This window comes from Periplaneta americana, chromosome 1 (genome assembly GCF_040183065.1).
Source record: "Periplaneta americana isolate PAMFEO1 chromosome 1, P.americana_PAMFEO1_priV1, whole genome shotgun sequence".
NCBI classification, from domain to species: domain Eukaryota; kingdom Metazoa; phylum Arthropoda; class Insecta; order Blattodea; family Blattidae; genus Periplaneta; species Periplaneta americana.
Genome location: NC_091117.1, coordinates 201,661,287 through 201,733,375, shown reverse-complemented (window position 1 = coordinate 201,733,375; position 72,089 = coordinate 201,661,287).

Below are 72,089 nucleotides of genomic sequence, written 5' to 3'. Positions count from 1 at the left end.
CGTAGGTAGTTATACCGGTATCTTATTTTTTACACGTGAATCTCCGAATAGAAAGCCGATTCAGTGAGGCACAATAAAAGAACTGCTGTATCTATGTAAGTAATAATTCTAGAAAACACGAAGAAAGTCTTTGCGCTCTTAGATGTTGCAAAAAATGGAGTAAACTTGCAAAGCCTAATGAAACACGTGCCATGCGGCAATTATATCGATTTGTAGGAGTCGCTAGGCAACAAGCACAACATCATAAAACATCTCAGGCACGCTACGCTCAAGGAGTGAGCGAGTGGGTAGATTTCTTACCTCGTGCCAAGCTCCGAGCATCACGGCGACAGCGCATTCCTTAATTGTAAGAATTTGAATATTGTTTGGTATTGGTGTCTTCAAATTCACTGATTTGTTACTTTAATAAATGTTCATTAATTCTTTATAATAATTGCATGCTGTAACCTACTTTCGTTGCAAGAAATTATATGCCATTTCCGTACGAGGTAAAACCACTAACATTTCTACGCATTTCCTGTGACAAATTTGAAAGTAAGCACAATACAACTTTATATTATACTCCAAAGAACCAAATATATACGATTTTATTGTCGTATAATTTAAAATTACTATTATACTTTTACTAGGCCTACGTAATACCACTTTTGACCAATAAAACGGTACGAAAGGACGTGCTTCAATCAAACATGGCTGTTTATCGCTACAATTTTATCACTTCCCTAACATTTGTTTCTTTCTTTGGCAACATTTCAAAATTCAGATTCTTTACGGTACTATAAAACATGCTTTGCGATTGTTATTTGTTTACCGCATAGTCAACTGAAAATGGCGGCTCCGTTCAAACGTTTTAGTGAAGCTAACATTAGTGAAATAGAATTTCAGTAAGTCAATTAATATTTTATTGTATTAGAGTACTTTATTTCTTCTAATCTTTATATACTTTCTTCTAATCGTGTAATAGTTAAACTCCAACATGAGTTTTGATTTTCTCTAGGTAAATCAAAACCTCTAGTGAGATTACTGTAGATAAATAAACAAGAAAAGAATTACACCATAAGTAGGCTAACTTGTAACTACAGACTCCACTTGTAATTGGATATTTACAATGGGATGAAAACGGAAGGTTCAGTTTCTTCTCATAGTTAGTTGGCTAATCGTTTGCTATTGACAACTAGGGTTGCCAGGTGGTACGTTTTTCTTGTATTCTTACGTTTTCTGGATGCTAATATGGTCTTACGTTTTTTATTCCCCATATAAACATTTTTCTCTTTATTTCGAATTTGGCGCTGGGTAATAGTAAAATATTGTAAAACAGTTTGTATGTGCGTTTGTTGAACGACTATTTTCAATGATGAAGAACAAATGGACAGACGTGAGGAAGAGATGCTCACTAGAACCAATAAATTCAGAGCTTCAAATTGTTATAAATTTTGACATACCCTGCAAAAAGCTTTTTAATGTATTAAAAATGACAGTAAATTGCTAAATGAAGCTAAATCAGTCTCAAAATATGAAAGTGTCGTTAAAAATTAGGTACTTACTTACTTACTTATTGGCTTTTAAGGAACCCGGAGGTTCATTGCCGCCCTCACAAAAGCTCGCCATTGGTCCATATCCTGAGCAAGGTTAATCCAGTCTCTATCATCATATCCCACCTCCCTCAAATCCATTTTAATATTATCCTCCCATCTACGTCTCGGCCTCCCTAAAGGTCTTTTTCCCTCCGGCCTTCCAATTAACACCCTATATGCATTTCTGGATTCGCCCATACGTGCTACATGCCCTGCCCGTCTCAAACGTCTGGATTTTATGTTCCTAATTATGTCAGGCGAAGAATACAATGCGTGCAATTCTGTATTGTGTAACTTTCTCCATTCTCCTGTAACTTCATCCCACTTAGACCCAAATATTTTCCTAAGCACCTTATTCTCAAACACCCTTAACCTATAATAATAATAATGTTTTATTTTCGCTGGCAGAGTTAAGGCCATAAGGCCTTCTCTTCCACTCAACCAGCCTTAATCAATACAATACATAAATTTAAATTACAAATATTTTCATTACACTTAAAAGGTTCTCCAGCAATAATCTTCACTACACATTTATTTAAATTTAGATAAATCTATAAGGTAAAGTAGTAACTTAATTTATGAGCTAATTTAATTCAATGAATTATAATTAATTTAATATTTGAGATAGCTAGTAAAATGATGAAAATTAATTTAATATAAGCTTACTAGGACTATGTTACAGGTAGAATATATATATTTCTATTTCTATAATGAGAATATTAATGTAATTGCCATTAGAGGTTTTGTAAATCTATTTAGAGAAATTAAAGATAATAATAATAAGAATGGACAGATGTTAGTTTCATTATAAGTAACAAATATTAATCAGCAATTCATCTGTTAAGTAAGAAGTTCCTCTTTCAAAGTGAGAGTCCAAGTTTCACAACCATACAGAACAACCGGTAATATAACTGTTTTATAAATTCTAACTTTCAGATTTTTTGACAGCAGACTGGATGATAAAAGCTTCTCAACCGAATAATAACAGGCATTTCCCATATTTATTCTGTGTTTAATTTCCTCCCGAGTATCATTTATATTTGTTACTGTTGCTCCCAGGTATTTGAATTTTCCCACCTCTTCAAAAGATAGATTTCCAATTTTTATATTTCCATTTCGTACAATATTCTCGTCACGAGACATAATCATATACTTCGTCTTTTCGGGATTTACTTCCAAACCTATCTCTTTACTTGCTTCCAGTAAAATTCCCGTAAAAATGATGTACTAAGACATGAAAATGTGAGAGTGTGTACAACGGTTGTAGGTATGTGTAATCCTTTAATATGCATTTTTAATAAAAAAATTAAGAAAGCATGACCCACTAAAAATGTCCATAAAATCTTTTTTTTTTTTTTATTTTGAAAAGTTGCCAACCCTGTTGACACCATTATGAACTTTCGTTTGCATTTTCGATAAGGTAAGTCTTCACTTTTTCCCCTATCGGTAGAGAGTGTGTTACGTCTATCTTATTTTGTATTCTTTTTCTCTAGATCTACGGCAGAGGGCTTCGTCTACGGAAGCTGGAAATTTGTCTACCTGCTAGTCATACCTGAGAAGGAAAAGAAACAGGAAGATTAGGTTATATCGGACATTGTAATCCAAGTTATGTTTTTAAATGCTCATTTTTAGCTTCTTCCACATTTTCCTATTAAGGTTATTTCATTGCTGTCCCGTTCCGAGGCTAGCCGAATCCTTCCATCTCGTTTTTGGTCTACTCCGGTCACGTTTTTCCACAGGGTGTTAAACAATATAATTATGCATCCTTTAGTAGTCTGTCTAAGGGCGTTCTTTCTACATGATGCAGCCACTGTTTTTGATAATATTTAATTTCGCCGACAACATTTTTTGTTTTTAACTTGTCCTTATTGTCATCCAATCTACTCTCAAAAAATCTGAAAGTTAGAATTTATAAAACAGTTGTTCTGTATGGTTGTGATACTTGGACTCTCACTTTAAGAGAGGAACAGAGGTTAAGGGTGTTTGAAAAGAAGGTGTGTAACGCCTGCATTTTGTTTCACGAGATAACAGACAATATTTGAGCTAGACTTTTTATTACTTATTAGGTCATAAGGTAAAGGAATTAACAATCGAGTTCGTCATTTATGCACAAATATCGTTCTAAATTAAGGCCCATTCACAATGAAAATTAAACATAACCGTAACATAAACACAGACGTTTGCGGCCAGGTTATCAAATGGGATCATTCACAATGATTCACATAAACACTGACATTAACATTGCCGTTAGACGTTAACATGAAAGTTTGCGAACTCCAAACTTCCATGCTTATGCTTACGTGATTTGCAAACAGTACACAATCGTGGAGCGCTGAAGTATACGACAGAATATGAGGAAATGGCGTAGTTATGTTTCCATGGTTACCAAGTATCTTTGCGGTTATGTTTATGTTCCCATCATGAATGATGTGATTTTACCGTAACGTTTACATTGTTAAGTTAACGCTTACGTTATGTTTAATTTTCATTGTGAATGGGTCTTAAGGGGGGAGGATGGTATTTTTTGGTGGAAAATGTGTAAATTTAAAAAAAATAAATTCTTTAAAATATCCTGTGATATGTGTGGAATGCATAGCATAACATTTTGTGGATATTTGTGCTCTTATCGGATGTTGAGTCGCCATTTTTAAACTTCTTGCGTTACGGATTTTTAAATCACTTGCCCACTTTTATTGTTGTTTCCGGTAAATTAAATTTTCAAAAATGTTTTTCTTTAAAATACCCTTTGATATGTGCGGAATGCAGTGCATAACATTTTGTGGGTATTTGTACCCTTATCGGACGTTGAGACGTCATTTTTAAACTTCCTGCGCTATGGATTTTTAAATCACACGCCCGCTTTTATCGGTTTCCAGTAACTTCATTTTTTTTGCTACATTGCCAGACAAAAATGGATATAATTTCTGAACCATTAAAGATACATGTATGAAATTTAGAACACACATTCTTTAGACTATTAGGAAACTTTTCTCTGTAACAGAATTTTGTTAATTGATTTCATTAAAAAAAACGTCCGTTTGTTTGCAAGAAAGGAAATCAGAAAATTGTTATTAAATTTTAATTGTTTATTTTACAAACGTAGGGACTAATATCAAAATTCTGTTACAGACAGTTTGTAGAACATGCTTTTCCAAATACATTGAAAAACACTGTTTGAATCTATCTTTAAAAATGGTTTAGATATATCGGTTTTAGTACAATCCTGCATTGGGTATTTTTTTTCAAATTTTTGGCCCCCAAATAACTTTTTTTTTTCAAAATATTTTTATTGGGTTGAGTTGTCACAGCTATGAGCTCTCTACATACAAAAAATTAATATTTTATACCAAATAGGAAAAAAGTTTTAAAAGATACCATCCTCTCCCCTTAAAGACAGTTATATTTATGGCTCCTTTCATACTATTGAAATCACAAATCGTTAATGTTTCTACAACTTCATTTATTACAAAATTCAATAAGAAACATGTAATAATAAAATGGATGACTTTTAAATACCGAAATGTATTATATATGAAAATCAATTAAACATAAGTTACTTCAACACTGCATTGTTTTCCTCCACAAAAATAGCCTGTAGTAAGAGATCGGTGTATTATTCTTCAAACCACTTGTAACTCGTAACTTTCAAAACAAGGTACCACATGATAATATGTACTGCAGTTGATTGGAAAGTTAATGAGCTCCGGAGAAAGGATGGACTATAATATAAACGTACACGCCTCGTATGCGTTGTGTCCCTTTCTACAATAAGACCAATCTCAGTAAATCGTGCGAAAAGTATGTCAATGCTACTATGTCACCATACGTTCTTTATCCATCATCATAATCTTATGTTATTGAGTGCAGTGAGGCGAGAGCGTCAAAGAGGGCCAATTTACTTTCATTCTTGCAAGATGATACAGATGAAATGAGATCGACACGTACGTACGTAGAAACTCTTCCCTACAGTTTATTAATAATGGTGATCATTAGGGCTAGGATTTTGATGAATTTGCATCTTTTTTTCTAGTAAGCCAGAATAGTAATATGCGTTACAAGAGCGGTATGTTGAAGTTTTCATGTTCGAGGAAAAGTTTGAAAAAGCGAAACGTAGTTGAGCTTTTTTAATTTCCGAGAATTGAAAGAAAACATACCGCTCGTGTATCGTACATCATTTTGTGCGAAGATCGTTTATTACATACCTGAAAGAGGAATTTCTAATTAGTTGCAATGAAATCTTCATCTTGGTTTCTGTTCAATGACGGCAAATTTGCAAAACAAAAATATCTATCTTCAACATTGTTGCTTTAAAATGTTTTCTGTGTTTACTATACTCCAGCAGGCCGTAATATACGTCTGTCTTTTTTTCCCCCAGTCTATAAATGCGAACTTAAAACAAACGGTAAGGTTGTGTAATGATTTATTTTTCATTTTAATATTTTAACAATGTTATTTATATAACATATTGCAGTAATAACATCGGCAAGTTTGTTGCTTTTTCACTGCTGCCTTAATGTTACTTGCATTACAAATGCAGTAACTTTTGTGGTGTTGTAGAGTTTACTTAATTTTTGCAAATATTTAAAAACAATAATTAACAGTGCAATTTAGGTGAAATTGCAGTGGTAAGTTTCCAATTTATAATTATTACTATATTGAACGTCTCTAAAAATAATATGTTAAAAGCCTAAAGCAATAAAATCAATATGTCACTTAAGCGGTAAGAAGAGGGAAATTGTTATGTGTGTTAGGTTGGGAATACTGAATGTGGAATTTTAGACTTTCCGCGGATTGGTTTTGTGCGGAAACCAAGCAAATACGCACAATCTCGCACAAACATAGTTGCTTTAGTATTTATATATTATGTGATAAATTGAGTGTTTTAAGACACATTTGTTAGAGCATTTTTTTTGCATTTTTTGCCTGTTTCAACTCATAAGAGCATTTTTGTTTTATTCGGTAATTTTTTAGTCATTTTAATTTAATTTTGGCCTTAAATTCCCATTATTAATGTAAAATAATATTAATTTCCTTTAATATTTTCTCTACATATTTTGTCCATTAATACCCATTATTTTGTATAATATTTTAATCGTTTTTCTACACAAATATTGTCATTTTAACGTAGTACACTCCATGTAATGGATCAGTCCAACCACCCCTTCAATATAGATTCCTCTATACCTGCGAGTTCCGAATAAAATTGACCTTGTGGTGGATTACATGGAAACTACATCAGGTAAAATAATTAAATTGTACTACTTAGAAAAAACTGTGTAAAATTAAATAAACTTAAATGTTAGTACTAGAATTTAATTTAATTGCTGGTCTAAATATTAGGTAGTACAAAACCTCTTTTCCTACTAAACCAATTATGTAAGATCAATTTTAGGGCATTTTAAAGGCATTTTTGAAAGGTTTTTAGGTCATAAATGCATTGTTTTTACGACATTCTTTCATGATATATAGGTCATCAAAATCCTAGCCCTAGTGATGATCTTCCTTTATTGGGTTATTTAGCGTCTGAATGAAATAAAGGTGATAATGCCTGTGCAATGAGTCCGGGATCTAGCATTTGCTCGTAATGGGTTGAAGGAAAACTCCGGAAAAAATCTGAACCAAGTAACTTGCCCCGACCGGGATTCGAACCTGGTCAGACGCGCTAACCGTTACTCTATAGGTGTGGACATAATAATAATAATAATAATAATAATAATAATAATAATAATAATAAGTTGCAGGTTACACTCTATTGGACCAGAAAAGAAGCACAGAAATTAACAAGACAAAAGAAAAACAGGAAAGAACATATTTTAAGGATGAATGAAGACAGATTCCCAAAAAATACTGAACTACAGATCGGAAGGAAGGAGGAATGTCGGAAGACCCCGCAATAGATGGAAGGACATTTTCCAAGAGGATGAAGAAGAAGAGGAAGATGATGATGATGATGATGGTTTTAAATTAATCTGGATAAAGTGGCTTAGTGGGTAAAGAGCCAGCACGTAAAGTTGAAAATCCGGGTTCCAGTCTCGGTGCCGGAGAGAATTTTTCTCCTTTCTACCTATTCTTCACTATACGGAAACGCAGAATTACTGCACTGAAACTCCATATGTATTTCGATACATCATAGTAATATGATAAAGCGTAAGTAATCACTTTGTGATTCAAGACGGCGCCATGTTCCGTCTGATCCCTGCCACTTAGTCACTCGTAATGAGTGCACCTCTTTATGTCTACTGTCAGATATACTGTGACACGGTACACGAGAGTAGGCCAACAAAGGGGAACCCAGTAGGTAGAATTAAAATGAGTGGGATTCAATCCGGCATGGGAGAAAAAAATCATTATTTGTATTATGTAACAGCTACTGTTAGAGTTAAAAACTCAATATAAGTCTCCAGATATTGTGGTAGGCTTCAATGTACGACTCAACAACGATAGGGCTTATGATCACTGATAAATAATGTTCACGCATACGACTAAACAGTCGTTCTTTCGCTTCACAATCTCTTCACTCGTCGAGTAAGGAAGACTTAAAGAAGATATCCAGATATTAATTAAAGAGATCGAAAGACATCTGTTTTACATGACTATTACACATTTACTCCGTCACACTACTTTTGACCAATAAAACAGTACGAAAGGACGTCTTTCAACCAATCATGGCTGCTTATCGTACAATTTTATCGCGTCCCTAGCATTTGTTTAATTTTATCGCGTCCCTAGCATTTGTTTATTTTTATCACTATCCTAGCATCTGTATCTTTGTTTGCCAACATTTCAAACTGCACTGGTCTGGACGTCAAAAAACAGAAAATCACAAACCACTCCAGTCGATGCACAGCAGTTTCAAATATGACTCGCATTGGCATTCAAGAACAAGAATTAATAAAGATCACTGGTCATAGCTATGCATCTTCCCTGAAACCCTATTTACAAATAAATGAAGAGCACCATTCGGAAATCCTGAATAAGTTGAGGAATAAACCATGTACATCAACGAGTTCACTTCTTTTACGCACACGTCCAATATACATCAACTGAACCACCAACCGCTAAAACATTCAAATTTGAAAATTGTACTTTCAATAATTGTTTCTTTTAAAAACATTCATGTTTATTTTTTATTTCATAATCGTTAATTAAAACGTTTCTTGTTTATTTCATCATCCATAATTAAAACTTTTCTAACACTTGTTTATATTATTTAGGTTATGTTTGTTATAGCTTCTGCTATATGATATTATGGATAGTCACGTATCAGAGGTTGTTTAATACTAAGATTTATTGAAAATCATCTGTCAAGTGATGTTTATTACTGGGATCCGGATGATTGAAGTGGAATGCAACTGTTTTAATAAAAATGAAACAATCAACAAATCCTTCTTGACTAGTAACCGTCCGCAGATTTCAAAGAAGATTCCATAGTTGACACAACTGATAACAAGAAAACAGCTGATCATAACACACTACTGCCATCTAGCGTAATATTTGTAATATTGAGATGGTACAATAATACATTTGAAGACAGTTGTATTTTCGTAAGTCAATTAATATTTTATTGTATTGGAGTACTTCCTTACTTCTAATCTTTACATACTGTCTTCTAATCGTGTAATAGTCAATTAAATCCCACTCGAGTTTTGATTTTCTCTAGATAAATCAAAACCTCTAGTGAGATTGCTGTTGATAAAAAACCAAGGTATTTGACTAACATGTAAGTTGTAACGGAGTATTGTAAAGAGGTTTGTTTAGCTGTGTTATCAGGTTGGAGCGAATTGTCGCCATAAATTCAAACTGAAGCAAACAGATCGATACTGACATCCAGCGGTCTGCAAAAAGTCTTTATTTGTTATTTAAAATGTCAAACGTGCACGCCGTCATTCACCGCGCCCTCGTGTATCCGTAATTATATACAGCGCTATTTTGAGCTTTGCCTTTTAATAACGTCGCAGGAGTATTTTAATAATCCAAAAGCTTCGTCTACCTCAACTCAGTCGTATCGATTTCCAGATAAATATACTGTAGACTATGTATTTCTGCTCTGATGTTCAATTGATTCTATTCGATATTTTTACCATTTTTGAATTCTCAGAAGCAGACAGCTATCACACACTGGTTCTCATCCCAGGAGGTACTTCTACGACAGGGGAATACAAAAGTTGATCGCACGATATGACAATGTCTCAATTCCGCTGCAGAATATGTTGGAAAATATCTCAATTTTATCTGTTCCGATAAAATCAGAAATCAGAAATTGTGTTTTATTCCTGTAAACGGCCCCAGGAAAACACTTTCGTAATTGCGTTCGAGAGGCCAAAATTTTTTTGACAGTAACATGGTGGAATTAAAAACAAATAACTATCTGTCCCCATGAGATTGCTTGCTTGTCAGTTTAATAGGTCTACCGTAAGGATCAGAGGTCTGCATCGGACGTTTTCGCTCGAGCGCCAAGTAGTTCATAGCATAATCCGATAGGTAGCGCACATGCATGATGGGTAAAATTGTCACGAGCGATAAATCCTCTAACGGTATAAGCCGAGCGTTAGATATTCGTTCTTGTTACAGTGATGAACTGTGTAGTAACATCATAGATGTTTATCATTTCAAAACTTTGCAGTGTTTAACTAACCTCTCCATAGTACAACTACAAAACTTGCTTTAAAATATAGTAGGTATTTTCCGCCCCCCCCCCCCACAAAGGAGTGATTTTGTTTTTGCCACATCTGATAGATGTTATTGGATGTAAATGTAATTATTATAAACGGAGAACACAATCACGATAATGCAAGAACTGTATCAAGTTTTCTAGTAGTAATAATAATAATAATAATAATAATAATAATAATAATAATAATAATAATAATAATTAGCGTATCAATCTTTGCGTCTGTAACAGTTGTGCAGCACGATTATTCGTTTTATTATATTTTCTGTGACGTTATCTCTGTACTAATATTGTTATTAATCTACTGCTATATCAATAATATTTTGTAAAACGTTTCTACATTGTCGCAGTATATAGGCGGAACACTATGTATGGACCTATCATATTATATATGTGGTAAATCTAATATTGAATAATTATTAATTAGCAATAATAACTGTATATCGAAGTTTTTCATACTATTTTATTTATAACTTCATGTTACTGTTTTGGTACGTTCCATAGACTGTTCCATTAAACGTTTGTCATAAACGCAGAAAATAAAGCCTTATTTTTACCGTGTGAGCAAAACATGTGTATCTTATCTGTCGCCTCCATACAAGATAAGACATGTCGGTGAGATGACCTTGTACTGTGCTTCTATTTATTACGAGCGTATCACGACCGATCGTATCTCACTCGAGGGTGCGACACTCGACCGAATTCAAGCGAGCGATTTAACTCCAATGCAGCACTCTGGTAAGGACTACTTTGACCTTCTCGAAATGATGTGCAGAGCAGTCCCTTTTCAACAACCAGCAATCAGCCACCATGTTAACATTCCAATTTCCCTTGATACCCAATTTCCATTTTTTTATATCTTGGTGAAATCTTTCACTTTGTTCCTCACTAAAATCTCCTAAATTATCAAGATGATTTAGATGGGAATAAAGGAAATGTGCTTTGACACTCATATTGCAAGCAATCTGTTTGAAACTTTGCAACATCACTTTCACTATGTTACAAAAATAAAGTGTTCTTGAAAATTATGGGTGTAATATGAAACACCATATACCAAATGCACCAACATTTACAAAGCTGTGTTTGTCCTTTTGATACAGCAAGGGATTAAGACTTTCTCCAGTAACGTCTTATGAGATATTCAAGGCACAAACATGCTTTTTTTCAGAACATAGAAGTATCTCCCTCAAACTGAAAATTTACATTATTAATTGTAACAAGGCTAGATATATTACGCATTTCATTATGCTTATACGTGTAGATAAATGTTATGCTAGACCATGCCGAAATGTAATCATACACCTGGTAGTAGCCCTTTAATGCACCTCATTAAAGTACACCTATTCATTATAGTTCAGTTGTTCAGCCAATGGGAAATCACCATTTTACCATTATAAAACCGCAAGTATCGATTATTCTCAGATATGCAATCGAAAGGCAACTAGCGAAACGTCACGGAGGCTGGAAATCCAATACTGTCGCAGAAAAGTTATGTTCTGTTACTATACTAATTAGCGTTAATTGTAAATAAAATGAAATAAATTCAATTTGTCATCTCGTTTTTCAATTCTAAATCAATTTCCAGGTTATATCAATATTCATGTTCATGTTATTCTCTAGATTATATCAAGGTCAATGACATTCGTCCCTCGAAAAAATCAATACTTTCGCGTCTGCGCACATCTCAATTTAGGTCAGTTCCGCTCTTCACTTAGATAACCATAACATGAATATTTATGAATAATTTCAAGTTAGAAATATGGTAGAGCATAAAGTCGTATGAAACTTTCCTATAATGGTAATTAAGACTCTTATGAAAATTATGAAACTCGCTTGCGCTCGTTTCATAAACAAACATACTCGCGTCTTAATTACTACCATTATAGGCTCGTTGCATAATGTACTATTATATTGACAATCAAATATTTTAATTGGTCAATGTATTTATACAATAATTGCACATTTTTTCTTATTCTAAGCTACAAAGGCAAGTTTGGTTACCACCAACTGTACAAGTTGGTTTTACTGGTTTGTTGACAGCCTAGTTGCTACTGGTCATTCGATGGATATAGGCCTAGTCCAAGCTCACAACTTTGTTTCTGTACGAACCTCTTACCTCTGGGTATTACCCTGAACACGTCAGTGGTAAATAAATTATACATAACCGAAGTTAAAGAATTACAACAATTTTATTAGCTTATTCACATTTACCGCCAGAACTTTTAGTCAAAGTTCTTTTTTTTCCCCTTTCAGAATTTGGGAAATTCTATTCCTATACACAAAAATTAAAGTACAAGATTAACAATTTAAACAGGATTTATTGTCTTCAAATTACAATGATCAAACATTACATGAATAGTTTCTCAGCAGTTGAAAAGTGAACATTGCATTGCCACACTGAACGCTGCATTTCTAGTTTCAATCTTCGTTCCACGTTCACGTGAAGCACATGCTGATACAAGCTGCCAATTCGAGTCTTCATCGCTTCGTTTTGAGGAACCAGAGACTCTGGAAGTTTTCTGAAATGACAGACCTTTGATTTTCAGTAAACCAGATAGTTTTCAACCGAGATAAATTCAGATGTAGGATTTCATAAAAAAAAAACGAAAGTGTGACTAAAGCTATTGATATACAGAATTATATGCACATTATTGTAATTTTACTGATTATTCCTTCTGGTTGCTGTATTATGAAATTTCTAGGCCTATATCTCTGACAACTTTATTCATGGATGAAAACTGGAAATTAAGTTGTCCGAGCACTACTATTAACCATCTCCTCGCACAAGACAAATAGTCAATGATACAAATTAAAAGTAAAGGAACTGAATTTCCAAAATTCAACAATAACATACTGGCAGAGTTAAGGCCATAGGGCCTTCTCTTACACTACCAGGTCACAAAGTATGCAAGCAGTGAAAATTTAGCAAAAGTTAAACAGAATACTAACATATTACAAAAAATATGCATAACAAAATCGACACTGAACAATATGAAAATACGATAATAGAAAAAAGAAAGTAAAATACATTGAAATATAATAAAAGCAACTTTAGTACAAATAGTTAATATGGAAAACTTATGGAAGAATAACAAAATGGAATGTAATAGAATTAAAAAAAAGAAATACAAAAATTAAATAAAATTCACAATAAAAAGAATCTGATAAATTCATCTGGTGATCAAGATGAACAAAAAATGGGAAAGGGAAAAAAAATATATTTTTACAAAACTATCGCAGAGAAAAGTGCTTTTAATCTAGAGAAATCTGAATTGAAAAAGTGCAATTTTAGTTTATTTTTGAAACTAGACAATGTTCGACAGTGACATGTTTTAGTACACTCTTGGACAAAAAAAAAAAATGACCGGACTCTTGAAGCGTAAATTTGTCTAAGTTCCGTTCGGCTGTGCGCCTGATACACAAGACTAAAATCAGAGTAGTAAGGACGAAACCAGCGAGATCCACGAACATACTCTTATACCGGCAAAGAACAGTTTGAACTGTTTGTGTCATAGCTCCGTGGTAAAACGGACTTCACACGCAGAAAACCCGGGTTCGTATCCGCCTTCGGAGATATATATATATATATATATATATATATATATATATATATATATATATATATATATGTTTCGTTTTATTTTTTCTCTAGCTAGAAACATGATACATTTATTAACGTGCACAGGAGTTTGAATTAGTTTAAAAATTAAACAAAAACATTCAGTAATATCGGAGACTTCTTTCTAATTACCCTTGAATTAAAATAGATGCTCAATTCTTGGATCTTCTCCCTTCTCCATAAGGCGTATTGATCAGTTACTATAATTTGTATTAGTAGAAATAATAATAATAATAATAATAATAATAATAATAATAATAATAATAATAATAATAACAATAATAACAATAATAACAATAATAACAATAATAACAATAATAACAATAATAACAATAACAATAACGCAACAACCAGAATAATAATATTCATAGTATTACAAACAACAACAACAATAATAATAGTAGTAATAATAATAATAAATCATGTTAATAGTATTGCAAAAACGAGATGAATAATGTTAAAGACAAAACCAATGCGTTCCAGATATTTGCTACACTCGTAAATAGTGCCGTTACATATCTGCTTTCTAATAGCTCCATGGTAACAGTCTAGCTTCTTGCGTAGGCGATTCAAGGTCGTGTACCTCTTAGGATGCAGGCGGTTATAGATGCGGAGGGATTACATACCAGGTATTGAATTTTTTGTCTATTTTTATTTTTGTTTATTGGTCTCCGAGATGTATCTTTATTTTGTTTAATACAAAGAAAAAGATGTTTGTTTATTCCTATCCGAGAAGGATTTCTTTTACTTAAGGTTTATTTTTGTTTATTTCTATCAGAGAAAATTTCTTTTAGTCTCTCTAAATACAAGATACAAGGGAAATGATTGCTATTATGTATCTAACTTGCCCTTTGTAAATATTAACTTTCTGTTAAATATTTCACAATATTGGTTATTATCAGTATACAAGAAGTAAAAAATGAGAATGAAAAAACAAAGTATAGACTGAGATTCGAACTCGAAACCTTTCGAATACAAGACCACAATGCTACCGACTACGCTATGCGAGAGATGACTGTTTAAGAAGCATGTTATATAATCATCATATAGTGGTGGCAGTGGAGTGTTGCAAACATTTACGACAGAAGAAATTCGTCCGCGTGTGTATCATGCTCTGACGAATGCACCCGAAGTCTTCCGAATCGGACATAGAATCTGGAGCCCGGTCTTTTTTTTTTTTTGTCTAAGTGTACAGTGTTTCAAAGATGAGCTGCAGAGACAAAGATGAAGAGTAGAAGGATGTTCTGTGTTCAGGAATGGAGAGAGTGATATGGTGTGAGCGAGTATCTATTTCGTGATATTAGGAGTCACTCAGACTAGATGAATTTTACAATTCCAGCTCCAAGTAGAGCTAGTATTCCCATATTAACTATACCTATTAAGTAAACGTTGTCCAAAATTTGTACAGTTAATTTTATCCACTATACAAACACCAGCATGTTTGAACTTCCGAGATAGGTACACACGGGGCCGCCCATTCAGTAAGGACGGATACCACTCAAGTGGGGGACCATTCCGATTTAGATATTTTTTAGAAACTATCTAACATTCTAAGTTTTTTTTAGATAAAAACTAAATATCGAAATAGTTTGAGTTTTCAAAAAGTTGAATACTTTTCATCATCGACCTATTCAGGTAGGTTCCGGTGAACGTGGGCTCATCATTGTTAAAAATTTAGGTAAAGAGAAAAACAATCTACGAGTAATACCATCATTCAATGAGTATGAACAGACTTTAAAAAGTAAACTTCAGTGACAGATTTTGTATCTGCCAAAGATCAGATTCAAGATGCCGCCTGGTTTGAAATCTCAAACATTTGAAGTAGAACCTAACTAAAGCAGTCTACTTCTCAAGAGCTTCTGTAAGTGTGAGGTTTTAGGTAGGATGCTGCTGTACAGAAATTAAACTACACTGAACAGTTACATATTTTCACTGAAGGATGCCCGCAATCATTTTTTAAGTACATCCATTTTTTTTTTACTGGTTGTAAGACAATATTGTACACAAACTGAAGTTTTATTTTTCTTGTCCAAGTAATATTTAACTTTCTGTAACACACGAGGTTGTCGGTGATTGTAAGAATTTCCTTAGCTTCTTGTCTTAGTAACCTACTTGAATTATACAAGGACATTTTATTTTTACTTCAATTTTTATTGTACCAGAGTTTTTTTTGTTTTACTTCACTCCCACCCCTTCTACTAATGAAGTTCAACAGTCCTCCACACAGATCCAAGACCGCATATAGGCCTACAGTCATAATAGTCTTACGGTCAATTTAAACAGTACGTTCCAAAAATATGTTCGCGTTTTCCAGTGACGAAAGAGCTTTCAATATTGAATCATTTTCGCACAGATACTGTCGTCCATTTGCCTACGTCGTATCCCGGTTTCCCCCCCCCCCCATCAGCTTTTATTCGCCAGCTAGTGGCTGGGCTGTCTTAGCTCTTTTCTCAGAACATTAATTTCTGTTAGGAACTGGACGTCTACGTAATATTATACAACTGTTTAAAATAACTTAAATGAAAGGGCCTCGTTAAGTAATTAACTTCGTGATTTCCTCTCATTTCTACGGCCCTACGACATAACCACTTGGACGGACAGTAGCTAGCATGTCTGAGTAATTTTATCTTTTCGGATCAGGCAGAGGTGAAGATTGTATTTACAGTACGTAAGGTACTCTTTTATAGAGTAGGTACAGAATTAGTTCAACGTAAGTTACTAGTACGAAGGACGAAACTGGTAATTGGAATTGGGTACAATAGTCTATAATATGCACATTAGAACTGAAGCCTGTATCGAAATGAACGGCCACCATTTTCAAAAATGTTTAAACATCCATATGATTATTTTTTCAATTTAACTTCATTCTCTATATTGTACGCTAATGTGCTGTAGACAGTATAGTATACACTGTATAAAGAATAAGTCCATATGGACAGCTCAGTTCGTGAGTAAAAACACTCATTGTTAATACTGTACTCTATTTTGATTAAACAAAAAAATAATGAAAATGATCAAACTCAAAAGCGCAATATTTCCTAGTTTACGTAAATGGATGAACTACTTTTCTTTCCTCCTATACCTAGTAAAGTGATTTGTTTGTATATTACGCCAGTATCATCGAACTCCAGTCGTGGAAAGGGGTAGCAAACTGCGTTGATCCAGAGGTATAGGCAAGTTAATATTAAAAATGTTAGTAAAAATAAAATGATGTCCCTGTACAACTTCAATACGCATTAAGATACTTGGGAGAGGGAAAGCTCAATTCCTATGGGTGACTGGGCGCAACTAATTTCTCACCCGAGTTTTGTTAAGTCTTTACGTGATTTTATTAAAGTTTAATTTCATATGACCGATTATCTTCAATATCATTTCAGTGAAATTTTAATGTTACTCCACGATTTCAAAGAATCAACAGCTGCAATCGCGATTTTAGAAGTGACCAAAAATGCACGCGAATAAGATTCCTGCAATTTATCAGAGGACTAGTTTCAAAGAATTCGTCTGATTTTCAGTTATATGTGATAAATATTTTTATAATACGGTCAAAATCAACCAAGATTTAAATTAATATACTCGTATTACCAGTCTAGTATATAGTCACGAAGCTCAATACGTAGTAAATATGCATCCATAGATAGTTGCTAACCACTAGGATCGCTACTATCGCCTCATCACAGACAATGCGAAATAGTACTGGCACAGTCTATTGTTCCTAGTACCCTCACAACTCGAGCTTCGTGACTAGACATTACTAACGGTGCTCAACAACATGGCAATTCATGTTAAGAAAATTACTGAAAAAAGTTACCAACAATCGGTCCAGTTTGTGTTCAAACAATTCAGTGGTTATGATGCACTTCCTGTTCCGCAACATCCCTCAGCACAACGTAGCATCCACCTCCAACAGACACCTGAAATACAGAAATAATCACCAACTTTCGAATATAAAGTCACTGCTTAGGTCGATCCTGTTTCGCCAAGAAAATGTGCCTCAGAATACGAATTAACAGAAAATGCATTTCCTCGTTTTATCTATATTAACTAGAAAAATATCTAATACAAAAATCGCATTTATCGAAACACTAGCGCAAGAGTTTGTAATTTTTTACATTAAATGGTGATAGAAATAATTAATCGACGGTTAAAGAGCGGATAGTGGGTTTGAAATTTTTCGTACTTTACGCACAATTCCCAATCTTGGTATGTAGAAAAATCATTCCTGTCAGAACTTATTCGGTATTAGTTTTAGAAGAAAAATTTGAGAAATTTAAGAAAAAAGTGCAAAGATAAATCTATTGAAATGAACTGTCATTTTTAAACACATTCAAAATTTCTACAACATTACTCGTAAAAAAAGTTCTTTAAAATGTAAGGAGCTCAATTTGGATACTGGTTTTCGAAATTAAGGTAAGAAATTTTATCTATAAATAAATTTGAGTTTTTTTTTTTTAATTGAGGTATATTTTTTCGAACGTGTCAAAATTTTATATTCCAGAGAATAATTTCTTAATACCCTAAAAAATGTGTACAAAATATAATGCATACCGCATTAATAGTGCCAAAGATTTAATTTTCATATGCAAAAAAAGGAAAGTTTAGTAGAAATTGCAATTCAAGTATAGTATCACTAAAAATCTTGTGCAACACAGGGTTAAATATGTCACCACAGCAGACAAGTACAAAAAAAGAGCATTCAATTCTGCGTGAGTAGTTCACATTTCAAACAGTAAACGAAAAATTTAAAAATAATCGCTTTTTTTTTTTGCCACATTTCATTTTCTCCCCTTAATTTACGGACGCATTCGCCTACACATCTGAATTAAAACCAACAATTCTCAACCGTGAAAATTTTAATAGAAAGAGGTTCGAATTTCAAGTCATTTCCCAATTCTTATTACACATTTCAGTTTCATAAAATTCGTTCAGAAAATTCTAATAATCAGCACGTAACTTCGTAGCTCAGGCACATTTCCTTGTTGCCACCCCTTCGACACGTTGAGTCACAGGATCATGAAGGGGAAGTTAATAATAGGCCGCCACTACTTTTAGTAGTTCTATTTTAAAGATTTGGAAGAAATTGGCTTCGATGGCTCACGTAGCATCTCCTCACATCTCGATATGCACCTGAGCACGCCTTTTTTTTGCCTACCTACGGGGGAATCGAGAAATATCGACGTAAAGGCGGGAACACACGCATATCGGGATCGGAAGATAACTCCGCTCACCGCTTCCGGCAGCCAGCAAGCCGGTCGAGTTCCACAGCCTTCTAACAATACAATTAACAAGATAGCAAACATAATATGCACCATCAGTCATCAGAACATTTAATTGATTACTATTATCACAACTCAATTACTTCATTACTGTAAAATGTGATGTATTTATTATATTTATATAATAGTTCTCAATTACTTTAACATTATAATTGAATTATATGTATATATCAAGTCTCAATTGAATCATTACTTTAACATTATAATTAAAATTCATTAAATATTATGAATACTAAAAATCTCAAAGTTACTGAAGTTACTTTCATTACATTTACTCATATTTAATATTACTGTGCTTCATTATGTTTGCCATCAAAACTGGCTGCTTCTCTCTGCAATCCAAGGGGTAGAATCCATTGCATGCGTCAATTTATATACAAGGATACCTTCTGTACTTTAATGGAATTCATATTCCAAATCTCAAGAATATTCTTTCAGATTAAGATTAATTCGTGTAAGAATTAATCAGGTTATTTCTGAGTAGGCGAAGAGAATTTTGTTTTCAGAAGATACCCAGCTATGTGTTCTAGTTAGGTAAAGAGTTGTATGCCATACCCAACACTCGAAATCGAATGAAGGGCTTCAGCAAGAACTCCACCCTGACGCATGCCGATAGATTCAGTGAAGAAGTCGCATCTTTTATTTCTCATTTTAATCAATTACAGAAGTTATTTAATTCCAGAGTTATTTTGGTGCATTTTGTAATGTTACTTCATTTATAAAGTAACATTCCATTGCACTTCATTGTGTAAGGTTAAAGTTACAAGTTTTAATTATTAAATATTTTTTTCAGCTGATATGAATTCACAAAATTTTGAAGAATTTCTAGCAGAAGTGGAAAAAAACTCAAAGTTCTGAAAACCAAAATTTTCATTATACAACAAGACATTCGTGTTAAACTGGCTCGATACATTACAAAAGTTAGTTTTCATAAAATTATGCGGGAGTGGTTCCAAGATAATTTTATGAATCTCGCTTTTGTTCGTATGTCAAGTTAACACGAACAGTTTTATTGCATTCCTGGAAATTGTGTTTTTCAGGACTTGAGAGGTTTTGCACTTTCGCCAGCGTAATGCCGACCTCTTCACTCTGCTGCCTTATGTCCGCCTCTGACTGAACCACATGGTTGCCAAGTCTCATACAGCCTGCCGATGCACTGCCCTACCAATGCAACCCCGCACATTGGCACGTCTTACAACTAACATCCTGTTAAATAGGGGCACCTAACCATCTGACCGACGAGCGGAAAAACGAAGAAAAAACACAACAAACAAAACAATGCAGTACTACGTCCTTAATTATACAGTGACATCTCTAATCAGGCCAGCCAACTTGACGCTTACAAACTAAAACCCTGCAACGGAACTACAACCACCTTGCCAGGGGTGGTTCGCGAATTCTTGAATGGTTCAGTCAGCGACCCTTACTGATCATAAAGCAACACAAAGGGACAAATTGTTCAGTCCTACTATTCGTGGAGATCTCATCATTGGGCTGCAGTTGAAGCGGGTCGTGGGATGTCCAGTTGGAAGACGCCAGGCAAACACGAACCAGCCGGAAACTGAAAATAAATCCATAGGCATTTAGTTTTACGATACTATACAAGTATCAAGTTTCTAATGTGACGTAAGGGTTTCAGGCACATATGGGTAAAGGTTTACTTTTCTCTAGTTTATTGTATTTCAGCGTTTTCCTCTAATCTGTAGGTACGTTAGAAGTAAAACTAGGCATGCTTAATATACACTATCTGTACATCACGTAAATTTAGAGTTTTCGAGAACAAGATTTTTTTAATTATTAAACTTTTGTATTTTGTTAAGACTGACAGCGTCTACAAGAAAAAGTAGTACTAGAGATATTTCAATGAAAATTTGCATTCATATTGACAGCCCTACCAAGTGAACATGCATTCTTCAAGCTTTAATGTACAATGCGTAACTTAAAATATATAGATTACATACTTTTTAAACTAAACATCATACATTGAAAGATTCTGCAGTATGTTCACATGGGAGAAATATACATGCATGCAAATTTCATTAAAATCTGAATTACGGTACCCAAGTTATCTGGTAAACCCTGTCCAACTGAAGAAAATTATCCACAAATTTTCGTAATTAAAAAAAATCAGATTTTTCAGAAACACTAAGTTTTCTTAATGTACAGTATATCTAGTGTAGATTAACTATGTAATTTTATTTACATATGTCTATAAATGAAAGATATCTAGACACCAGAAAAGTTATAGTTCCACAGTATTTCACTTCTTAATTCTGAAAAAAAATCTATTGGCAAACAATAATTCCACATTATTTAAGTTTTGAGATTACATTATTCATTCGAGTAACAAAACAATATTTAAGAAAAATTCATTTAGAAGCACAATAAAACAATACTTTTAATGCTGTAGTGTTAGATACCAAAACGGAACTTACTTGATGAATCCTCTTCACTTTTCTTCGGAGTGCAGGATCTGTGCAAGCACAGCTGAAGTCACAAGGCTGCCTCAGGTTCAGGATCTGCGATCGTACTCTGGAAAGACCCAGTCAAACAACTTAATTAAATATTCATTACAGTAAAGTCGATTACCCGAGTTAATGTGGACAAATAGGTACTATCTCGGATAAGCAAAATGTCTGATAAAACGTATGGTTAAACTATTTTGAATAGAAATTACACAAACTTAATGAACTAATATAATGAATAAATCAGGTTATATGAACTCTTATAAACAATTGAAATGTAATACTGACAGTATTGCGTTTTTTTTTGGATTGAGCTCGAATAACGCGGAACCTCCGTTAATCAAAACTCGGATAATCGAGACTACTGTATTTTGTATGTGATAAACCCATGAATAATAGTCATATCTTACCTTAGTCCTTTGTTCTTCAGCCTGCAAGTCTCATTGTCAATCTACAGGACATTCTGGATATATTTGCCGTCAGGGTTTATGAACACCTGATAAGCTGAAGTGTTCATACTTCATGTCGTTAATTTTGGATAAAATTTCAAATAACTTATCTTCTGATTGCATTAATATGTAATTAAATTTCAGTAAGAATTTGAGTTTATAATGGAATGAGAAATAAGCAATTCATACTATCTCTGTATATTTTACAGAGAAATGATCTAGTCAGGAAACTAGTCTTCAAGTAACGCAGTTCAGAGATTTCAAGAAATTTAACACCAACAAATTTGTTTTTCTTGATAATTATCCCTTCTTTGTATTTCGTAGCTCTACATTTTGTATGCGAATAAATCTCTACAACTCAACCAAGATTTAAATGTAAATTTTACAATTCAGCCTATAGGAAATAAACCGTATGAATTAAGAGTAAAATTTACGATTATATCAAATGTCAATTTATGATGTATAGACCACTTTAGGGAGTTTAATTTCCTCAACATTAGTCTGAGTTTGCGAAGGATTTGCAACTAAACCAATTTTACTCTTTCATAGAGACGCCAAATAAAAAATTGGCAATATTTTAAGACTGCAAAATATCAGTCATTTCTTTAATGAAAAGAAATCAAGATCTGCACAAGTTAATATAGAATATCTTTCAAGTTTTAAATATCTGCACCACATCCAGCGTTTGATACTTCATCTGGTTAAAGTGTGCGCCAGCCAGTGTTAAATGGGTTAATCAGCGTGTGTAATGGAGAACAGATCAGCCATCCACCTTATACTACCAAACTACAACCTGCTACAGCATTAATACTACAACTACTACTACTACAACCCATCCAGAAGAAAAGCCATTAGTCCCTTTACAGCTGTGTCGTTTGATGAAGTATAAACATTAAATGTGATCCAGTATTTAACCACTGAAATATTTCCAGTGAAAAGGAAAGCATTCAATTGTGTCTAGTCCAGTGAACAGTTTGAAAATATAGAATGGCAATATTAACGTTTATTCCACACATCACTGCTAAAACGAATGTAAATTCCTTAAAAATGTTAGCTACGCAAATTTCATTGCTACGTACGAGAATAATATTATAAACAAGTTTCGGCTGCAGTTACATATTTAACGTACGAAAACTCTTGCATGAAATTTTCTCCAATTTTGTAATAAATGCGTTTTACGAATTATCCAACTTGGACTGCAATAGTAAAATTGCATGAATATGAATTTATTTTAAGAAGGTTTCCCAGATATTTGAGACATTCATAAAATTCAGAAGCACTACAATTTATGTATACTCCTATCAGAATTTACTGTAACTTCTAATTTTCCAAAGTTTTAGATCGTTTCACATTCAAGAACTTTAGTTAAACGCTTACAATGATTAATTACCGATTATATTCACATCAAATAATTTTGAGTATTTAGTATTTCAGTTCTTCCAAGCTGCACTTTCAGAGTACGTTAATCTTATTTAAGAAATTTAAACTAATAAAATTTTATAAACTCCATTCTCCTGGTTTTTCGAAGTACAAAATTCAGCAATATTTTCTTTCAATTAAATTATTAAAATTTAAAATCTAAAGTTCTGACAACACTAGAATTCCAAATCATTGATCTGCATAAATATTACATCGAAATTAAAAAAGAAGACCGAAAATATGAACGTGTAAGTCTTAATTCCAAGCAAAAATCTTCCACATTACGTTATCACAGAAATTATTTTTTACTTTTAGATCAGAGAAATTTTGTGAAGTTTTAAAAGTGTACACGAATACCCAGACAACAAATATATGCCATTTCCAAGTCCCGACGTCTAGACCAGCTGGTTCTTCGTTACCGCTTCTCGCTGTCGAACTGACTCCCATAAGCTGAAGACGTCAAATGAACGAAAGGTAGTGAAGGCAGTGGCCACCTGGATATTATTCCGATCCCGATGTTCAATTTTTTCATGTCACGTGATCTTCTACCAATCCTACCCTAGGTATTGCTCTACGTGTTTAAATAATTTATTTTAATTGTGTTATTTAATGTTTAATCTTGAATTAAACGTGTTATTTATATTATAGGTATAACTAATAATGAATATTTGATATACAGATTTATGTTAATCTTCATAAATTAATGGAATACTGGAACTAACTCTCTCGACAGCAACGCACTCTGACATTACTACGTCTTATCGGGCGTACTACAAATTTTTCTTGATGTTGTATAACTGCTGTTCATAAATTTTGAGAAAATATTGAAATTTTTTTATCTTTAGATTACATTATTAAAAAAAATAATTTGTTATAATTTTCCAATATATATTTTCTATTAAATCCCGAGCACGACCTTTTGCTCCTTTGAGTCTAATAATTTTATTATATACGTCATCTGTATAATCACAAGAAAATAAATTATTATTATTATTCTTATTATCATTATTATTATTATTATTATCATTAGGAAATTTGAAACTAATAATAGTAGCATCAAAAATATATCTTATGAGACTTTAAAAAAAATGCCAGTAATAGTATGTATTAACCACATTATAATTTAAATTGGTGGTGATCTATTTTTAAAAACAATGTTATTTATATTTTATTTATTTATTAGCCGTACCCGTGCGCTCCGCTGCACCCGTTAGAAATAAATATAAAGTAATTACATAATTAAAATAGGACATTTGATCCAGGGAACATTCGTGTTTGATAGAAGGATAAATCGTTTAATATGTTACTTAATTTAAATTGCATCCAAATAGTTAAAATGCGATCATTTTGATCCAGAGACACTCATTTGGTGCAATGACAATTCCTTTAACATGTTTCTTAATTTTTATTACATGCAACCATAGCTTAATGAAGATTGACACCATTTAGATTTAATGTGTATGTTTTATTTTACTTGTTATAGGTTTCCATTGAATTATGGTAATAACTTAATTTTAACCCTTGTTTTCTACGTATTCAGTAAATGGCGCTTGGCCCACTATGGTTCTGAACCCTTCAAATAACTTAAATTACATTAAATATTATATTATATTATATTATATTATATTATATTATATTATATCAGAAGTTACTGTAATAACATTATAGCATTATGTCCATCTAGAGAAACTACACTTTCCAATGGTGAAATAATAATTAATTATACAAATCGGTTAATTTAGCTTCCGATATTACTTCATACAAACACAGAAACATTCTCTGTAGGCTATCTTTCATAGCTTTCGATTGTTGCTGTCCAAGGCCCCTTATAGACGAAGTCATTTGTTTTTTAATTCATTACACGGCCTTAGATGGCAGTTATTTTAATTTTAAAACTCTCTTATCTCATTAAATATCAGTCCTATCAAAATTTTTCAAAGAATAAAACTTATCGTAAATTATTTTTAAAGAAACTTTTGTTATGTAACATTTTTCATGAAAATCAATAATAAGCGAGATATTTCGATTCATTTAATTCAGGCCCCCTTATAACCCCCGTTTTAAATAATGTATTTTGAATACCATATAGCTTAAAATCTAAGTTACAACGAACTTAATTTATATCCAATTTTCATCGAAATCCGTTCAGCCATTATCGCGTGAAAAGGTAACAAACATACAGACAGACAGACAGACACACAAACAAAAATTTCAAAAAAGCGATTTTCGGTTTCAGGGTGGTTCATTATATATGTTAGGACCAATTATTTTTGGAAAATCGAAAATTACCAGAAAAATTTTGGCTACAGATTTATTATTAGTATAGATTACTAAACACAATGCATTTATATCAGATGTTTTAAAAGAAACGTATAATTGCAATTAAATTAGAATGAGAGAATTTTAGACAAAAACCCGAAACTCGTCAAACCTTGAATTTAGGCAGGAATAATTTTATTCAAAACACAATATTTTTTGCGACTGTTGTTGTACGAGGTACGGTGTTATTCAGTACATTTTAAATGAAACTCCATATTTTTTTAGATCATCAGCCAGAGCATATTTTTATGCAATGTTTCATTTGTTTTATAAAGAAGCATTATAGTTATTGTTACTATGGTAACAACTCTATTGTTAATATAATATTTGTTTGTCCCTGCGTTATGCAAATAGTTTTATTGATGAAATCAAAATAAGGCAAGACATTCTTAACAAAAAATTATATTTTTCATGTTTATGTCACGTGCATGTTTCTATATTTCGCTTCTGCTCTACCCACAGTAGATTAAGAAATAGGTGGCCGATTTGTGTGAGTTTCATTAAAAACTGTGAATAACTCTTGTTGTGTATGCGTCTTCTGTCACCAAATCCTACAAAATCAGAATATCAATTCCCTTATTTCCTTTAAACAACATCAATTTTTAGGTCAGTTTCGGTAATAAACATTTTTACAACATGGACTAACAAAATGTATCAATACCGAGTGAGTTGGGCCAGACGGTAGTGTTTGAGACTCGCATTCCAGACATTCGAGAGGTACGAGAGGTCCCGGGTTCAAACCCCGTGGCCGACCAATTTGACTGGGGCTTTTCATGGTTTCTCTCAGTCATAAACACAAATGCTGTATTGGAAATTTACATGGCATGATTCATCACCGTCTCAGTCACTAATATCATAACATTAATAAATTACATGAACACAAGCCATCTTACTTACTTACTTATGGCTTTTAAGGAATCCGAAGGTTCATTGCCGCCCTCATATAAGCCCGCCATTGGTCCCTATCCTGAGCAAGATTAATCCAGTCCTTAGCATCATATCCCACATCTCTCAAATCCACTTTAATACTATTCTCCCATCCACGTATGGGCTTTCCCAAAGGTCTTTTACCCTCAGGTCTCCCAACTAACACTCTATACGCATACGTGCTACATGCCCTGCCCATCTCAAACGTCTGGATTTAATGTTCCTAATTATGAATTTCTAGTTACAATTACTTAACATAAAAAACTGCCGGTAATACAAGTCCTGCATTTTTTCGCAAGGTCTCCGGGCATGGAAATAAAAGCGGAGAGATATACAGTAGATCAGTGGTCGTCAGCAGTCGCTGAAATGGGTAACGGGTAAGAAGTGCATCGAAATATGCATCGTCGTGCAGAAGGGAGAGCATTTCCGCCAGCAAACACGGATGCATACTAGTGCATCTCTTACTCGCTGGTAAGAGACGCTAGTCCGAGAGTGCAATGTGCTGAGACCGCTGCAGCAGATGATCGAGTTCATTCTTCCCTCCACAATATTTCAAAAGTATTTTTTATAGCTATTTGTTATACATCAACGGGTGATATTGGTTTCTCTTCCGCTTAGGGGTGTGCAAAACTAATCCGGCGTGCCTTTATATTAAGCATTTCAAATCAAGTCAAATACATAATACAGGGACATCATTTTATTTTTACTTCAATTTTTATTGTACCTGAGTTTTTTAATGTACTTCTCTCCCACCCCTTCTACTAATGAAGTTGCAACTGTCCTCCACTCAGAATCAAGGGCGCATATAGTCAACAGCACTGAGTCAGTGAGTATAGTACGTTCCAGAAATATGTTCGCGTTTTCCAGTGACGAAAGAGCTTTCAATATTGAATCATATTTTCGCACAGGTACTGTCATCCGTTTGCCTACGTCGCATTCCGGTTTCCCCCACCTGCTTCTGTTCGCCTCTCTATAAAGGCTAGTGGCTGGACTGTCTTAGCTCTTTTCTGAAAACATTAAATTCTGTTAGGAATTGGACGTTTACGTAATATTATACAACTGTTTAAAATAACTTAAATAAAAGGGCCTCATTAAGTAATTAACTGTCACATGATTTTCCCCCCTTTCTACGATCCTGCGACGTAACCACTTGGACGGACAGTAGATAGTATGTCTGAGTAATTTTATCTGTGCGGGTCGGGCAGAAATGAAGATTGAATTTACAGTACGTAAGGTACTCTTTTATAGAGTAGGTACAGAATTATTTCAACATGAGTTACTAGTACGAAGAACGAAACTGGTAATTGAAGAGTCGACTGCAAGAATGATGGATGTCACTTTCTTGTCGAAAATGAACCAAGACTATCAATGCATATCTTAAGACATATAGAATGTACATAGAGAGTTATATGGCATTAACACTGATAGTCATTGTTCAGTAATGATCGAAAAATCACAGTTAAGCTTCGAGTACTAAGCATTTCAAACTTTCAATTGCTTCTCCTGAAAAATGTATTCCAAATGACATCCATCATTCTTCAATTGGAATTAGATGCAATAGTCTATAGTGCGATAATATGCACAAAAGAACTGAAGCCTGTATCGAAATGAACGGCCACCATTTTCAAAAATGTGTTTAAATATTCATATTATGATTATTTTTCAATTTAACTTCATTCTCTATATTGTACGCTAATGTGCTGTAGACAATGTAATATACACTGCATAATGAATACGTTCGCATGGATAACTCAGTTCGTGAGTAAAAACACTCATTGTTAATACAGTACTGCATTTTGATTAAATAAAAACCTAACGAAAATGATCAAACTCAAAATCGTGATATTTCCTAGTTTACATAAATGGATGCACTGCTTTTCTTCCCTCATATGCCTAGTAAAGTGATTTGTTTGTATTTTACGCTAGTACCATCAAACTCCGGTCGTGGAAGGGGATAAGAAACAGTATTTCCGGTTTTCAACTGTTAATCCAAAGGTATAGCCAGGTTAATATTAGATATACTAGTAAAAATAAAATGATGTCCCGATATATTATGTACCAGAGCAGTTGTATTGGCTTAAGGTTATACTGTGCATAAAACATTCAAATCATCACTTTTGACGTCTTAAATTTTGACTAGCGAATATATTTATTACATCGTCATATTCCGATGATCCCCAAAATTATGGTTCAGTGTTAAGTATAGCTAGAGCATGAAGTCTGTCCTTATTCATTTTTGGACGTAAATATTTATTAACTCGCCGTAAACTAGAAACTTTATGTTACCATAGCAATTATTCCTGAATTCAAGTAAAGAAAGTCAGGTGGTAATGAGTGTTTACATTTCCGTTCCACAGATCATTACAGCTGTGCTCGGACTTCCTAATCATGTGGACAAACACTCATCCTCTGTGCAAATGTAGTTATTAGAACAGAGATAAAAACATCTTTAAACTTCCGTCCTTAATATTTGCCGCTCTAGGCTGTAACATGCTTATCATATTGTCAAATCAGTCTATATTTCTAACTTCATTTGACTATATTTCTCATATTTTTATAGCTACGTAGTCAAAGTCAAGACCTCTGTTGTGGCTATGTCGAATGCTTGCATGATTTCCAAACAAGCGGTCCGAGGTTCGATTCCAGGCATGGCAATGGGAGAAATACAGGGACATCATTTTATTTTTACTTCAATGTTTATTGTGCCTGAGTTTTTTAATGTACTTCACTCCCACCCCTTCTACTAATGAAGTACAACCGTCCACCACACAGATCCAAGACCGCATATACAGTCATAGTAGCCTTACGGTCATAGCAAAACAGTACATTCCAAAAATATTTTCGCCTTTTTCCAGTGACGAAAGAGCTTTCAATATTGAATCATTTTCGCACAGGTACTGTCGTCCATTTGCCTACGTCGTATCCCGGTTTTCCCCCCCCCCCCCATCAGCTTTTATTCGCCAGCTAGTGGCTGGGCTGTCTTAGCTCTTTTCTGATAACATTAATTTCTGTTAGGAATTGGACGTCTACGTAATATTATACAGCTGTTTAAAATAACTTAAATAAAAGAGCTCGTTAAGTAATTAAGTGTCACGTGATTTTCTCCCTTTCTACGACCCTACGACATAACCACCTGGACGGACAGTAGATAGTATGTCTGAGTAATTTTATCTTTTCGGATCGGACAGAAGTGAAGATTGAATTTACAGTACATAAGTACTCTTTTATAGTGTAGGTACAGAATTATATCAACATGAGTTACTAGTACGAAGGACGAAACTGGTAATTGGGATTAGGTACAGTAATCTATAGTGCGATAATGTGCACCTTAGAACTGAAGCCTGTATCGAAATGAAAGGCCACCATTTTCAAAAATGTGTTTAAATATCCATATTATGATTATTTTTCAATTTAACTTCATTCTCTATAGTGTACGCTGATGTGCTGTAGACAGTATAATATACACTGTATAATGAATACGTCCACATGGACAGCTCAGTTCGTGAATAAAAACACTCATTGTTAATACTGTACTGTACTTTGATTAAACAAAAACTTGATGAAAATTACCAAACTCAAAAGCGCGATATTTCCTAGTTTACGTAAATGGATGAACTACTTTTCTTCCCTCCTATACCTAGTAAAGTGATTTGTTTGTATATTACGCCAGTATCATCGAACTACAGTCGTGGGAGGGGGTGGCAAACGGCGTTGATCCAAAGGTATAGGCAGGTTAATATTAAAAATGTGAGTAAAAATAAAATGATGTCCTTGTATATCATCCGTCCATGGAACTGAGTGTTTGTCCGTTGTTTTGTGATTGTACTGGGATGTCTATGCGGTGGTTCTGCTTCATGCTAATTCTATGACCAGAGAGGCCTACATTCGTGAGATGTGTAGTGTAGAACTTACAGAAACTCTCTCCCCTACCCGCAGTGATAAGTCGGAGAAAAGGGGTGGTTAAACAGAGTATGAAAAAAGTCGAAGTTAAAGCTATCTCATTAGAGGTCCCGAAAATACTCGCTACATCTCTCTGTAAAGTGGAAGGTTGCAATGACAAGTTTTGGGCAATTTCATTTAAATCGATTTTCACTTGTTTTAAACAGTCATGTACTGTAATTGCATGAAATTAAAAAATTGTTTATGTTTCCTTTACACTAATTAATATTCACTTACCCTTCGCAGAAGGCTCCTTAGTTCTGACGTTGTACTTGTATTCTTTGTTTCTACAGGGACATAATTTTATTTTTACTTCAATTTTTATTGTACCTGATTTTTTAATGTACTTCGCTCCCATCCCATCTACTAGTAAACTTCCAATCGTCTTCCACACAGAACCAAGGCCGCGTATGCAGTCAAAGTCGCCTTACGGTCAAAGTAAACAGTACTGAGTTAGTGAGTATAGTTCGTTCCAGAAATATGTTCGCGTTTTCCAATGAGCTTTCAATATTGAATCATATTTTCGCACAGGTACTATCATCCATTTGTCTATGTCGCATCCCAGTTTCCCCCACCCGCTTCTGCTCGCCCCTCTGTAAAGGCTAGTGGCTGGGCTGTCTTAGCTCTTTTCTGAAAACATTAATTTCTGATAGGTATTGGACGTCTACGTAATATTATACAACTGTTTAAAATAACTTAAATCAAAGGACTTCGTTAAGTAATTAACTGTCACGTGATCTCTCCCCTTTCTACGACCCTGCGACAAAACCACTTGGATTGACAGTAGAGAGCATGTCTGAGTAATTTCATCTTTTCGGATCAGGCAGAAATGAAGATTAAATATAGGCCTACAGTAGTAAGGTACCCTTTTATAGAGTAAGTACAGAATTAATAGTTACTAGTACGAAGGACGAAACTGGTAATTGGAATTAGGTAAAATAGTCTACAGTGCGATAATATGCACAAAAGAACTGAAGCCTGTATCGAAATGAACGGCCACAATTTTCAAAAATGTGTTTAAATATCCATATTACGATTTTTTTTTTCAATTTAACTTAATTATCTAAATTGTACGCTAATGTGCTGTAGACAATATAATATACACTGCATAATGAATACGCACAGATGGATGTCTGAGTTCGTGAATAAATACACTTATTGTTAATATTGTACTGTACTTTGTTTAAACAAAAACCTAGTGAAAATTATGAAACTCAAAATCGCGATATTTCCTACATACATACTTTTCTTCCCTTCTATACCTACCTAGTAAAGTGATTTGTTTGTATTTTACGCCAGTATCATCGAACTACAGTCGTGGAAAGGGGTAGCAAAGGGTGTTTCCGGTTCTCAACCGTTAATCCAAAGGTATAGCCAGGTTAATATTAGAAATGTTAATAAAAATAAAATGATGTGTCTGTACAATTATTATTAGAATGTCTTGACAAAACTGCGTGAAACAAATAGGAGTACGCCCACTACATCTACAGCGTCAGGCAAATAGCTAATGCGTCGGGTTCCTAGGTCGACGACGCGGGTTGAACACGTCACGAGTGGAAATGGAATTTATTGATGGAACAAGACCACAATAGTACAGCCATAAAGTCATTTAAATATGCGCTCCTGCATATATGACTTACATGCCTAAAATGCAGGTAGTAGGCCATTGACGTACAAAGTAGGAGAGTTCGGCCGGCACTGTGGATCGGATCCCGGCATGGCTCAGATGATAAGAGCACTCAGCACGCCAATCTGAGGGTCCTGGGTCCGATCCCCGGGGCCGGAACGAACTTTTCTCCATTTCAGATGCTTGCAGTTTCTTTCTGTCATTGCTTGTGAGAGAACAGGTCTAATAATATAGGTATGTTCATAAAATATAGGCTACATTTTCACAGAATCTTGCGTGCCGTAAATCAGTGCTTCGGAAAACCACCTCCGCCGTTCTCCGCTGGATTTCAACGTTCAAATTTGTATGTACAGTAATGATAAGTGTGTTGATAATTCGGCCACCAAGGACGAAATATCTGCAACATAAGTAATAATAATAAATCTGTAAGCGAAATTTTTCTGGTAATTTTTGCTTTTCCAAAAAATAATTGCTGTTAACATGTACAATTAACCATCCTGAAACCGAAAATCGCTTTTTTGACATTTTTGTTTGTATGTTTCTCTGTCTGGATGTTTGTTACCTTTTCACGCGATAATGGCTGAACCGATTTATATGAAAATTGGAATATAAATTAAGTTCGTTGTAACTTAGATTTTAGGCTATATGGTATACAAAATACTTTATTTAAAAGGGGAGTTATAAGGGGGCTTGAATTAAATAAATCGAAATATCTCGCTTATTATTGATTTTCATGTAAAATGTTACATAAACAAAAGTTTCTTTAAAAATGATTTCGGATAAGTTTTATTCTATGCAAAATTTTGATAGGACTTACATAGCCTATAGAGAATATTTCTGTCTTTGTATGAAGTAATCTCGGAAGCTAATTAACCGATTTGTATAATTATTATTTCACCATTGGAAAGTGTAGTTTCTCTAGATGGACATAATGCTATAATGTTATTACAGTAACTTCTGAGTGAATCGAGGACAGGTAAGATCAAAATAGCTTCTTATGCACAGAAAACTTCATTGGCTGTTCTGTATATTCGTTTCCTGTATTTCTTAAAATAAGTTTATGTACACATTAATTTTCTTCTTAGAGAATTAACGAACAACGAGAGTGTATTGATTCAGTATGCAGTAATAGTACGTTAGCTTAGCTTTCCATTATTTTATAATCCAAATTTTAACTATGCTCAATTGAATCGTGTTAAAATACATAAAATGAATAAATTATGCAATAAATGCAATGCAAAAAAATTGGGCAATGAGCCAAGCAGATTATGTTGCGCTGTTGTAAAGGTTGTTGCTTCTGAGATTCAAGAGCCCCCACAACAAATTTAAAACTTACTTATCGGAGTACATCCGTTATCAACGCACTTTTTATATAATATAATATAACATAATATAATATAATATAATATAATATAATATATACTAATAATAAATATGTAACCGAAATTTTTCTGGTAATTTTCGCTTTTCCAAAAATAATTGGTGTTAACATGTATAATTATTCATCCTGAGACCGAAAATCGCTTTTTTGAAATTTTTGTTTGTATGTCTGTCTGTCTGTCTGTCTGTCCGTCTGTCTGTCTGTCTGCCTGGATGTTTGTTACCTTTTCAAGCGATAATGGCTGAACGGATTTCGATGAAAATTGAAATATAAATTAAGTTCGTTGTAATTTAGATTTTAGTCTATATGGCATTCAAAATACTTCATTTAACGGGGCCTGAATTAAATCGAAACATCTCGCTTATTATTGCTTTTTTCTGAAAAATGTTACATAACAAAAGTTTCTTTAAAAATGATTTCCGATAAGTTTTATTCTATGCAACATTTTGATAGGACTGCTATTTAAGGATATACAAGACTTTTAAAATAACAATATAATACAGTTTCACCGCCGCCTCAGATTGTAGCGTTGTTGTTCCTGCAGTAATTCCCATGTGCAAAATATAAAATTTTTGAGTAGGAAGAAAAACACATTTATTCATTCCATGGCAATGGTACATAGGAGATCGTGAATTCTTACATTTTTGAAAGAAAGAAATATAATTACATACCGGTATCACTGTTTATGCTGTATCACTATTTAAGTTATTTGAAGGATTCACAACCATAGTGGGCCAAGCGCCATTTACTGAAGACATAGAAAACAATGATTAAAATTAAGTTATTACCATAATTCAATGGAAACATATAGCAAGTAATATAGAGTTTACACATTAAAACTAAATGATATGTTAACCTTCATTAAACTATGGTTGCATGTAATAACAAATAAGAAACATGTTAAAGGAATTGTCATTGCACCAAATGAGTGCTCTCTGGACCAAAACGATCGCATTTTAATTATTTAAATACAATTTCAATTAAGTAACACATTAAACGATTTATCCTTCTAACAAACACGAATGTTCCCTGGATTAAACGTCCTATTTTAATTATGTAATTACTTTATATTTATTTGTAACAAGTGCAGCGGACCGCACGGGTACGGCTAGTAATATAATAATAATAATAATAATAATAATAATAATAATAATAATAATAATAATAATAATCTTTAGTGCCTTAGAATTTAGTGTGTCGTTAATTGCTTAACGACTTCTAGGGAACTTGACATAATTGTCAGATATGAAGCTTAGAAGTAAACAATGATGGAATTAAAATTTAGAGGAAACCGCAGAGCATACGAGGGAAGACCGTGATACTGCGGTCTCGAATCAGGTTGGAATTTTCCATCTCTGAGTACGGAGTAAGGGGAACTTGTATGTAGTGCTCCATTTCGCAACTTCACGGAACGCAAGATATCCCATCTAAAAGAGGTCGAATGACGCCTGAATCGTAAGCATAGTCGAGTTTCGAGTAGCTCTGTTGTTATTAGGCTATTTAACAGCGAAGTTTAAACTTCGAGGTCGTCTAACGTCGGTGAGAGTGATGACAGTGGGCGAGGTAAATCGGTAGTTAGCAATGAGATTATCCGGCATTCTTTTTATAGGCGGGAGGAACATGGGAATCGAAACGAAACAGTTAATCAGCTCAAGCGGGATTCGAACCCACGCTTGAGCTAAGGCGTTGGCCCTTGCTGTAATTGAAAAGAACTGAAGTATGTTCTGAGATTGGAATGGATATAGGAAGTAAATTCAAGAGCACCATTAATAATTTATATCTCGATTTTCAATAGCACAAGATCAAGTGCATAGGTGCAGCACAAATTCATAACGCAAACTCTTAATCAAGTGATAGTTCAAAGAATGATATGATTGCAGAGTAATGTCTATCACAGTGATGTCAAAGCAACCGCATTTTTCTGACCTTAACGTCGTGTGCGGGCATTAAGCACTAGTTCTGAAGGAGAAAGGATTATGTATATGAATAAGCAGCCTGTTGGATTAAGAAGACAGTGGTGCACAAACTTCAAACGGAACGTGAAATTTTATGTCGTTATTTTTATATGGCTTCTTTCTGTTTGATATTATCTATATTGTTTGTAAAACAAAAGTACTAACACTGATTTCTTAATATTGCAGTTGTGTTTTAAATCTTAATAATATAATAAAGATTTAAGAAGGAATATTCACATAAATTCCATAGTAGTTTAACTATACTGTACTGAGTGAATGAAACACATCATTCATAAAGGAAGTTGTATCCCAAAGAAAGAGATTGAGTATGACATGGTAAGTTGAAATTGATATTGATGGTATCTTTAGCCTTATAAAAATAATCAATAAACTAATCAAAACAATATTACAGTACAAAGCAAAGTTACCTATGTATATGTTTTAACTGTAACTAATATTACATAACAAAACTCTTATCGCATTATGCTTTTAAGGTGATATTGGTGCGCAAATTCCTATCATCAGAATATTAAATTATTTTCTCGAAATCTGCTGAAGCTTTAGAGCTGACTTTCTACAACACATCGGCACATATCTTTTGTTTATGATGTAACAATAGTTGCTTTCTTAGTTCATTTCCTTACAAACATTTTCCATGCGAATATTTTCAAAATTTGTAATGCACTATCTCCAGTAATACGTATTTACGATATATTAGATTTACGAAAACATTGTTTCAGCACCTGTAAGGCTACTGAACAAACATATATGATAATTTCACTTTTCTGTAAAAAAGAAAAGTAGAGAAAATATTCTTTTTTAATAAAAAAGCAAACTTGTGAAAAATGAGCATTAAAATTAAAACTTACATTCTTATAATGCATTTATACTTCTCAGACAAATCTAAAAATTGATATGGATACAGTTTTAATAAGTTCTCTTCCCTTTATCTATTGAATCAGTGCTGGCCATCCCTGTATATAGCTCGACCAAGCGGCATATACCACCTCTTTCGTCTGTCTCTTTCCCTTCCGCTGTAAAGCGCTCAGGCTCTCCTGAGCTCTAAAGCGTGCGCTTGCGCCTATGGGCATCAATTGACATGACTGGTCTATGATAATGTGAAGAGCGTTGAAAACACTGTTCTTCCCGCACCTTATTTACTTATGGCTTTTAAGGAACCCGGAGGTTCATTGTCGCCCTCATATAAACCCGCCATCGGTCCCTATCCTGTGCAAGATTAATCCATTCTCTAGCATCATATCCCACCTCCCACAAATCCATTTTAATATTATCCTCCCAAGTAATTATTCAAACAATTATGTTACAAAACATCGTAATCCAGGGCCGCCCAAACTACGGCCCGCGGGCCACATACGGCTCGCATGATCGTTTCATTGGCCCGCCAAGCTCTGAATTCATTAATTCGTTAATTTTGAACAACTTTATAAAATTCAATTTCCAGTAGCATGATATGTTTTGAGCATGACTCGAAAGTTTGAAGGCTGTAACCGTTACTTATTGGAAAATGAAGACTATCGCATTCTTTTCATTGAGTAGGCTATATACCAAAAGGTACCGAATACGACCCTGTGACTGGAGTTTGGGGATTAGCAGACGTTGCAAGGCCACCTCCATCTCAAGGCAGATCACTAGTCACCACAGGGTAGGTCATTCATCCCTTACATTCCGTTTATCCACCAACTCTACAACTTCCATTGTTATTCTTAGTCAGGGCTCCACTGTTCGTGCGGTAGTGTGGTGTCAGGTTCACTTAAGTGCAAAATCTTTTTGAAACGACGCAAAGTCGATAGTGAGTGTAGAAAGTGTAATGAATCTTGGCTCGGTAATTATTTTGTGAAAGAGCATGGAAACAAATTGAGCACCACAGAGAAGAGACCGGATATCAACAATTTATTATCTTCAAAATACCAGTTCCACAGTTCTCATTTTTTTTTAATTTTATTTGGTTATTTAACGACGCTGTATCAACTACTAGGTTATTTAGCGTCGATGAGATTGGTGATAGCGAGATGATATTTGGCGAGATGAGACCGAGGATTCCCCATAGATTACCTTGCATTCACATTACGGTTGGGGAAAACCTCGGAAAAAATCCAACCAGGTAATCAGCCCAAGCGAGGATCGAACCCGCGCCCGAACGCAACTTCAGACAGGCAGGCAAGCGCCTTAACCGACTGAGCCACGCCGATGGCTTCCACACTTCTCAAGAGGTGAGTAATTATACAGAGTGTTTCCGAGGTGGTGTTACAAACTTTCAGGGATGATGGCGAAGGGCAGATGTATCAATTTGAGATAAGGAACCCTGATCCGGAAATGACTGAGTCGAAAGTTACAAGCAAAAATAGTTCTGTGGAAATGAAATAATGTTATTCCTCTGTACACCTTATTTATGTGTATTTATCTGTACATCTTATATATACTGCATTCATCTGACGTTGTTTACGTTGTCTACTTACAGTATTCCATTCAGTGCGCTGTCTGAGGGGTGGGGACAGGAAACTACACTAAAGCAAAGCAGATAGCGTAATGTGTAACGGACATGGTCGGTCCTGATATGCACGTCTGTAGACAGCAGTGTATGTGTACAAGTTGCAGTGTCCAGTCGATCAGTCCTAGTGAAATGGAGGAACACGAGAGAGGAATATGCAGACCTGATTTTCGAATACGGATGAGCCAATGGGAACAGTAGACAAGCTCACAGATTGTATCGGGGCAAGTACCCACGTAGGAGACATCCGGCCCATACCATCTTTCGACGACTGTTCCAAAGGTTAAGGGAAGGAGGGCACGTGGTGCGAAATACTGACTGACCTCAATGTCAACCAGTCGCAAAGATTACAACGTGTTCATAATTCTTGTGTTCGCTTCGTCTGCGATGTCCGTCGCGCTGACCACATTACCCCATCCTTCCAAACTCTAAACTGGCTACGGCTTAACGAACGTAGAAATTTTCACTCTCTTGTTCTCCTTTCCCAAGTCCTTCACACCTCTACACCTACCTACCTTGCCTCCCGTTTCAGTTACCTGTCATCATATCATAGTCTCTTCACACGCACGCAAAATAGCCGCATACTAGCCATACCAACACATAAGACATCATCGTATTCATCATCATACACAATCTCGCTCTAGCGCTTGTGGAATCCTACCCAGTGACATCAGAGACTGTCGGAATTTAGTAGCGTTCAAAAGCAAACTTATTAAGCATTTTCTTACTGCGTAGAGTAGGTTTAATTTTTACTTAGTTAATTAAAAAAAATTCTCTCTTCTTAACTTTTACAATAAACAGTCAATTAATCTTTTAGTACTTTGATTTTCATTGTATTTGTAAATTTAATATTAATTGTAATTATAATTGTAATTGTATTCTTAATATTGTAGTTGTAATCCCCTGGTAGAGGGAAAGAGAAGGCCTGATGGCCTTATCTCTACCAGGTTAAATAAATAAATAAATAAATAAATAAATAAATAAATAAATAAATAAATAAATAAATAAATAAATAAATAAATAAATAAATAAATAAATAAATAAATAAATTCCATTTCCACACAACTATTTTTGCTTATAACTTTCGACTTAGTCATTTCCGGACCAGGGTTCCTTATCTCAAATTGATACATGTGCCCTTCCCCATCATCCCTGAAAGTTTGTAACACCAGCCCGGAAACACTCTGTACATGCCCTTATGTTCAAGTATTTTCCAAAATTAAGTAATCCAAATTTTATAAAATTAATTATTTTATTTTATTGTAGTTTGTTTTGTCGTAATATTAACAAAAAATTAGATTGAGTTTTTTTTTATATTAAGTACACTGTAATATGGGGCGGCCGGGTAGCTCAGTTGGTAGAGCAGCTGGCTACGGACTGGAAGGTCCGGGGTTCGATCCCAGGTTGTGACAGGATTTTTTCTCGTTGCCAAACTTTCAGAACGGCCCCGAGGTTCACTCAGCCTCCTATAAAATTGAGTACCGGGTCTTTCCCGGGGGTAAAAGGCGGTCAGAGCGTGGTGCCGACCACACCACCTCATTCTAGTGCCGAGGTCATGGAAAGCATGGGGCTCTACCTCCATGCCCCCCAAATGCCTTCATGGCATGTTACGGGGATACCTTTACCTTTTTACACTGTAATATGGCCCGCGGTCAATCAGTAGAGTAATTATTGGCCCTTCATGGCAGAAAGTTTGGGCGTTCCTGTCGTAAACTATCTCTGGCGATGCATAGTTTTGGAACCATCCCGCCTCCATACGGGACTTTGGCAAAGTACCCCAACAGGAATGCACTCAATCTCTGTTTGGGTAACTGTACTTTGGTGTAGGCGAAAGGCTACCTCCCCAAACAGGTGCCTGGACTCGGCAAAACAGGTGACGCGTCAAACTGCTGTGGCTCTAGAGTCGGTCGCTAACCCCGCTGGCTCGGTAACCCAGTTGGCAGCGATCAATACGCGGCTTCTGCAAGAACCACGGAAGCTCATCCCGACGCGGCTGTGGCTGTGGCTGCATTGACGCCGCGCCGCGTTGATTCGCACGATCTTAATAATTACAAAGTCAATACTCGGATTATGTGGGAGGAAAGTATATCCTAAATACAGAATGAGTTTTTGTTCTTATTACGTCTCTTTACATCAAATAGGTTTTGTATGAGATGAAGTCCACACCTGTGGAGTAGCGGTTAGCGCGTCTGGCCGCGAAACCAGGTTCAAATCCCGGTCGAGACAAGTTACCTGGTTGAGTTCACTAAAGATGTTATTAATTGGTCCAACAGAATAATATCTGTTATAATGATAATTAATATTTGAGAAGAAAAATTCGCTCCGGCGCCGGGGATCGAACCCGGGTCCTTGGTTCTACGTACCAAGCGCTCTGACCACTGAGCTATGCCGAATTCAATCCACAGCATCGGATCGAACTCTCCTCCCACAGTGTTTCAACTTGGAGTCAGGCCACAAAAGGGAACACACTACAAAGACATCTCAACACACAAACAACACAAACAAATAAATACAACCATACAGGCGTATACAAACTCACATGCAATAGTTGCGACAGTTTCTACATTGGAAAGACAGACAGACAGATCATTCCAAACTCGATACAAAGAACACATTAAAGCAATAACCAGAGGACACAATACATCTACATATGCCGAACACATAACTAATGCTAACCACACATACAATAACATAAATACAGACATGGAAATCCTACACATACAACCCAAAAACAAAAAACTCAACACACTAGAACAATATGAAATATACAGACACACTAAAACACACCCTAATCAAATTCTCAACACACAGATCAATTTCAGAACACACACACTATTTGACACAACTCTTCATCACACGAACGCACCCAGGCAGCGAAGTTGAGATAGCGCCGAGATCTAGTAGGCTCTGAGGATGGTGTCAAGTAGCACCGAAAGCTGTAAGCCACACATGCTTACATAATTAACACGAGTAAGGTCGCCATTTAATCAATGGTTTAAATTTGTCTCGATTGTATTGTATGGTAACTTCGTATTATACTTCGCAAAATTTTGTTTAAGCTTTCCTTTGGTTCTTAAAAGGTAAAAATTGCTGTCAGAATACTTCTTGGTAATACTGATTTTATAGATATGTAGTTTCCCTCACCACAAACAAAGTATTTTGCGGATGTATTTCGTAAGACATCACAAATTTCATCACATGTTTTTTTCTGCGAAGTATTCATTTCTTGATTATAAAGTAAACCCCAAGCAGTAGAAGAATTACCGGTTGCTCTATATGAAAACAGAATTTTCCAACTATGGGAGTCGTAACTGTCTACATTCTTGATATATGCCACCGTATTGTTACGACTTGGAGCAAATTTCATCAACGGAAAGATCTTAATAACGTATCTGCGTAATAAAACCAGCACTCTTCAACGTTTTATGTGGCTATTTCCAGTTCGTTTAAAAATACTGTGAAATTTATTCGTTGTCAAGTATGAGTGTAATACATTGTCTATCAAGAGATTGTGTTGAAATCATTCTATGAGGAAGTGCTCGGATGATTCATCCAGTGCTTATGAAGGAAGGACTTCATTTCTAGCTAGACGATTCAGCTGAAAACAAAAGGTAGAAATACATTTCCGGGTAGGCTGCATATCTAGAATGAACAACTTATGCAATAGCTGTTCAGATTTTTACGTAGGACAGATAGGAAGATCATTTCAAATAGGATACATTGAACACATTAAACCATACATCACACCAAATTATGCAGAACATATTATTTATAACAACAATCACGACTACAATAACATAGAAACAGATATGAAAATACTACACATCACACCAAAAAGTCCACAGTTAAACATATTAGAAAAATACGAAATATACAAGCATACAATAACATACCCACAGCATATACTTAATACACAATTACAATTCAATACATATACTGTACATTATTCGATGTCATAATACACGACACATAAACAACTAACCCCCACCATAAGAGCAACACACCCTCACCCCCACCACTGACGAAAATAAACGCCGGAAATCAAGACCAGCTGGAGCAGAAGTAGTTCGAAGCACACTGAAGGTGACACCACACCGGTGTTGAAACGGGGCCTGTCTGTCATAAAGATACATTACTTTTTTTGAAATTGTAACACTTTTAACGTTTTAACTCTAGAAAGTTTTAAACTTTAAATATATTAAACTCATTTTCTAATTTGGGCTCTTGTCTGCTACAATTTTATACGCCCAAAGACGAAAAGGCGGTGCTCTGTAGTCTAATGGTTGCCGTGCACGAGGCTCACATGTTCAAACCCAGCCGAGACCGATGGTGTTCAAAGGTAGTAAAATCCTTAGAATCGTTTCCTCAAGGAGTGAAGTAAAGCGGCGAGTCCCGTCATGTTGGTTTACGGCAGGCAAAAAAACGTCTTTGGTTGAGGACTCCAGGAAAAATTTATCGGCCAGTTCACACCCAAGTTGAATTTCGAAGCTGAACAACCCTGTCCATGGTTGAGGACTCCAGGAAAAATTTATCGGCCAGTTCACACCCAAGTTGAATTTCGAAGTTGAACAACCCTGTCCTTGGTTGAAGACTCCAGGAAAAATTTGCCGGCCATTTCACACCCAAGTTGAATTTCGAAGCTGAACAACCCCGTCCTTTGTTGAGGACTCCAGGAAAAAATTGTCGGTCATTTCACACCCAAGTTCAATTTCAAAGCTGAACAACCCTGTCCTTGGTTGAGGACTCCAGGAAAAAATTGTCGGCCATTTCACACCCAAGTTGAATTTCAAAGCTGAACAACCCTGTCCTTTGTTGAGGACTCAAGAAAAAAATTGTCGGCCATTTCACACACAAGTTCCATTTCGAAGCCGAACAACCCTGTGTTTTGTTGAGGACTCAAGAAACAATTTGTCGGCCATTTCACACACAAGTTGCATTTCGAAGCTGAACAACTCTGTCCTTTGTTGAGGACTCAAGAAAAAATACGCCGGCCATTTCACACCCAAGTTAAATTTCGAAGCTGAATAATTCTGTCCTTGGTTGAGGACTCCGGGAAAAATTTGTCGGCCAGTTCACACCCAAGGTGAATTTCGAAGCTGAACAACCCTGTCCTTTGTTGAGGACTCAAGAAAAAATTTATCGACCATTTCACACCCAAGCTGAAATTCGAAGCTGAACAACCCTGTCCTTTGTTGAGGACTCAAGAAAAAATTTGTCAGCCATTTCACACCCAAGTTGAAATTCGAAGCTGAACAACCCTGTCCTTTGTTGAGGACACAAGAAAAAATTTGTCGGCCATTTCACACCCAAGTTGAAATTCGAAGCTGAACAACCCTTTGCCCTTTGATTAAGGACCATTTCACACCCAGAATAATGTCTGAAGTTGAAGTCGTTAGATAGAATGCTACTGCCACTATTACGTCAGCTACTACTCCTACTACTACTACTCTTACTACTATTGCTACTACTACTAAGTACTACATCTGCTGCTACTGCTACCACTACTACTACTGTACTACTAAGTATTGTTAAGACTGCTGTTGTCAGCGCATTTCGAACTGGCGGAACAAGATCAAGCAATGGTCTGCATTTGCCACGCGTGCTTACCCATTCCGGACCAATCTCCTCCACTAAAGTCAGCTGGGACAGCCTGGATTATTATACCAGTGCTTCAATTCACAGTTTTCAGTTCAGTACTCGTGTATGGTTTGTCGTTTGTACGGACTTTGATCAGCCAGTTGGAATTGCGCTGAGTATAGTACTACTAACTATGCTACGATTGCTACTGCTATTACTTTTGCTAGTACTGTACCACGACACCCACCCTAAGCCTGGCTAAGTTCGAACACATTAGTATATTCATTATTAATAATCTTCGAAACTTTATATCAATAGCATTGTAGTTACGTAAGAACACGTAAATCAATATGAAGAGTCTTGCAGGTCTGTCTGCATCCATCGTCTGTATGAAGCTGACCTGTCTGAAAGAGGAATGTGTTTAATATTGACTCAGGTCAATGTTAATAAACAAAGACAATTAATAAAAAATAAATAATCAGGTATTAGAATAAAACGCATAAAGTAGAAAAAATATATTGAGATTGATAATTAAGTATATTTGAGGAACAACATAATGTAAGTATTGTTTAATTGGGTTAGAGAATGCATTAAACATACTAGGTATATAGAATGTATTTTAAATTTGATGGAATTTTTAATGTATACAGTGTATTATGATACATTTTATTGTGATGAAAACGTCCCTAAAAGTAGTTTTAAGAGTTGTTGTAATTTAGAGTGTGCAATAATGAAAAAAAGAAGTATTTAAATATTTAACACAGAAGAAGAAGGAGGGTTGTGTTGAAAAAAGTAACAGATATTTAAAAGAAAGCGCTGCTTGCTTATTTATTTATTTATTTATTCATTCATTCATTCATTCATTCATTCATTCATTCATTCATTCATTCATTCATTCATTTATTTATTTATTTATTTATTTATTTATGTATTTATTTATTTATTTACTTAATTACTTATTTATTTAACCTAGTAAAGACAACGCCATCAGGCCTTCTCTTCCCCTCTACCAGGGGATTACTTACTTACTTACTTATTGGCATTTAAGGAACCCGGAGGTTCATTGCCGCCCTCACATAAGCCCGCCATTGATCCCTATCCTGAGCAAGATTAATCCAGTCTCTACCATCATATCCCACCTCCCTCAAATCCATTTTAATATTATCTTCCCATCTACGTCTCGGCCTCCCTAAAGGTCTTTTTCCCGCCGGCCTCCCAACTAACACTCTATATGCATTTCTGGATTCGCCCATACGTGCTACATGCCCTGCCCATCTCAAGCGTCTGGATTTAATGTTCCTAATTATGTCAGGTGAAGAATACAATGCGTGCAGCTCTGCGTTGTGTAACTTTCTCCATTCTCCTGTAACTTCATCCCTCTTAGCCCCAAATATTTTCCTAAGAACCTTATTCTCAAACATCCTTAATCTCTGTTCCTCTCTCAAAGTGAGAGTCCAAGCTTCACAACCATATAGAACAACCGGTAATATAACTGTTTTATAAATTCTAACTTTCAGATTTTTTGACAGCAGACTAGATGACAAAAGCTTCTCAACCGAATAATAACACGCATTTCCCATATTTATTCTGCGTTTAATTTCCTAACTATAATATTAAGAATACAATAATTGTAATTATTACAATTATAATTACAATATTACAATATTTAGAACTGTTAGAGAAGACTAAACGTAAATGGCAAGAGCAGAAAACACTACAAATAACAAAATATGTACAATAAAATGAAGCGAAGAAATTATGGTCAGCTGTTAAGAGTCTGGTTAAAAAGCCTACGCAGTTAGGAAATGTAAGTCCACCAGAGTGGAAATTATGCTTTGAAGGATTGTACCGAATAAATAGTCACATGAATATTTTTTATAGATAAAGTGTGCAATATCAGTAATATATAATACTTGGACATATTACATAGCAACATTACAGGAATAGAAATCTGTAAGAAGACTAAGAAATTAAAAAATTGGAAATCTTTTGGAATAGACGGTATGCCTGGAGATTGCAAGATCTTTTGTAAAAGAGAGAGAAATATAAATATTTTGGTTACATTATTTAATAAAGTTATGAATGGAGATTAGTTGGCTGTGAAAATTAGGGTGTTCAAGAATAAGGTGCTTAGGAAAATATTTGGGGCTAAGAGGGATGAAGTTACAGGAGAACGGACAAAGTTACACAACAAAGAACTGCACGCAGTGTTTATTCTTCTTCTGACATAATTAGGAACATCAAGTCCAGACTTTTGAGATGGGAAGGGCATGTAGCAAGTATGGCGAATCCAGAAATGCATATAGAGTGTTAATTGGAAGACCTGAGGGAAAAAGATCTTTGGGAAGGCCGAGACGCAGACGGTAGGATAATATTAAAATGGTTTTGAGGGAGGTGGGATATGATGATAGGGATTGGATTAATCTTGCTCAGAATAGGGACCGATGGCGGACTTATGTGAGGGCGGCAATGAACCTCCGGGTTCTCTAAAAGCCATTTGTAAGTAAGTATGAATGCAGATTATAGTGCCAAAAGTATGAAAGATAGCTATTATACATCCACTTTACAAGGGGAAAGGAAGCATCGATAATGTAAACCAGAGGTACCGCCAGAGGTACGGGGTTGTTTCAAGGGGTACGCATCCCACTGATTTCGTATGTAAAAATGCTGACATATTTATTATATTATACTTGTTTACAATTATTATTGCATTATAATTATTATAGTTTCTTTTGCAATATCAACTATTGTTTTTCCTTATAACATTTTACGTAAATCGTTACTATTATTATTGCATCAATAACTACTATATAATAATAATAATAATAATAATAATAATAATAATAATAATAATAATAATAATAATAATAATAATAACATATTTTATTACAACATTAATCATAGTCTTTTGTTAAATCATATAATTGCAATGCAGTTTGGTGGTACAAATTTATTTTGGTGGTACGCTAGCAAAAAAGATTGACTACCACTGATGTAAACAACTACCGCAGAATTTCACTGTTCTCTCTAATGGAGAATAGTACATTATGCAACGAGCCTATAATGGTAGTAATTAAGACGCAAGTATGATTGTTTATGAAACGAGCGCAAGCGAGTTTCATAATTTTCATACGAGCGTCTTAATTACCATTATAGGCAAGTTTCATACCACTTCTTATGCTCGACCATATTTCTAACTTGAAAGTATTGAAAATTAGGTCTTTTTATGGTTATGTGCGAACTGACCTGAATTGTGAGATGTGCGCAGACGCGAAAGTATTGATTTTTCCGAGGCCGAATGTCATTGACTTTGGCACAGAATAAGAATGAACATTAGTCTGATATAACCTGGAAATTGATTTAGAATTGAAAAACGAGATGACAAATTGATTTTATTTGAATATTATTTACAATTATAGTAACAGAACATAACCTTCTGCGACAGTATTGGCTTTCCAGCCTCCGTGACTTTTCGCTAATTGTCTGTCGATTGCATATCCGAGAATAATCGATATAACGGTACAAAGCTGACTTGTCATTGGCTGAAGACCTGTACTTTAATGAGTAGGTATACTTTAATGACATGCATTAAAGGACTGCTACCAGGTGTATAATTACTACATTTCGGCATGGTCGAGCATAAAATCTATTTTGGAATTTTGAGTAGAAGAATACGGAATATCACATTTTCAGAAAGATTTCAGAAACGGTTGTAGAACAACAGATAATATTTTCGTATTATCAGCAATAGTTGATAAATATTTTAACATTAAACAAGGTAGAATTTATTGTGCTTTTATAGGTTTTGAAAAAGCCTCCGATAGAATAAATAATGGGGCACTGAGGTACAAGTTAGCGAAAAAGGGACTCAATATTAATATAATTAAGAATTTGCGACCAATATAAGACAACACAAAGTCTTGTGTAAGAGTTAACACTCACAGAGTGACTAAAACATTTAGTCAATATGGGAAAAAAATGTTGTTACAAACAATTCACAGAGTTTATACACCACATCCACGCAAGACTGTAGCTGTTAATTGTATATAAATTAATGATGTTATAAAATCCTAATGCACTATGTAAAACAAGGTGTCTATCTTTGGGACATAATAATAGTAATGACAACAATAACTATGTTTGTATTATAGATTTTACTATTGTTGAGTATTTGATGACAGGTATATAGTTTGTAACCATAAGTAATTTTGTTTTTATTTTTTCTTTACTATCGCAAACCAACTACATAATAGGTATTTTATTTGTAACTACGCCAATTCTGTGCATTATCTCATTAATATTGCTTAAAATTATGTATAAGATCACAAATTAATGTAATAATCTTGCAATTTCTCTACACCTTCGATTATAATTTCTAATTTTATTTCATTTTGTTTTAACTGAAAGTAATTATTGCATAACGTATTTAGTATTGTTTACTGTCTCTTAATTAGTGTATTTATATTGCAACTATGATTCACACCTACTATTAATTCTTTAAAATTGTGTATTATCACTACATAATGTATTTCACATGTAACAAACTACAACCCTAATATACCAAAGGTAAAATAGGGTTTCAATATTTGGATAACAATAATAATAATATGTGAGAGTCAGTCCAATTAGTACGCATCTAATCAATGTATTTATAGATGATATATGGCAACACATTAGCGAAGGAACGCGCTTGTACCAGTAAATAGTAACGTAAATATACTAGGATTATTGTATGCTGATGATTTGATATGTAGTGCGGTAACAGTAATGGGATTGCAGAAATAATTAAATGCTATAGAAGAATATTTTAATAAATGAAAATTAAGAGTAAATGTAAAGAAAACAAGAAAGATGTAAAACTAAAGAAAGAAAAAAATGGTTATTAGGTAGCACTGCTTTGGAATGTGTAGCAATAAATATGTGCCTAGCTAAAACACCAAACATCGACATAAAATCTCTCAATAACGTATAAGTATATTCACTGACAGAATCCAGAATGTTCTATGGCATTGAGATATAAGCTATAATAACAGTTGGGAGAAAATTGATATAATATAAGATAAATATTGTAAACGAGTTTTACAACTTCCCAATTCGACTCCCAGAACAGCAGTTTTGGAATATGGTAGATGTAGAAGTAGGAGAGAAAAATTATAGTAAGGATAGCAAAATTTTGGTTTAGAATTTAAAAAATGGAAGATGACGAGATCGTTAAGCTTTCTTATACATATTTGGTAACGAATGGCAATAAAATAAATTGGGCTAGAAATTTAAAAAATGAATTTGACAAGATTGGACTGGGACAAACGCGGCGAAAAAATCATGAAAGTGAAAATAATGTTTTGAATATTATAAGACAAAGGTGTAACGATATACAAAAACAACAAATGTTTAGTTAGGCTACATGAATGACAAAACTTCACCACTTTACAGGAAAGTTAAAACTTTGTGGAATCAAAAACCATACACATATAACGATATGCGATAGAAATGCTAGAATTGGTTTTGCATGGATGAGGTAAGGAGTGTGGAAATTGAGAGGTTTTAGGGTTAATGACAGTTGTACATTAGGGATGGAGAAATAGAAGATATCAAGCATATGTTGTTAACATGTGTCAAGACAGATTAAAGTGAACGCAGTTTTATGCAAAGGAACTGGTTACATTTTAGTAACGAAAATTATATTAGCCTCGGGAGATTTGGGGAGATGCGAGAGGCTAGGGAATCCTGGGCAGACTTTAACTTGCTGGCCAAAAATAGAGGAAAGTGGAAAACATTTGTTGCGATCCTTTGCTCTATTGGGAGACAAAGGATTGATTGATTGATTGATTGATTGATTGATTGATTGATTGATTGATTGATCGATTGATTGATTGATTGATTGGACATTCTTAATACACACAGCTTGTTTAACACAATTCCTATTTTAACAGCTTTACAACGATCACTGTTTCCAAGGGATTTGAGAAACCAATATTAGAACCGTAACCTTTTGAAACATTTCATGCTTAGTTAAGTGAAATAAATTTCTTGGAAACAAAAGAGCAAGTTGTGACATTATATCACGTAGAGTATAACACAGCTTGCTCCTAAATGATTATCGGAGATTCAAAGTTGTTTAATTTCTCCTATTTTCTATATATAAAAACAAACCTTACATGAGATTAAAGAGGAGCTCCCCGAGCTTTTATACTGTACTTTATAAGTGTTCAATGTGAACACCATTCGTCACACGCCACACACCTAGCCGATAGTCGAATTCGCTCCGAACGTTGGTCAGCACGTCAGGAGTGATAAACTCAACAGCAACAACAATCCTTTTCTCAAATTTGGCAGGTCGACAGACAGCGGTGGTACATACACACGGTCCTTCACAAATCCCCACAGAAATAAATCACATGGTGTGAAATCGGGAGACCGTGGAGGCCATCGGGAGAAAACCATGTCATTCGGACCGGCACGTCCTATCTATCGTTGGGGAACAACATCGTTCAACCAATCCCGCACATTATGAAGAAAATGAGGAGGACCGTCCTGTTGCCAAATGAAGTTTTGAGGTTCGAACTCATTCAACTGAGGGAAAATATAATTCTGCAGCATATTCAAGTATGAAATGCCTGTCACTGTTTTTTCGCTATACAGTAACGAGTTCGTCTGCCAAACGGGTTCTCTGCCTGCCGACGTTCCTCTGTCCGGTCCTGGGCTCCCAAACAGTCACTCTGTGTGTCCATCTGCTAGGGTGTTGTCTCACGATGTGTCCTGCCCTCTTCCATTTTAAGCTGCTTCCTGTAGTCGTGACGTCTTTTAATCCTGTTCTCTTCCTTATTCCGTGGTTCTGCGTTCTGCCTTTCAATGTTAAGCCCAAAAGCTTTCTTTCCATTTTTTTTTTGACAGATTCTTATTGCTTCTCTGTGCTTTTTTGTTAAACTCCATATTTGAGAGACATGTAATAGATCCGGCAGACTGCACATGTTTATTATTTGGCCTTTCAAATTTATATTTAGGATTTGTCCAAAAGTATAAATCCTAGAGACCAGAATTTGGACAATGCTGTTGTGATGCGTCATGATATTACTGTCTTAATACGTCGTGTTTTTAAAGGAAATGGTTTGACCCAAATATACAATTTCTTGGACGTATTCCAGAGGTTCGGTATCTACTAATGTGATGTTTACTTCTTTGCTATTTGTCATCAATTTAGTCTTTGTTGAGTTCATTTTCAGGTATACTTCTGAACTCAGGTTTTTTTTAGCTCTATAAATATGTGTTTTCAATTCATCTGATGTTGTGGATATGAATACTACGTCATCTGCAAACCTCTAGTGAGAAAAAAGTGTCCCGTCTATGCATATTCCGTAGTCTCCTGTGATCTTCCGCAATATATCTTCTATTAGACATATGAAGAGTTTGGAAGCTATTGGGTCTCCTTCCCTTACTCCACTTTGTAGCTTGAATTCCTTCCCCTGTTTGTCTAATTGTATTCTCACTGTGGCGTTTGATGACGAAGTGCATCAACATTGGTTAAAAACGCAGTAATCATAGATTACGAAACGACGGTTAAACAGTAACGGTGGTTAAAATGTAATTTCTGTGCATCATTCATAATCACCGATTACTTAAACATGGTTAACTGACACCTCATTTAACCAGAGTAAAGTCTATGATGGTACACTGTTTCTACAAAATGACAAAAGGAAAGCATCCATACCGCTGCAAAGATAATAGTCAACGTCTAAAAACGACTGCGCTCACTCCGTTCTACATCGAAATGAACGTGTCCTACATTTTCGCGTTGCATTTGTTTGCCTTTGGGCGCTGTTATATTTACGAGTTGCAGTTCTTTGTTTTTCAGTGCTGTTAGGTTAAAATCGTACAAAATAGAACATTGGATGTAAAAATGATTATATTCCAATATAAGGTTAAAGTATCGATAGACTTACTTACTATATTTAAATATATTATATAAAAAAGATAGAATATCCATAAAGGAAAAGGATGGAGAAGATTAGTAGGAATGTGTGTACGATCCAGCACCTCATTTACACCAGGTTACTGTTCATTATCCTAAGATCCATCCATAACCTCTCTTTGTTCAGCCAGTGACATAGAGAAAGAGATATTCAAGTATTCCCTCTTAAAATATAGAAAATAAGTTATATAGAATCGTAATATAAGCAGCCGATCAATAGAAGAAATATGACTGTTTTTGTGTTATTTCAAGTGAGCCATTTGTAGATTTTTGATAAACGACATCCTCCTGAAATTTTCTGTCTCGTAAGAATTCTCTCTTTCCACTAAAGAAACTTCACACTCACGCTCTATCCAAAATTCAAGTACTGTACAATAATAATCATCTTCGAAATAAACATCTGTGGCTCTGGCCGCCATTTTGCTTTACTTGCTCTACTAATAACTGGTTATCTCCTTTAACCGCTCGAATATGGCCGGTTAGAGATTACTGTGGTTAACCTTCTATTTAAGTCGTAACCGAGGTCGACCCACCATAAAAATGCTTAACCAGGGGTTAAGTGAAAATTTTAACTAGTGGTTACACTAACCGACGTTGATGCACGTGGGCATGAGTATAATTTTGCTAAGATCCTGATATATTTGTCTTCTGTTCCTTGGTTCTGTAGTCCTGATATTAATGGGACATGATCTACTGCGTCGAATGCCTTTGAGAAATCGATGAATGCTAAATATATAACTTGATTGAACTCTTGCGTTTTTTTTTCTACCAACTGTGTTATCACTTCCAGGTGGTCGGTAGTGGAATATCCTGCTCGGAAACCTGCTTATTCCTTTGCTTGGTTCTCTTCCAGGTATCAAATAAAATACACTAGTGTTAAAGAAAGTATATAGGCCTACTGCATTTTATTATTTCAATTCAAGTATAAATGTTTCACGCAATCATTGGGATTTCCTTAAATCCCCTGTGGTTTTTTAAATTTTTTATCGTTCTAACATAGCACAAGTAAACACACTCAACTTGAAATTCAATAATATTGAATGGAAAGTTATAATTGTTTAATGGCACGAGTTTTTTCCATCTCATTCTAATGTTGCTTTTAATTCATGAAATCTCCCGTCTCTTTTTGACTTTGCTTTCAATTCCATTAATGTTTCCTATCCCTTTCTGACGCTGCTTTAATGGAAAGAAATTGCATACCCCATCGGTGAATAGAAACGTTACAAAACTAAAATTGATTTCACAACGCTCAGCAATACCGGGATGTAGAAAATTCAGACAGTTGTGTTCTTATAAATAATATTTTGAGAATAAGGTTCTTAGGAAAATATTTGGGGCTAAGAGGGATGAAGTTACAGGAGAATAGCTAAATTCTAAATTATTCTAATTATTCTTTTTTGTAGTAGGAATATACAGACTCGCTCCAAATCTTAATTCCGTATCTGTACACACTTACATAGTGATGAACTGATGAGTGGTTCCTCTATATTCTTTTAAATATATACTTCAACAAATTCATAAATAAAGTCTCCAGAAGATGCATTTAAGTAGGTATTTAATAATAATAATAATAATAATAATAATAGTTATATTATCTATTAGGAGGAAAAAGAATAAAGTGCATAAGATTTGCTGATGATATAACGTTGTTAGCAGAAGGGGAAATGATACTAAATGACAGCTGTGAGCAGTATGGGATGAAGATAAATGCAAATAAGACGAAGAGTATGGTCATAGGAAGGAAAATACAGAAGATAAACTTGCGAATTGTAAACGAGGCAGTAGAGCAAGTGGACAGCTTCAAATACTTGAGGTGTAATAACATGAGTCGATGCCAGGTAGTCAATAGGAGGATAGCAATGACCAAGGAAGCTTTTAATAGAAAAAAGGAGCATTTTCTACGGACCTCTGGGAAAAGAACTAAGGAAGAGCCTAGTGAAGTGCTTTGTATGGAGTGTGGGATTGTATGGGACAGAAACATATACAATTACGAAGAAGTGAAGAGAAGCGAATAGAATCATTTGAAATAAGTACAGTCAACTCCGGATATAGTGAACCTCTGCGGACCAGCATATTTCGTTGACTATATCCGAGGTTCACTAAGTCCGAAGTGTCTCTCCCCTAACCTTAAATGACAGGAATGAATGAAATTGTGAACAAGGAAATAAAATACTATACAGTAATTAAACTATTTCATTTTTGTGGAATGGATTACACCGTATACTCTATAGGCTACTGTCACTCACAGCTGATTTACTTAAACTATGCTATCGACCCACGTTCGCTTGCGAAAAACCACGTTGAGTTTCACTTATAATATTCGCCTTATCTTCCAAAGAAAACACTTTACGCTTCGACATTTTTATACAGTACAGTCACTGTTCGAACACTAGAAACAGACTGATCAGGTAGAAATGACGAATGCTCTTATGGTGTGACTGTGTACTCAGCCTTGGAATTTCCCGGGTCACTTAATGGAAACTGGGAGAGGATTGATGGAATTTGAAACCATCTGTATTGTACCTTCATTTATGCTCTGGACATAATGTTCGTCTCCTTTTACTACAAGAAGGCAATTTCATTTTCCATTGTTTCGATGCTATCCGTCAAAATGGAAATGTTTCTGAGAACAAAAGGCAACCCTTTGACGGTGGAGGATTACAAATAACAGTGGACTAGTTTGTCTGAGAACAAAATGACAACCCTTCGACGGTGGAGTGAGACAAGGTCGTCACGTTCGTTATTATAAAATTGTTGTAACTTCAATTTTTAAGGTTCACTATAACCGAAGTGAGGGTTCACTATAAACGGAAATATTAATGCACTTTTTAATGTATGCGGGTCGGGACAAACGATTTAGGTTCACTATAGCCGAATGTTCACTATATCCAGAGTTGACTGTATGTGGAAAAGAATGGAATGTGTGAAGTGGACAGACGAAATAAGAAATGAAGCTGTGTTGGAAAGAGTGGGTGAAGAAAGATTGATGCTGAAACTGATCAGGAAGAGGAAAAGAAATTGGTTGGGTCACTGGCTGAGAAGAAACCGCCTACTGAAGGATGCACTGGAAGGACTGGTGAACGGGAGAAGAGTTCGGGGTAAAAGAAGATATCAGATCATAGACGATATATGGATCATATGAGGAAACGAAGAGGAAGGCAGAAAATATGAAAGATTTGAGAATGCTGGGTTTGCAGTGAAAGACCTGCCCTTGGGCAGAACACTAAATGAAATTATATTATCTATTGTTCCTAGGGTGAGATTACTTACTGTATTGTTAACCTCAAAATTGCAATAAGAATGGTTCCAACTGGTGAGACATCTTTTTTTCAGTCACATATTATACGATTAAAGTAAAATGTATGCAAATAATTTTGTGCGAGATCGTGCGTATTTACTTGTTTTCCGCACAGAACCAATACGAGGTAAGTGTGAAATACCACATTCAGTATTCCCAACGTAACACACATAACAATTTCCCTCTTCTTACCGCTTAAGGGCGACATTCATTTTACTGCTTTAGGCTTTTAACATATTATTTTTAAGACGTTTAACATAGTAATAATTATAAATTGGAAACTTACCACTGCAATTTCACCTAAATTGCAATGTTAATTATTGTTTTTAAATATTTGCAAAAATTAAGTCAAGTCTACTACTCCACGAAACTTATTGCATTCCTGATACAAGTAACATTAAGGAAGCCGTGAAAAAATCAACAAGATTCCGATGCCGATGTTATTACTGCAATATGTTATATAAATAATATTGTTAAAATATTAAAATGAAAAATAAATCATTACATAACCTTACCGTTTGTTTTAAGTTCGCATTTATAGACTGGGGGAAAAAAATACAGACGTATATCACGGCCTGCTGGAGTATAGTAAACAAAGAAAACATTTTACAGCAACAATGTTGAAGAAAGATATTTTGATGTTCCGAAGTTGCCGTCATTAAACAGAAACCAACATGGAGATTTCATTGCAACTAATTAGAAATTCGTCTTCCAGGTATGTAATAAACGATCTTCGCACAAAATAATGTACGATACACGAGCGGTATGTTTAATTTAATGTTCCCGGAAATGAAAAAAGCTCAACTACGTTTCGCTTTTTCAATCTTTTCCTCGACCCTGAAAACGTCAACATACCGCTCTTGTAACGCATATTACTATTTTGAAGGTATTCACTACACACAGCTATAAGCATATTGAAATAGATTCTGGCAATATTTTCTTAATTTTGGAACAGACGTACTTTGTATTTTAAGGTCTGGTTATCAATACGGCGCTTGACCTGGATTCCCATCGGTTCCGATTTTATTTTTGACTGCCTTCTCTTAGGAGAATCGTCTTTCAGAGCTTCCGAATTCCATCCGCCCGTAGTGATTTGTTCTTCGCTTCCTCTCACCTCTGACCAGTCAGCAGCTCGTGCCCCCCCCCCCACCCCAACTGTGTCTGGAGTCTGGAGCGTCAACTGCAGAGACCTTCCGCCACTGCAGGCGACAGACAGACAACCTCTATTTTTATAACCCGAAAAGAAAGAGACATAGAACGTGTGCATTAAGGTTGGCGAGACGAAGAATTGAAGACGAGGAAGCAAAGCAATGATTTCGTCTTCTATGAATGATAAAGGTGATTATTATTATTATTATTATTATTATTATTATTATTATTATTATTATTAGTGTTGTGGCATTTAATCGATTAATCGATCAATTTCTGTTATAAGATTAATCGATCAAAATATTTAATAGAATAATCGACTCGATTATAATTATCGGTTGTAGTTGATATTAATTATTATTTTGTTAATACAAACTCATACTAAACATTTGGACAATATTTGTCTCTCGGAAATTGCTTATTAAAAGTACAAGAGGACTGTTATTTTCTAACAGTCTTACTAATAAACCGTGTATAGTTTTTATACGAGACTTATGAAGAGTTGAGACAGAAAACGTTACTAATAAACCGTGAATAAACTACGGACGTATAAACAAGCTGTAACTATACAATGAGAATTGCTTTGCAGTAGTTATATACACGAAACCCCTTGTTTAAGCGTTGTATATAGGGAAAAAATGGCCGCCCCTCTAACAGCTGTTCGTATCGACTGTCATTTAATGATGATGGTTACCTTGTAACCACAGAAGAACAAACCAAAGATCATAGAATTATTAGAGTAATATTGCTGTAGCTTGTACTCTTTGACCAAAATGTAGTGTGGTAATGGATTAGAGCCAGTTGTACTATCGATATTTAACATGCCACACTAGAGCGCTCTGACGGATGCAATAGAGAACCTCAGATATTCTATTACCTTTCGTAACGAAGTAATGACGAAGCTATGACGTAGCTGTGTAACAGTCATACTGTTATACACGACGTATGTAGTGATTATTAGTAAGGAATTTACACACGACTTATAAACGAGCTACTCATTGTATAAGTATAAGACAGTTAAACGTCTGTATATAGAGTTTTTATTAGTAAGACCGTAACTGTAAACCAGACACCAGGTAGAGTAGGGAAAATCTTTGCACAAACACTTCATAAAGAGATGGAAATATGAAGAAAGTGACCTAGTCTACCTCTATTAAAAGTTGAAACACAATGCGAAACCCTTATTAAGTTCTATGGTTTTCCAGAAAACTTCCACCTTCTTGTCAGCTCATCTTCCTAGTATATGAAATACATACTTTTCTGGGATTCGTCCCCCTCGTCCCTTTTAAAATAGCCATGTCTACACTGTTTGCAAGTGAGAACGTAACTACCTTATTCTCTTTTTAAAATCTGGTAATTCGATTACAATAGGAGCCAGTCTTCTGTTTCGACTGCTGTACTTTAGCAGATGCAGTTTCTGTACTGAGTCTGTATATGAAGGTTGTGTGTTTAGTTTCATAAAAAAAAATCAGTTGCCTGTGAAAAGTATAAACTCCATTATGTCATATGAAAATTTGAGAGGTAAACTCAATGAAACGTTTGGATTTAAATTGAACGATCGTGGAGAAGTGCTTGACAGAAAAAAAAAGTTTTTTTCGTGTTCAGTGATGCAGGAAACATTGTTACTAAACGTAGAGCGGCACTTAATTCGGAGCATGTGAATGCACTTACATGTTTAAAATCATGGATGAAGCAGTATTAACTAGGTGTTATTATGTTTGTCACAAAAATTCCCGGAGAAATTGACACAATAAATTACAAGCTTCATAATAAATATGTTAGTAATTAAAATAGTTGTTTTGTAATATAACGATACAATATATACAGATATACAGCATTTAATACTTATGCTTATCACCTATCACAAATCAAATTTAACAATAATTGTGTATTACAGTATATTAAAACATTTTTCAACTCGATCAAAACTCGATTAATTTATCGATTGATCGATTAAATTCAAATACTTAATCGATTAAATATTTTGATCGATCAACAGCACTAATTATTATTATTATTATTATTATTATTATTATTACTATTATTATTATTATTATCATCATCATCATCATCATTTGCCTCTTCTTTTCTTTCGCTTTATCCTTGTGTAACATAATTTCTGGGTCTTACAAGTAATAGCCCGTAGGGAAGGGAAAATTCTTTTCTATTACACACGAGACATAGACAATGAAGGGATATCTCTGGTGAGAGATCAGCTCGACGTAGGTCCCACCTCCTAAAGATAAAACGAAAATATACATAAACAACGGATATAAAGTTCAGGATAGATGGAAAGTAAATTCCAATCCAGCTTTCGCCTTCGCAAGAGCGGAAAACCCCCCCAAAAAAACTCACATTCAGATTGATCGATTTGAACCCGGGTCTCCCGAATGCGAGTCCGAGATGATACCGCCTCAATCACAGATATCATTTATGAAATTTCGTACTGTATTTCAAGTGTACGTAGACGTTTAAAGATTATTAGCTCATAATGAGATTCAAGCAGGGAGATGCGCTATCACCTTTACTTTTTAACTTCGCTCTAGAAAATGCCATTAGGAAAGTTCAGGATAACAGGTAGGGTTTGGAATTGAACGGGTTACATCAGCTTCTTGTCTATGCAGTTGACGTGAATATGTTAGGAGAAAATACACAAACGATTAGGGAAAACACGGAAATTTTACTTGAAGCAAGTAAAGCGATCGGTTTGGAAGTACATCCCGAAAAGACAAAGTATATGATTATGTTTCGTGACCAGAATATTGTACAAAATGGAAATATAAAAATTGGAGATTTATCCTTCGAAGGGGTGGAAAAATTCAAATATCTTGGAGCAACAGTAACAAATATAAATGACACTCGGGAGGAAATTAAACGCAGAATAAATATGGGAAATGCGTGTTATTATTCGGTTGAGAAGCTTTTATCATCTAGTCTGCTGTCAAAAAACCTGAAAGTTAGAATTTATAAAACAGTTATATTACCGGTTGTTCTGTATGGTTGTGAAACTTGGACTCTCACTTTGAGAGAGGAACATAGGTTAAGGGTGTTTGAGAATAAGGTGCTTAGGAAAATATTTGGGGCTAAGCGGGATGAAGTTACAGGAGAATAGAGAAAGTTACACAACGCAGAACTGCACGCATTGTATTCTTCACCTGACATAATTAGGAACATTAAATCCAGACGTTTGAGATGGGCAGGGCATGTAGCACGTATGGGCGAATCCAGAAATGCATATAGAATGTTAGTTGGGAGACCGGAGGGAAAAAGACCTTTAGGGAGGCCGAGACGTAGATGGGAGGATAATATTAAAATGGATTTGAGGGAGGTGGGATATGATGATAGAGACTGGATTAATCTTGCACAGGATAGGGACCGATGGCGGGCTTATGTGAGGGCGGCAATGAACCTTCGGGTTCCTTAAAAGCCATTTGTAAGTAAGTAATGAGATTCAATAGGAAATATTGAAAAATGTTTGGTTTGCAGTGAAAGTCCTGCCTTTGGGCAGAACACTATCAATGCACTACTCAGGTTTCTTAAATAACTACGGAACTTTTGGTTTTATAGAACCAGCTCCGTCTCAATTGCTTTTAAATCCTTTTTATCGAGAAACGAATGCTGAGATTTAATACTGAGATCTCCTAAGAATGCACTTCCAAATCTTTACACAAATGTAGTCTTGTTTGTTCTACTTCATTACTTACTTACTGGCTTTTAAGGAACCCGGAAGTTCATTGCCACCCTCACATAAGCCCGCCATTGGTCCCTATCCTGAGCAAGATTAATCCATTCTCTATCATCATATCCCACCTCCTTCAAATCCATTTTCATATTATCCTCCCACCTACGTCTCGGTCTCCCTAAAGGTCTTTTTCCCTCCGGCCTCCCAACTAACACTCTATATGTATTTCTGGATTCACCCATACGTGCTACATGCCCTGCCCATCTCAAACGTCTGGATTTAATGTTCCTAATTATGTCAGGTGAAGAACACAATGCGTGCAGTTCTGTGTTGTGTAACTTTCTCCATTCTCCTCTAACTACATCTCTCTTAACCCCAAATATTTTCCTACGCACCTTATTCTCAAACACTCTTAACCTATATTCCTCTCTCAAAGTGAGAGTCCAAGTTTCACAACCATAGAGAACAACCGGTAATATAACTGTTTTATAAATTCTAACTTTCAAATTTTTTGACAGCAGACTGGATGATAAGAATTTCTCAACCGAATAATAACAGGCATTTCCCATATTTATTCTGTGTTTAATTTCCTCCCGAGTATCATTTATATTTGTTACTGTTGCTCCAAGATATTTGAACTTCTCCACCTCTTCAAAAGATAAATTTCCAATTTTTATATTTCCATTTCGTACAATATTCTCGTCACGAGACATAATCATATACTTTGTCTTATCGGGATTCACTTCCAAACCTATCTCCTTACTTGCTTCAAGTAAAATTCCCGTATTTTCCCTAATCGTTTGTGGATTTTCTCCTAGCATATTCACGTCATCCGCATAGACAAGCAGCTGATGTAACCCGTTCAATTCCAAATCCTTGTTCTACTTCATTAGTGATTAAATTTATAATATAATTTCCGTAGAGGTCTTCACGCTCTAATATTTTGTCTGAAGGAGTTTCCGATTGGGGATACAAATCTATAGATAATAATTCTGTGAAATCAAAACTAAACATATATAGGCTACAGTAGAATCCGGTTTAGCAGAGTAGCCGTTAATTTGGGACAAACGCTTGAACAACGGAAAGAGATCGATAATAATATTACAACGTTGATTTCCTTCTCTTATTTGGGTCACTGCGCCGCTTAATTGGGACAGTGAATGTAAGCGGACGACGTATTTTTAGCGTGCAGCAGTGAGATTGGTTGCCGATAGCTGGTGACAAATAGGCAGTAAAATGATTATCGAAGATTATACTCAGGAAGTCGGCAGTAAAAAGTGGTAATTAGACTGAGGATTTTTAGGTCCTAAAATATGTTTTAGGTGTCTAAAATAAACCCTTTCAGTACCTCATTTAGGCTTTATAGTTTTAATAGTTTAAATTACATGGCTAAAAACAATATGTATAGACAAGATCAGTTAAGATGGAACAATTACAAAGAGATTATACAATAAAAAAAAATCGTCAAGGTTATAAAAAGAATTAAAAATTAACCGACTAGAAGTGTAAAATTTGAAAGCAGCTCTCCTTAAATTAAAAATATGTGACGGAAATTTATTTGCAACCTTCAATAACATTCCATCACTCTCATTTATGATGAGAGAATTACAGGAAATTAACTGTTTTATAATCGTTGTCAATCTGTGTTCTTTCCGCCAATCCTTCAAAATACTGTGAATGCAGGTACATGGTCTAGCATGAAAATAACAGGAACATGATCTGAAGTTAAAGCAGCTAAGGAATCAATAAATAGTGGAGTTAAGTTTCTATTGATTAAGGCAATATCTGTTATATCTGGAATAAGATCTGAAGTTAAAGCAGCTAAGGAATCAATAAACAGTGGAGTTAAGTTTCTATTGATTAAGGCAATATCTGTTATATCTGGGATAAGATCTGAAGTTAAAGCAGCTAAGGAATCAATAAACAGTGGAGTTAAGTTTCTATTGATTAAGGCAATATCTGTTATATCTGGGATAAGATCTGAAGTTAAAGCAGCTAAGGAATCAATAAACAGTGAAGTTAAGTTTCTATTGATTAAGGCAATATATGTTATATCTGGAATAAGATCTGAAGTTAAAGCAGCTAAGGGATCAATAAACAGTGGAGTTAAGTTTCTATTGATTAAGGCAATATCTGTTATATCTGGAATAAGATCTGAAGTTAAAGCAGCTAAGGAATCAATAAACAGTGGAGTTAATTTTCTATTGATTAAGGCAATATCTGTTATATCTGGAATAAGATCTGAAGTTAAAGCAGCTAAGGAATCAATAAACAGTGGAGTTAAGTTTCTATTGATTAAGGCAATATCTGTTATATCTGGAATAAGATCTGAAGTTAAAGCAGCTAAGGGATCAATAAACAGTGGAGTTAAGTTTCTATTGATTAAGGCAATATCTGTTATATCTGGAATAAGATCTGAAGTTAAAGCAGCTAAGGAATCAATAAACAGTGGAGTTAATTTTCTATTGATTAAGGCAATATCTGTTATATCTGGAATAAGATCTGAAGTTAAAGCAGCTAAGGAATCAATAAACAGTGAACTTAAGTTTGTATTGATTAAGGCAATATCTGTTAAGGAATCAATAAACAGTGGAGTTAAGTTTCTATTGATTAAGGCAATATCTGTTATATCTGGAATAAGATCTGAAGTTAAAGCAGCTAAGGAATCAATAAACAGTGAACTTAAGTTTGTATTGATTAAGGCAATATCTGTTAAGGAATCAATAAACAGTGGAGTTAAGTTTCTATTGATTAAGGCAATATCTGTTATATCTGGAATAAGATCTGAAGTTAAAGCAGCTAAGGAATCAATAAACAGTGAACTTAAGTTTGTATTGATTAAGGCAATATCTGTTAAGGAATCAATAAACAGTGGAGTTAAGTTTCTATTGATTAAGGCAATATCTGTTATATCTGGAATAAGATCTGAAGTTAAAGCAGCTAAGGAATCAATAAACAGTGAACTTAAGTTTGTATTGATTAAGGCAATATCTGTTAAGGAATCAATAAACAGTGGAGTTAAGTTTCTATTGATTAAGGCAATATCTGTTATATCTGGAATAAGATCTGAAGTTAAAGCAGCTAAGGAATCAATAAACAGTGAACTTAAGTTTGTATTGATTAAGGCAATATCTGTTAAGGAATCAATAAACAGTGGAGTTAAGTTTCTATTGATTAAGGCAATATCTGTTATATCTGGAATAAGATCTGAAGTAAAAGCAGCTAAGGAATCAATAAACAGTGGAGTTAATTTTCTATTGATTAAGGCAATATCTGTTATATCTGGAATAAGATCTGAAGTTAAAGCAGCTAAGGAATCAATAAACAGTGGAGTTAATTTTCTATTGATTAAGGCAATATCTGTTATATCTGGAATAAGATCTGAAGTAAAAGCAGCTAAGGAATCAATAAACAGTGGAGTTAATTTTCTATTGATTAAGGCAATATCTGTTATATCTGGAATAAGATCTGAAGTTAAAGCAGCTAAGGAATCAATAAACAGTGGAGTTAAGTTTCTATTGATTAAGGCAATATCTGTTATATCTGGGATGTGATCCGAAGTAAAAGCAGCTAAGGAATCAATAAACAGTGGAGTTAAATTTCTATTGATTAAGGCAATATCAGTTATATCTGGGATGTGAACTGAAGTAAAGCAGCCAAGGAATCAATAAACAGTGAAGTTAAATTTCTATTGATTAAGGCAATATCTGTTATATCTGGAATAAGATCTGAAGTAAAAGCAGCCAAGGAATCAATAAACAGTGGAGTTAAATTTCTATTGATTAAGGCAATATCAGTTATATCTGGAATGTGATCTGAAGTTAAAGCATCTAAGGAATCAATAAACAGTGAACTTAAATTTCTATTGATTAAGGCAATATCAGTTATATCTGGAATGTGATCTGAAGTTAAAGCATCTAAGGAATCAATAAACAGTGAACTTAAGTTTGTATTGATTAAGGCAATATCTGTTAAGGAATCAATAAAAAGTGAAGTTAAGTTTCTTTTGATTAAGGTAATATCAATTATATCTGGAGTATGATCTGAAGTTAAAGCAGTTAAGGAATCAATAAAGAGTAAAGTTAAGTTTCTATTGATTAAGGCAATACCAGTTATCTGTAATATGATCTGAAGTTAAAGCAGGTAAGGAATTAATAAACAGTAGAGTTAAGTTTCTATTGATTAAGGCAATATCAATTATATCTGGTCTATTTCTGTTATTAGTTATCATATGGACAATAAGTGAGTTTAAATAGCGCCATCACAATAGACCTATATTCATATCGTGTTGCCTGAGATTCTAAGATTCTGCCACTTCTGGTGATTAACTGGAAATTCCAGATTGTGTGTTTGGCATTGAAGTCGCCAGCATGTAAATAATTTGTTGCAGACTTTAGAAGAATATCAAGGCCAGATGTTTAGAGAATCTTACAATTTGTAGGACACGTTTATCTTTCATCGGAACGGAAATGAATATTCCTTCCATTTCAGTAAATGGAGGAGTAGAGACAGAGTTGTGTTGTAAACTTTGTTTCATAATAGCGAGGCGCACATGGTCCATCGGTCCTGTATAATATAAATTATATCGTAGTTTTATATAACTAATTTCATATTTGGTGTTACATGTGTGTTATTTGCAAGGAATATATCGTTGCCATTTTCTTTTAGAATAGCTATATTCCTGGAAATTTCGTTTGCATTACAAAATGCAACAACTAATGGTCTGTTTATGGAAGCCACTTTGACATACTAATTTTTAAATATGGAAGCAAAACCTTCAATAAGAGCACTGAAAATGTTTGTGTTATGTGTCTGTTTAGTTGTTAAATTGTTGATTACATGTTTGATTTTGTTCAGAGTGGTAATAATCTTGAGTTCCTTTATTAATAATCAGATTTATTTTAAGTTTTGTAGGAAGAAATTTGCTCCAGCAAGATGATTATAATTCTCTATGTCAGTTCTTGCGAATCCCGGAAGAGTGTGGTTAGTTACATGAAGATGCGGAAAATGAGTTCAATTTATGATACCGTGACGATGTTCATTAGGTTTTTTTTTTTTTTCTGACGTGAACACTGACGTAAGCTTGTGCGTTGCCATGGTTTCCTGCGCAATTTGCTCGTTTCAGAAGTTTGTCTAGAGAGACTGTACGAGTATTCATTTTGATAAATATGTTATCGTCACCACACTTCAGGTACGTCGGAGTCGCACAAAACGACATAACTTTGTGTCCGAAATCCTGGCATTTATAACATTGTAATGGACCAGGCATGCTGACACTGTCTTAAATTGTTATTTTAGGCCTATATGGAATAGATCATCATCCTCACCATCATCTACTTGGCTTGGTCATTATTTCATGAATTTTCATTTTGGTATACATCCCGGTTTTATCTCTGAAGATGTGTTTAATGAAATTTATGCATTTGGTATTGGAAATCATGAGCACAATTTATTATAAAAGATAACACAACCTGAATAATTAAAATGATTTACTTTTTCTATAATGTTTTGATCTAAAACGATTTTAGATATTTTAGAAATTTACCTTTGAGAGCCATAAATTTAGATTCTTACTGGATATCTCTAAATTATAATTCTGCGTCATTTGTAATTCACTTTCCGATTGTATTAAAAGTACCTGATCGTCTGCAAACAATGAAGTACAGTAAAACCCGCTAATTCGGAATTCGCGACAATTCGGACAGCTCCTTTTTACTTTTTTAACATTACGTACACTTGGAGACATCCAAAATCCTTCCATCGTAATCTCCTGTGTCACTGCCCTTATGACTTCCACAACTTTACCTTTTCTATTCATTCCACTATTATTTACAGAGGGTCGTACTGAAAGTCATGAGCAACCGTTACTATAATTCCAATTTCAACAATGTAACAAAACAACAACGATTATTCATTTCGACAGCGTGCTGTCATTGAATTCGTTATTAAAAAGAAAAAATCTGCTGCTGAAATTCACCTCAGACTTCAGCGTGCATACGGATATGTGTGCATGGGCGCCAGCAGTGTTAGGAGATGGGTGAAACATTTCAAAGACGGGAACAAGAGCATCCAAGATGAGCCTCGTAGCGGTCGCCCTCGAACTGCCTCCACGGAACGCAACAAGGAAAGAGTTGAAGAGTTCTGGGATGCATTCTGGTTGAATTTCCTGTACCCGGAGAGACCATAAATGCTGTCCGCTATATCCAGACACTTTTGGAAGCTCCGTCGTGCATGCGCGAGAAACGACTGAAAAGAAGAAAATTCTGTAACACGATAACGCGCGGCCTCACATTGCTCGTGTCAGCATGGAGAAAATCAGGACAGTTGGGTGGGAAGCTCTTCCGCATCCTCCCTACAGTCCCGACTTGGCACCCTTCGACTATCATCTTTTCGGTTCTGTAAAGGAACAGCTGCGGGGCCAACGTTACATCAATGTCTTCAGGAAGCTGGAACGGACTTCTACTACAAGGAAATCTTCGAACTTACAGAACGGTGGGAAAAATGTATGCAAAGAAATGGAGGCTATGTTGAAAAGTGACAGAAAAGTCTGTAGATTAAGGCGATCCACCTGGTTTGTCTAAAAAATAAAAATTAACATTTGTAATAATACTTTCAGTACGAACCTCGTACAATCTCTCTTACTATCTCCTTTATCTCTATTCTTTTTCTTTCATTTATATTCTCTCCATTTGTCGACTCATTCAATTTCTCTAAACAAAATTCGACATAAAATAATTTCCCATTAATTTTCCATTTACAGTATACTTAATTAATTTTGCATAATGTCCATAAGGTTCTTAGGAAAATATATGGGGCTAAGAGGGATGAAGTTACAGGAGAATGGAGAAAGTTACCCAACGCAGAACTGCACGCATTATATTCTTCACCTGACATAATTAGGAACATTAAATCCAGACGTTTGAGATGGGCAGGGCATGTAGCACGTATGGGCGAATCCAGAAATGCATATAGAGTGTTAGTTGCGAGACCGGAGGGGAAAAGACCTTTGGGGAGGCCGAGACGCAGGTGGGAGGATAATATTAAAATGGATTTGAGGGAGGTGGAATATGATGATAGAGACTGGATTAATCTTGCTCAGGATAGGGACCGATGGCGGGCTTATGTGAGGGCGGCAATGAACCTCCGGGTTCCTTAAAAGCCATTTGTAAGTAAGTAAGTAATGTCCATTTTCCCTAGCTGCTTTCATAAACGGCACTATCGTCTTCCTTCTATACCTCATCTTGTATTCAAAATGTTCCTCTATACCAGGCCTGCAGAACTCGCAAAGTAGGGGAACTATGACGTCAGCCTCACTCCACTTCTATTGGGGATGACCGACTTCCGCCTCGAGAATGAATGTTGATGCAGCCGAGCGTAACTAGAACGCCGTGACCGCACAGGTAGAAAAGGTGGGTGGGGTAAAAGAGGGGAGGAAAGCAGTCGCTCTCAAGAGCTACAGTTCTGCAGGCCTGCTCTATACTAATGCACAAGTCTTTCAATACTTTCTTACTATCCATGATCTTCTCTTTAATCATCCGGTTTGCCAGTCTGTGTTCTAAGTAATATAAAAATAACAAAACAAATCGTCATTATGTGGTATGAAATGAAGCATCATTAGCTTTCAGTAAGTATTATTATACGTATATTTAATGAATTTCATTCATGGATAGATTGACTCGTAACTAAAAATGTGAAGACAGAAAGGCAGGAAAGCAGGCAGACAGACGGACGGTACGTCCAAAACCACATCACTTAATATTTATACATCGTATACATATTGTAAATTATTATAAAGATATTCCCAGAAAGTCAGGCCAGGAATGCAGAACAAGTTTTCGAGTCATTTCCCTTTCCTGAACCCAAATGTGTTTGAATGTAGGAAATTCCCGATAAAGGAAAAGTTCAGTATGACTCATTATATTTATCTTACGTCACAACTCCTAGATAATTCCGAGTAAGACCACGAACCATGTAACTTACGCAAGGTCACTGTGTGACACAGCAAACTATTGGAGACCAAGAGAAGAGCTTCATTACTGTGGAAGTTCGGAGCTACATTGTCGCCCTGGGGGGCAGTTCACCCTCTTTATTAACTAGAGAAGCTTGTGTTTCAACCCTAGGGGCAGTTTTAGCAACTCATCATGGAGCTCGCTTTCTGTCGCTAGCTTTTAATTTGTAAGCAACTTCGTTAGAGCGACCGGAAGAAAGGGTTGGCCAAATAACATCTCCCGTCTACTTCCGAGTAAAAATTAGTTGACTTAAACAAGCAGTATTCCATATCTAATTACGCTCATATTAATATTTTTGCAATCAAGCAAATTGCCGTCCATTATTATTGTATAGCTTAATGAAAGTATGCTCGTAAATTGAATTAATCTGCTTACCTTGTATTGTATATCAATAATTTCGAGGGACAAATTGTTCCGGGGCCGGGTATCGAACCCGGGACCTTTGGTTAAACGTACCAACGCTACCCGGGAACTCTACTAGACACCGATCCAATTTTTCCCTCTACATCCCTCTATATATATTGTATTGTATATGTTTGTATAGGTTTGGCCGATGAATTGTATATGCTTTAAATTGAATAGTAATCTGTATAGCTCTATTGATAAATTGTTTGTGTTTGTAATTTGAAGTAGTTTGCATGATATATATTATCAATTTCTGTATATTATTATTATTATTATTATTATTATTATTATTATTATTATTATGTATTTAACCTGGTAGAGATAAGACCATCAGGCCTTCTCTTCCCCTCTACCAGGGGATTACAACTACAATATTAAGAATACAGTTACAATTATATATATATATATATATATATATATATATATATATATATAATATGTTATATATATATCACAAATGATTGAATTGTTTATGCCTTAAATTTAATTAACTATATTATACATATAGCTCAACTGATGAATGATCGTTTGCGTTTGTAAATTTAATAATCTGATTGGCTATGTATTGTATATTTTTAGTAGAGCCATCGATGTAGCTCAGTCGGCAGACTCGCTGGGCTGCTGATCCGGAGCTGCGTTCGGGCTTGGGTTGGATCCCCCTTTGATCTCATTGAATGGTTTCTTCCGAGGTTTTCCTCAGCCGTGGGACTGAAACCGGATGGTCTATGGCGAGTCCTCGGCATCACTTCATTTCACCCCTTTGATTTGATTACCTGCTTGGGTTTTTCCGAGGTTTTCCCCAACCAAAAGGCAATCGTGTAATCTTTTGGCGAATCCTCGGACCTCACCTCATCTCGCTACATCTCGTCAAAATATTGTAAAAAATTGCACAAAATTGTAAAAATTGTAGAAAATTACTAAATTGTAAAACTGTAAAAATTGTAAAATATTGCAAAAATTTGTAAAAATTGTAATTGTAATATTGTAAAATTTTGACTTGTTCCACATCTTAAGGTTTCATTGCTCATGTAAGATCTATGGAATATAAAAAAATGAATAAAAAATGAATAAATGAACAATACACATTTATTACCATTTTTACAACCAGGAAACTACAAAAATACATATTAAATATAATAGAAACAAAAATACATAAAAGAACTATTATATACATCAAACAGGAATGAACATGTAAATAGTACATTTTGCAACGAGCCTATAATGGTAGTAATTAAGACGCGAGTATGTTTATGAAACGAGCGTAAGCGAGTTTCATAATTTTCATACGAGCGTCTTAATTAGCATTATAGGCAAGTTTCATACGACTTTTTATGCTCGACCATATTTCTAACTTGAAATTATTCATAAGTATTCACATTATTCTTATCTGACTGGGGAGCGGACCTGACCTTGTGCAATCTCGTAAATTGTGAGATGTGCGCAGACGCGAAAATATAGATTTTTTCCGACAAAAAATGTCATTGACCTTGATATAATCTAGAGAGTAAAATGAACATTAATCCTGATATAACCTGGAAATTGATTTAGACATTGAAAAACGAGATGACAAATTGAATTTATTTGAATATTATTTACAATTAACGCTAATTATTATAGTAACAGAACATAATCTTTTTCGACAGTATTGGATTTCCAGCCTCCGTGACGTTTCGCTAGTTGTCTTTCGATTGCATATCCGAAAATAATCGATACTTGCGCTTTCATATTGCTTTCTGATTGGTGGAAAACCTGAACTTTAATGAATAGATGTACTTTAATGAAGTCCATTAAAGGGCTGCTACCAGGTGTATAATTACTACATTTCGGCATGGTCGAGCATAAAAATTTAAACAAAACAGAAATATAGATTAAAGAATTTACCCTCGTATGAGCAAACGCACATCGGGAGTTGAAAACCGCACTGCAGAAAAGCAGGAAGAAGAAGAAGAAGAAGAAGAAGAAGAAGAAGAAGAAAAAGAAGACGAAATAAACAATTATATAAGCAATAAAATAGCACGGATTACAAAAACAAAAGCCTTATGATAAAAGTCGATCACAATTGAAAAAGTCAACAGATTGCGGCCCAGGGTTTCGAAACCCATTAAGTTACGAACGCACAGACCACTGTGTTGTGTATATCGAGGGGAATGGGAGATTGAAGTGCAGTTACTCCTTGCCTCAACATGTAAACAATTAATCACAGTAGGACAGAAAATAAATGTTCACGTTTACAAATGCAATATATAAGCTACAGTGATTTCTATTACAAAAAATAAATGCCTACCATTACATGTTTCAACTTACATTACACTGTACAAGTTTAATAATATAAAATCAACATTTGTGTGTGAGTAGAAAAGAAAAAAAATGAAGTATTACATAAAATAAATTTCTTCACAATTCAACGTACCGAATTACAAGGTACATTCGCAACGTATCAAAAGAAAAGTATCTCCTACTTTCACTCAAAACAAATTTTTTCAAGAAACGCTTTGAAATATTATTGAAAGGGATGTTAGCATGTACCAACATTATACACAAATCTCGATGAAATTCTGTTTAATGTTCTATGTCTGATTTTGATGTTGAAGGCCAGTTTTGACTGGATAATTAAATATTTTCCATATACCTCTTGCTATTACACTGCTTTTGAAAGAATCGAGTTCTATCTGTCCTTATACTTTTTTAAGAATTTGCAAAATGCAGTGCAGTGTTTTTTTTCCTTTAATAAGAAAATATTCGTTTCGTAGGGAGAGACGGAAGAATACTGTACCTCTGATCGCGAACCGGATTATGCACTACCCGGCTCCGGAACAATTTTTCCCTTGAAATTATTCAAACCTGCTTTACAGGGAGTTTTACCTGAAAGACTAGATTTGCATAATATATACGTCACTGTGTACGTTAACAGAAAACCACAATTCCAAGTCACACAGAGATTGTGTGCACTCGATGTGGGTCTCTGGCGTTGCGTCAGCCCACGCGAGTTGAGTGGATATAAAGGGAAAAGTTGAGGCGGTGTCGAGTGGAGTTCCCGGGTAGCTCAGTTGGTAGAGCGCTGGTACGTTCAACTAGAGGTCCCGGGATTGATGCTCGGCCCCGGAACAATTTTTCCCTTGAAATTACTCAAATCTGCTCTACAGGGAGCTTTACCTGAAAGACTAGATTTGCATAATATATACGTCACTGTGTACGTTAACAGAAAACCACAATTCCAAGTCACACAGAGATTGTGTGCACTCGTGGGTCTCTGGCGTTGCGTCAGCCCACGCGAGTTGTGTGGATATAAAGGGAAAAGTTGAGACGCTGTCGAGTGGAGTTCCCGGGTAGCTCAGTTGGTAGAGCGCTGGTACGTTCAACCAGAGGTCCCGGAACAATTTTTCTCTTGAAATTATTCAACATCTAGGTTATTTAGCGTCTGAATGATATGAAGGTGATAATGCCGGTGAAATGAGTCCGGGGTCCAACACCGAAAGTTACCCAGCATTTGCTCGTATTAGGCTGAGGGAAAACCCCGGAAAAAACCTCAATCAGATAACTTGCCCCGACCGGGATTCGAACCCGGGCCACCTGGTTTCGCGGCCAGACGCGCTGACCGTTACTCCACAGGTGTGGACTCTGTTTGTTTGTTGCTGGTAAAATTCATGTTCTGGGAATAATAAGTAATTAAGTAGTAAAATCTCGCTGCAATCGAAAAGTATTGGGAATAAATTTGAATAAGGAACAAAAAAAAGTTTCCATCCCAGGCAGGATTCGAACCACGAAAGTCTTAGTTACCAGTCTATCGTGCTCCGGAGTAAACAAGACTCTGAAATCAGCTATAAGGGTCGGTCCGGTTTTTTTTTTTTTGCCACTGCTGTAGATTATATA